Here is a 72,089-nt window from a genome sequence, read left to right on the forward strand (position 1 = left end):
TTTCTATTTAATTTTATATTATATTACTTATCTTGTATGATGAAATTTAATTATAATTTTTAATTTTTTTTTTCACTAAGCTAGTAATAATTTGATAAGATGAGTTTAGTTTTTCAATTATGTTTTAGAAGCATTGGTGATATTAAATTAAAATGGAAAGCAAAGTGAAAAATATAATAAACTTTAATTTAAATTTTACAAAATTTTAATAATTTATTATTATTTTATTTTAAAAAGTTATATCATACGATATGATAAGATAAATGATACACGATATAAAAAATTAAATTTTTGATATACGATATAATATACGATTTGATTACTATAATGTTGTTGTTAACACTTAGAGATAAATAGGGTTAAACTACAAATCAAAGGGATTCTAGCAATTAAACGAGAGTGTCAACAGGCATGCTAAGCCAAAATAGGCACGACCCACCGTGCCGTGGGCTATGTCGACCTAAAGCCTACAAAAAATGCAGGGCTAAGTGTGCTACGCTAACCCATGAAGTTTGAAGGCTTGGGGCATGCCTCGCCACATACGGGTGGTGCGTCCTTGGACTTTTTGGCGGGTGACGTAGCAAAAATTAAATTATATATATATATTTTTTTAAGTTTTGCGGGCCATGCTTGATCGACTTACAAACCTTTCGAGAGCCCTCCATGTTTATGAGTTATGCCATGGTTGAGCTCCGTCAAATAATGTGACTCATGCAAACACACTGCCATGTCTGGGGTGGACCATAGTTTACCCCGATCCAATTGTTAATCCTTGATTTTGGGGCAAAATTGGTCCAATCCAAATTAAAAAATCGTGGTACCTACGTATAGGGTTGTTCAATTTTTTATTTATTTGGTAATTAGTTGTTCAAAATTATTTAGTGATCAAACTTAATCAATATTCAAACTAAAAATCAAACTTAAAAATCAGTTATTTAAATAACTGATCCATACACTAATTCAAAAATATAAAAAAATTAGTTTTTTGATATGGGTATCAGTCTGTCTATCTATTAAAAAAATAGTTAATTGAATCAAACAGATTCTAAAAAATTGAATCAAAAAACTAATAATTTTGAAAAACATTGAAAAAAAATAAAGTAGATGTGACATTTTGAAATTCAATTTAAAAATAATTAACCAAAAATTCAATTTAATTAACTGATCATTTTAATTCAATTAACCTCTAAATAATTTTGATTTCAGCCAATAATTTTCTCTCCATAAAAAATTATTTTAATTCAATATAAAATAAAAGCGGCCCAATTTGCTAGTTTTCACTTTTCAACACCCCTACCTAAAAGTCAATAAAAATAAAACAAATTAATTTTATACATACAAATAATCATAATTTTATGAATGAACACTAAACAATAAGATATACTCTCATAATTGAATGATATAGTGATATTTAATTATTTATATTAAAAAATGTACTTATTATTTGTTTGCGTAATTTTATTAAATAAAATAATTATCTCTCTTTGCATCGCAGCATTAAGAACTACCAAATCATTCGGACTAACAATTTCTTTGTTACCTCTACCATGGAAACTTGGTTCATCGTCATCGTCTCCCTCTGCATAGCGGCTTCCCTCAAAGCCCTCTTTAACATTTTCAATCCAAACATCGGGCTGCCTCCAGGCCCCTTGTCTTTTACCATTATAGGCAACTTTCTACTGCACCGCAAATCTCCATTGGAGCTTCACTATTTCGTCCAAACCCTTCTACCCAAATACGGTCCCATGATCACACTCAACATCTACTCTAATCCCACAATCTTCATCTCTGACCGAGGTCTAGCTCACCAGGCCTTGATCCAAACCGGCGCAGTTTTTGCTGATCGACCCTCTCCCTCTAACCTTAATAGAAATAGAACTACTCTGATTGGCCCCGCCGGTTATGGCCCTACCTGGCGTCTCTTGCGCCGCAATCTCACAGCAGAAATCCTCCACCATTCGCGTCTTTATTTGTACAGTAATGCGCGCAAGCAGGTGTTGCAAATCCTCCTGGATTGTTTCAACGCTAAATGTAAGTCTGGTGAGGATTTTCGCCTTATTGACCATTTCCAATCTGCTTTGTATTCGTTAGTGGTCTTAATGTGTTTTGGGGACAAGCTTGACCAGAAGAAGAGTAAAGAAATTGAGGATGTGCAGTGTCGCTTGATGCTGAGTTCAAGACGATTTAGTAAACTCAATTTTTGGCCAAGACTCACGAAGGTCCTGTTTCGCAAACAAAATGAAGAGTTCTTGCAAATTCGTCAGCAACAAGATGAAGTATTGATGCCGATGATAGAAGAACGACAGAAGACTTTAAGAATGGCTAAACTGAATGTCAAAGAAGAAGTCAACGATGAGTGGTTCCGAGCATATGTTGATACATTGTTTGACCTGCAACTCCCTGAGGAGAAGAGAAAGCTCACTAGGAAGGAAATCATGAGTTTGAGCTCCGAGTTTCTCCTTAATGGCGCCATTACAACGTCCACCACGCTTCAATGGACGATGGCAAATTTGGTTAAGTATCCTCATATTCAAGAAAAATTATTAACAGAGATTAAAGGGGTTGTCGGAGATGCGGCAACAGAGGTTCAAGAAGATGATCTGCTGAGGATGCCATATCTGAAAGCCGTAATTTTGGAAACTTTACGACTTCACCCACCTGTACCTTTTCTGGCGCCGCATGCTGTAACTGAAGATGTGGTTCTGAATGGATTTTTGGTCCCAAAGAAAGCCTCAATCTATTTCTTGGTGGCGGATATGGGATGGGATTCAAAGGTATGGGATGATTCGATGACGTTTAAGCCTGAAAGATTCTTGAGTGGTGAAGAGTTTGACATAACAGGGAGCAGGGAAATAAAGATGATGCCATTTGGGGTGGGAAGGAGAATTTGTCCTGGGATTGGTTTGGCAATGCTTCATTTAGAATATTTTGTGGCGAATTTTATTTGGAACTTCGAATGGAAGACTGTGGATGGCGATATGGTTAGCCTGGAAGAAAAGCAAGAGATAGTAACGGTGATGAAAAATCCATTGCAGGTTCATCTAAATCCTAGACTGCCATAATTTATATCATAATGTATTTGGGACTTAGTATGTTGTCTTGCTAAACTCCAAAATAATATTAGGCAAATCTGGTATAATTTATATCATAATGTATGCTGAGAAGGGAGGTGGAAGAGTGAAGATTTCCTTGTGATTTATAATAATATAAAACACAATAATTTTACAAGGATGTCTACAATGAGAAAAGGAGTTCCTTTCTCATTTTATTTAAGAGGCCAAAGCACTTATTCCCACCCAAAGTTTGATGTATGGTCAAATATCTCACAGGACATCTAAAACAGGAGAAACATATAACTTTTTTAAACAAACATTTATGCTTCTAAAACCCATACTATATAGACTAGACTAGAAGAAACTCGATGAAACTGCTATTGTTATTGGTATAGTCCTTGTTGTTGTTGTTGTTACTAAAACCGACACAATGAAACCACTACCATCGTTGCTAGTGTTTTTGAAGTTATCGTAAGCTATTTAAAAAGCAAACGAAACACATTGAAAAGTTTTTCTACATTATCTGAGATATTGTCGTCATCTTAATCGTCATCATAAACCATTCAGTGATTGTTTCATAACTTTACAATTGAAAATTTTCAGAGCATGTTTCGCAAGATGATCGAAAGGAAAATGAAAATCCAAAAGACTTGATTTCGTTCTTTTAACTAACGTTTAAATTTTAGAATGTGTCGTTTCCTCATTCACTATCAAATAAATAAAAACTTTTTTATTTGTCTATATTAGGTGGTTTGATACAGTTTGATAGATTTTTCAAACCAAACTTTAAAAAAGAGTCTGAAATTTTTTCAAATTAAACAAAACCATTTTAGGTTTCAAACCAGTCCAAACCAAACTGAAAAAATATAGTTTGATCTAATTTGGATTACGGTTTGACTCATAATTATCAATATCTTAAAATACACTATACGTATCGTATCCTACGATACGATATATATTACTGATACAAATTAATACATTTTTTTAGATAAAATAATAATGTATTAAAGGTGTATATGAAAATTTTCAAAATATTAAGGGTCTTGGTGATATGTTTCAAAATAATGACATGTCAATTATAATATTTTATTATTTTATTAATATTTTATTATTTTAATTTTTAAAAGGTGCATTATATAATATGATGCATAATATGGTAAATTAGGTTTTTGATACATAATACGACACATAATTCGACTATCATAATTTGAATCTTTTAAAGTAATTCATTTCTAAATATATATATCATTTAATAAAATCAGCTAAATTTTAATTTTTTAAAACATAATATACACGTATAAAATAAATATAATATATATGTAAAAAAATAACAAAATAAATATTAAAAAAGAGTTGTACACCTAATTACTTATTAAAAAATTTTATCTAGTTATATATATTTATTTTAAAAAAATATAGTTTACAGTTTGGTTCATTTTAAAAATCGTCCAAACTGTAATTTGAATTGAAAAAAACGGTTTGAAAAATTCTAATCCAAACTAAATCATTTTAAAAATCAAATTGAATCAAATTATAATTTTTAAATAGTTTGATTCGATTTTATAGTTTGAATGTACACTGTAGACCACATTTTTTCAAAATTCTGCATAAACTGACCCCAAAAACCTCCAAGTGTCTCAATTTTATTGGCTAAAGCATTTAAAATGGATCCACACCGTTGATTTTTGTCCAAAAATTTCTAGAATCTGAGATGTTTTGCTCATTAATACCGCTTGACACGAACTACATATTATTAGGGCTGGATTCGAATTGAGCCGAGCTCGGGCTTGACTCGGTTCATATATAGTTGAGCTCGAGTTCGAGCTTGAACTCGTCAAGCTTTTGAAAGTCAAACTCGAATTCGATTCGGCTCATTTTTCGTTATTAAAACGACGTCGTTTTAATACATATTGGTTAAAACGACATCATTTTATATCAAAATTTTTAATTAGAAAATCTGACGAGTAGCTTGAGCTTGACCAAACTTGGCTAGGACCGACTCATTTCGGGCTTGTCCGAGTCAAGCTCTAACTCTAGCTTCAGTTAGCTCGGTGTGAATCTAACCCTACATATTATTCATTTGTTCTGCGCCACCGATATTTCAAAAACACAGTTGTTTTTTTGTTGTAAGACGTGCTCAACTAGGGTTGGACTCGAGCCGAGCCAGCTCGAGCTCGAGCTCGGCTCGGCTCGGTTCTAGCCCGAAACGAACCGAGCTCGAGTTGGCTCGGTAGATTTTTTTTTTAAATTTTTTATACAAAACGACATCGTTTTGATAATGAAATACGAGCCGAACCGAAAATGAGTTGAACTCGAGCCACCCATAAATAAACCGAACCGAGCCCGAACTGGCTGCGAGCTGAGCCGAGCCCTATGCTCAACACAAGTTTTGCCACACCAACTGTTTTCCATAAAATCTGAAAACCTGCTACCTTATTAATTTCCTTGTAGTAACTTTTTGACAAATAAACAAATATTATTATTTTTTATAAGTACAAATATTTTATTCGTTTTAAGTGTTATCTTACTTTATTATCTTTCACACTAACAATTTTTGTCAATTTGAATGTTTGACGGGTGAGATTTTGGGTTTTAAAATTAACAGGTATTAATGTGAAAAAACACCAAATCTTGAGTGAGAATAAGTCCTTCGGCCTATTTAAGATATTCATATGTTTAAAACCCGGATCAGACCAACGATTTAATTAGTTCAATAACTCCGGCTGAGCTTTAGCCATCAAATTATTTTGAACCGTGATTCAACTGAAAAAGTTACGCCGGATGAACCACCCAATCAACTAATGTGAGTATACCAAGCTCAAACATACACCATTTGACCCACAATAGAACTCATGTGGCCCAAACCAATTACATGGTCCATGATAATTCCAAGATAACAAAATGGGTCATAAACAACACAATATTATTACATGGAATAAGGAAAGTCTTACTTGAAGAAGTCAATAGCCATAAATTGGCGTCAAATTCCAAGTCAACTTTCCAGATTTCTAGCTCTATGAGAATTGGAAAGTTTTATTTTATTTTTTATATTTGTTTTATCTTTTAATATGTCTATAAGTCAAGTAAGAAGTGCTTTTCAATTTCTTATATTGTCTTATTAAATGTACTTAATCTAAATTCAAAGTCGCTCTTAATGATCTTGGAATGTGTTTCAAGAACTATAGTTAGATAATTTGAGTTGTAATGCAAACCCGATTTAATCAATAGAGAATTCAAGAATTTCAAAATTTCTTGCGATGTGTTTATTTCCTTAGCTTAGCAAAGATTGGCGGTAATGCTCTCCCAATCTAACCACTTTTAAGGGGATATAATGATGTGTACCCTAATGATGTTCTGGAACATCAACATTGAGGTGAATAGAATACCAGATTGACTTAATTCTAACAAGACTCTTAACTAAAAATGCAACCTATAGGTGTAACACCATGGAAGCCAAATTACAATGACAAATTGATGAGTAAATTGCCCTTGGTTTTGCAAGGGAAAGTATGAATCCATGTTCAGTTCAAGCTTTACTCATTCCTTAAAAAAAGTTGTTCTTTTGAATTTGTGTAGATAATAGAGTTATCAACAATATAACCCATCATATATGGGTATCCCATTCCTCAGCTTAATAATATATTAGATGAATTTCATGCTTTTATATTATATTATAAGAATGATTTAAGAAATAGATACCATCGTATTGGAATAAAATAGGGGTAAATGGAAAAAAGTCTTTAAGAACAAAAGAGGGTTGTACGATGAAAGGATTTGTATAAGCCCAATTTTTAAAATTAAACAAAAAATAAAAGGCTAAAAACAATTAAAAACGAGATCCTTTATGAAATCTCATGATCAAGGATTGATTCATACATATTTAGATGAGTGATTCGCGACTTACCAACGTCTACCAACTCCACCAATGTAGGAACTAAAAATTCAATCTTCCAGAAGTTCTTAATCAAAAGATAGCAAAACTCTTATTCATCCACACGAAGGCACCAAGAAACTCTCATGAATCCTATGAAGTTGCTAGGGACATATATAAGAAGAGAGAAAGAAAGGATGAGAGTAAAAAAAAAAAAGAGAGAAATAAGAGATTTCTTATATAATTTGGATATTTAAAATGTTATTTTAATTTTTTAATCTAGCGTTATATGATAATTTTGAAAAATTAAATAGTAGGGATAAAATAGTAGTTTTACTTTCTAATATTGTAGTTTCATTAACAAAGTTTAATTTTGGGTGGAGGTGTTATTATACTTGATTTTGGATGAAAAGTGTTTTAAGGTCAAACCATGTGTGGGAAAATGCAATTCACTCTGTTACTAATAATAATAATAATAAATGTGGGTCAAATTTAATTTCTAATTTTAAATGGTTTTGATTGGACTGATATGTTGAATAGGTCCGATTATGACTTAATAGTCAATCTAGTTTTGACTAAGGAGAAAACGAGTTTTCGCCTTTGGATGAATTTGACGCGCACTTGAATTGATTGAATTGTTGTTCAACCATAATGCTAATGTCACCATTATTTATTTAAAAAATATGAACTTGAAACCGAAGTGTTGGGAGCTGCAAAAAGGCTTGGTTGAAAACATTTATTATTTAACATTATTTAATAAATATACTAAGTCAATCATTTTAATAATTCTAATTATATTTTAACACTCATAGGTATGTCAAAGGGTAATTTTGTCTTTATTAGTATTTTGATTTGACTATTTGTGTATGTGAGACCATGTACAACTGTGCACTGTATGCGTGCATGCTCTTGCATTAGGGGAGAAGGGCAAAAAAGTTATTTTGCATGAAAAGGTAAATTTTGGTTAAGTGTGGAGGGAAGTATGCTATGCAAATTGGAAGTGCATGACTCATATTTGATAATTTAAGGGCATGTTTGATATTTAATGGATACAAACACTTATTTAAGGTATTAGAGATTAGTGATGCATGGTAAATCAAATCAAATCAAATCCCTAAAAATATATTATATCCTAACATGTACTGATAATCTTCCTAATATAATAGAATCAAATCAACAATATATGCTCTGATAACCTTCCTAATATAACAGAATCAAATGGACTAATTCAACACTCCCCCTCAAGCTGGAGCATATAAATCATATGCACCAAGCTTGTTACAAATGAAATTAATTCGAGGCCCTCGAAGAGATTTAGTAAGTATATCCGCTAGCTGATCATTTGAACTGATATGACTTGTAGAGATACATCTAGACAAAATCTTTTTTTTCACAAAATGACAATCGATTTCTATATATTTTGTTCTTTCATGAAACACAGGATTTGAGGAAATGTGAAGAGTAGTCTAATTATCACAAAATAATGACATTTGTGATATTTCTATGAACTTTAATTTTCGGATCAACTGCTTCAACCAGATAAGCTCACAAGTGACTAAGGTCATAGCACGATATTCTGCTTCTATGCTAGATCTGGCGACAACATCTTGCTTTTTACTTTTCCATGATACTAGATTTCCTCCAACTAATACACAATACCCAGAAGTAGATCATCTGTCAGATGGAGAACCTGCCCAATCAGCATCTGAGTACCCAACAATCTGAGTATGCCCTTTATTCTCATATAACAATCCTTTTCCAAGTGTCCTCTTAATGTACCTCAAGATCTGAATAACTGCATCCCAATGATTGTCACATGGAGACTGAAGGAATTGACTTACCACACTAACAACAAAAGAAATATCTGGTCGTGTGATGGTGAGATAATTAAGTTTTCCAACGAGTCTTCAATATCTCCCAGGATCTGCAAGTGGCTCCCCCTGTCCAGGTAAGAGCTTAGTATTAGGATTCATAAGAGAGTCTATAGGTTTGCAATCTAACATCTCTGTTTCTTACAGAATATCCAATGCATACTTCGTTTGAGAGATGACAATTCCAGATTTAGACTAGGCGGCTTTTATACCAAGAAAATATCTGAGTGGACCCAAATCTTTGGTTTGAAAATTACTAAACAAATGCTTCTTTAATTGTTCAATACCCTCCTGATCACTTCCTGTAATAACAATATCATCAACATAGACCACTAGATAGATACATTTGTCGTGTGGAGTATGTCTATAGAATATTGAATGATCAGATTCATTTCATAGTATGCCAAATTCTTGAATAACAGTACTAAACCGACCAAACCAAGAGCGAGGAGATTGTTTTAAACCATATAGAGAACGACGGAGTTTACAAACCAATCTAGACTCCCCCTAAGCAACAAAACCAGGAGGTTGCTCCATATAAATTTCTTCTTGCAGTTCACCATGAAGAAAGGTATTCTTGATATCTAACTGATGCAAAGGCCAATGGCGAATGGCAACCATAGAGAAAAATAGGCAAACAGAGGACATTTTAGCAACCGGAGAGAAAGTCTCATAATAATCAAGACCATATGTCTGAGTGTATCCTTTAGCAACCAACCGCGCTTTTAACCTGTCAACCTGACCATCAGGACCAACTTTAATAGTATAGATCCACCGACATCCAATCGTTGAATGACCAGGAGGCAAAGAAACTAGTTCCCAAGTATTATTAGCATGTAGAGCAAACATCTCATCCACCATTGCTTGTCCCCATCCAGGATCAGATAATGCCTCATGAACAGTAGTAGGGGTAGATACAAAGGATAAAGTGGACACAAAGGCATAGTATGGTGAAGATAAACGATGATAATTGAGAAAATTATAGATGGGATGAGGATTACGAGTGGAGCGCATACCTTTACGAATAGCGATAGGAAATTGATCATCAAGAGGTAAGACCGCAGAGACAGAAGATTCTGAAACAGGAAGCAAGTGCACCGGGTCTTGAGAGACTGTCTCACCTGAAGGAGAAGCAAGGCCATCACCTATAGAATGACTAGTGGGTGTAAGATTTGCACTAGTCGGAGATTGGTTAGTTGAAGAGTGTGAATTTATTAGGGGAACAATATAGGACACAGGAAATACTTTTGTAATATGAGACTTGTCTAGTTGAGAAGAAGACGAAAAATAAAGAGAATACTCAAAAAATGTAACATCTGCAAAAAGGTAGTAGCGACGTGTAGTAGGAGAATAACATCGATAACCTTTCTGAAGACGTGAGTATCCAAGAAAAACACATTTAATGGAACGAGCAGACAATTTATCTCGACCAGGAGATAAGTCATGAACAAAACATGTACACCCAAAGACACGAGGTTGAAGAGGAAATAATGACTGATCAGGATATAAAATAGAGTGAGGTACCTGATCCTACAAGACTAAAGTAGGCATTCTATTAATCAAGAAACAAGCAGTAAGAACAACATCAGCCCAAAAACGAAAAGGTGCATGACTATGTATGAGTAAAGTACGAGCAATTTCAATAAGATGCCTATTTTTACGTTTGGCAATTCCATTTTGTTAAGGAGTATGAGCACAAGAGGATTGATGTAGAATGCCCTTAGATGCCAGAAATTTAGTAAAGGGAGCAGAAAAATATTCACTGGCATTATCACTACGAAGTGTACGAATAGTAATAGAGAATTGTGTTTCAACTTCAGCACAAAAGGATTGAAAAATAGAAAATAATTCAGATCTACTCTTCATTAAAAATAACCAAGTGCAACGCGAATAATCATCAATAAATGTAACAAAATATTGAAAACCTAAAGTAGACACGACTCTACTAGGACCCCATACATCGAAATGGACTAATTCAAAAGGTGATATAGCCTGATTATTGACACGTCTTGGAAAGGATATACGAGTATGTTTTTCAAGTTGACAAGACTCGCAATTAAAGGATGATAAATGTAACAAACCAGGGACCATCTGCTATAGTTTTGATAAACTAGGGTGACCCAAACAATTGTGAAGAAGCGTTGGAGACTCAGTGATGACACATGCTATAAAATCAGATGGATTTAGTCGGTAGACGCCCTATGACTCACATCCTGTGCCAATCATCCGACCCGTATTGCGGTCCTGTATAAGAACAGAGTTATTAGTAAATGTAATTGTACAATTTAGGGAACGAGTAAGTTTGCTAACAGAAATAAGATTAAATGGACAGTCAGGGAGGTAAAAGACAGACTCCAAAGGCAATAGTGGAAGAGGATAAGCACAACCTACTACTTTGGCAGTAACGATAGATCTATTAGCTAATGTTACAGTAAGTAAGGAAGTAGTTTTAGTAAAGTGAGAAAGTAGACGGGGGTTACCAGAGATGTGATCAAAGGCACCAGAATCAAGGATCCATGACTCAGAAGAAGAAGAGTGAGTGAGGCATACAGTTGAATTACCCGGATGAGTAATCGAAGCAATAAAAGATGAAGATTGTTTTGCGCTCTGATATCGAAGATAATCTTCAAGATCAGTACCTGTGAGTGTCAAAAATGGTGGAGATTGCATTCTAGAGGAGTTGGTGCATATTCAACCAACCATGCAACAAGAAACCAAAAATCAAAAACGGTTTTCACTGTTCATGTGGTATGAGCAGTTTTTTTGTTCTTGCAGTTTAACCAACCAAATCAACTTCAAATCCAACCGAATTCATTTCATCATAATCACAACACCAAGAACTTTATTTCAAGCTATGGACGTACACAATTGGAGTAGAGTAAGGTAATCAAATTACAAGTAGAATGCAGTGGTAGAAATGGTAATTATGTCGTAACTCTCTGCCATAATCAAGATTAGCACACATACACACTATAATTTGGATTTCTAAGGAAACATAAAGTGTAACCAAGGCATAAAGGAAAGTTCCACCAACCTTGGGGCCTTCCACCACCAATCTTCCACCAAGAATGATTGGATAAAGGAAATAAGAAAAAGAGCCAACAAAGCTTCTTCAAGTTTTCATTCCAAAAGTAAAAAAACTGCATTTTACAAAGCATAGCCACTTTATATGGGAGTAAGTGGTGGCAAGATATATGTGTACATAGACTTTTAATAAAATAGTTCACTCTAGCCCTTAATTCACTCTAAACCACACAAAATAAGTCATGTCATACTTTAAATAAATGCAATAGGACAAAATGTTACTATTATTCCATAAAAAGTGGGCTTTTGTCTCCACCAAAGCTCTCCTTTCATCCAATTTCGTCCAACTCTCCCAATTGGGCTTTGAGCACCTCTTTGGGCTTCAAAATGGAGTGATGGATGGTTGTAACTTCACTTAGGCTTCTCAAAATGATGCTTGGACGTTTGGACCATTGATGGACTTCAAAAGTTGCACTTTTGGATCAATTGGAGCAAGCCATTCATTAGGACCTTGGGTGGATGTAATAAGACTATATCCAAAAGTGGTTTTGGGCCAAAATTGAAGGTGCAATGCTTCCTTTGGCTTGGGATTTGCTGGAACTTCATTCTTCTTGGCTTCAAAGGTTGCATGGAGACTTAAGGATGATTTGGAACCCAAAAATGACAATGGAGCCGCATATACATTAGGAGTCAATAGGAGAATCATAAGTCTGAACAGTATTCACAGTTTGAAGAGGATGACCATGGACCTTATGACACTTGTCTCTGATGTGACCCCATTTGCAACAATAATTGCACTTTGGTCGATTTTCATAGCCATTGCGCTCACCTGGTTTGGAGCTTTCAATGGATATGGTGAATCACGAATCAGAGAATAGAAGAAGCTTTTTGGAACCAAGAAAAGTGGAGATCCGGAGAAACCGAGGCCCACAAACTGATCAAAAGACTATTGAATCGTGAAACCAAGCCTTTGGAATGCGTGAACTATTCTGTAACGTCACCGACGGCGCGTGGAGCAACCAGTGGAGATGGGTCTTCAACAGAATTGACCACCGATGTCTACTGAGTCGATTGGTGGCGACGGTGTAGTTCCACGTGCACTGGAATAGTAGATTAGAGCTTATGTTTCAAGCAGAAAAATGGTCGACGTGTGCAGAAGATTTCAGCGTCAGATGACTGCAAAATCACCACAGATGGACTCGTCGACATCGTCTGAGTTCAACGAAAGAGGCAGTGTCTGTGTAATGTTATCGGAACAGGTGATCGACATCGAAAGATACCAAGCGATTGAGCGGCACGTGTAGGCGCATAAAACGTCAAACGATGATATTGCTTTAACGAATGTGTCGGTGAGAGAATCCTGATCACACTGGTATAGGCACGATCATCGAAAAAATAACGGAAGCACAGTGATCAGAGAAACAGTGGAGAAAGGACTTGGATTCACCGGAAACTAAGTTGAGAACGCCGAAAAAATTTTAAATGTTAGGCTATGATACCATATGAATTAAGAATATTGTTTTTCTTGTTATTTCAGAGTACAAAACATTACAATATATACAGTTTACAGAGAAGATATAACAGGAAATAAATCAAATCAAATCAAATCCCTAAAAATATATTATATCCTAACATGTATTATAATATATGCATCTGTGGTAGGGGTCATCCCAAGATGGTAATTTAGTTAGCAACCCCATAATTATGTGTCCATGTTAAAGGATGGATTGTGCTCTTATTTCTCATGTGCCAAGATATCACTAGCTTGAAGTCTAACTGACATTATGCAATGTGCATGTAATATTTGCAAATTTATTCAACGTTATTTTAGTTCTTTGGATTTGCTTGTGATTGATAGTGTTTAATGAATTGTGTATAGATGGATTTGGGCTTGCACGACTGTATGGGAAGGCCACATGCCTCTGTGTGTGATGACAAGGGCAAAAAATTTTTTTCTTGTTTGATGTTTGATAATTGGTTAAGTATGGATGACATGCATGCCCATGATACACGCTTGTGCAAGGTCAACAGGTTTGAATTTTTGGATAATAATGCGTTTCATAGGGATTTTGAAACGTGCCATTGATAGGTAATGACATACACGCCTGTGTGTGAACAGTAAACACTAATGTATCATGACTTTTAATGAAAATAGAAAAATCTGGACTGTTTGGTTAAGCATTCTTATCATACTTCTTCATAGAAAACAAAGAGAAAAAAAGGTTTTGTGAGTTTTGAGACTTGGGAATACGAAGGATCATCGTTGGAAGTCATCAACGCCATATGAAGACAAGAAAATCACCAGAGGGAAGGTAAGTAGCATGGATTACTTATTGTTTTTCCATTTATTGAGTTCAATATTTAAGCCATAAGATAATTAAAGTAAAGCCAAACGACTATTTCCCACCCAAGGTTTGATGTTTTCTCAAATATCCCCCTTTTAACTATGAAAACACCAAACACCCATCCATGGTCGGTTAAATTTAACAGAACCCTAACGCCTGAAAATTTTATTTCTTTTTGCCCCCCTAAACTTTAAAAACTAAAATTTTCCTCCAGCCTAAGTTTTAAAAAATAACAGTTTCACCCTAGGGTTTCGTTTTGAAATCTCCGGCTCTATTACCGACGGCCTCTCCCTCCCGAAGCATCCTCTCCTTCTGGCGATCTCTTTCCTCCCATTTAGAGGCCCGATCGATGTCGGAGACTCCTTGGGCAACGACGCATCTTCGTCTGGGAAAACGAAGAACTTCGTTTTCCCCGACTTCATCTTCATCTCCCAAGGCGTCTCCGACATTTATCAGACCTCCAAATGGGAGAAAAGAGATGACCAGAAGGAGAGGATGCTTCGAGAGGGAGAGGCCGTCAACAATGGAGCCGGAGATGTCGTCAGAGATTTCAAAACGAAACCCTAGGGTGAAACTGTCATTTTTTAAAACTTAGGCTGGGGAAAAATTTTAGTTTTCAAAGTTTAGGGGGACAAAAAGAGATTATATTTTAGTTTATTTTTTAATATTATAGAGAAAATGATGATTTTACCCTTACTACCGTTAATTTTAACTGCTCATAGGTGAGTATTTGGTGTTTTCATAGTTAAAGAGGGGATATTTGAGAAAATATCAAACCTTGGGTGGGAAACAATCGTTTGACAAGTAAATATGTATAAATATATGTGTGTATATGTTGATTATGAATTTGTTATGTTGCGATATTAATGCTAATCTATTACACTTCTATGAATGTTTATATATGAAAATTCAAAGAAGTTTGATGTTATCTTGGGTTATATCATAAGTGAGGATTTAAGGTGAAGAATATTTGTGTGTTATGCATTTTGTAAGGTGGAAATATATGATATAAGTTAGTTAATAATAACTACTTCCATAACGTGACTTTAAAGGCAATATGTAATTGGAATTGAGCAATTGTCTATTTTATTGATATAGAGGTTGTGATTTGTTATTCTTGATGCGTTATGACATGTAAAAAGGATTTAACACTCATAATGCATGATTGGTGCATGGCATTTTGTGAAAGGGAGGTCGAAAATTGATATAGAGATTGAAAACAAAATTCTGAAATCTTGTGACACATACCTGTGTGTCTAAGACACATGCTCGTGTGTTTAGGACATATGCCTATGTGCTTTAGGAAAATTTCTCTCCGTATTAATTAAAGTCATAAGAATGTAGAATTGAGAATGGACATATGCCTGTATGGTATAGGACACATGGTCATGTGCCCTGTCTTAAGGATACACCTCTGTGTGCCTAGTTGCATGCCTGGATAGATAAAGTAATACACCCTTGTGTGTTTTTAGGAAAATTTGGAAATAACGGCATGTGAAGTACATAAAGAGTTTATCAAGTTCCGATATGAGTATATGAGTTTAGAAATTACTAGTTTACCTTCATAAAGGAGAATTATGAGAAAATATGATATAAGACCTTAATGAAGGTGATATGAGAAGGAAAATGGATAAATGTTTTGGACTATGTGGAAGATGACATAGAGGGTTAATTAGGTGTTTTCGACTATGTAAACGATGACATAGACCTTGACCAAAGCAGTTTTGAGTCGAAACATATGATGTAATATATGATTCTTACCACCAAGCTATGTGTGATCTGTGTGTGTTCCACCACGCTGTGTGTGGTATGTATATTCTACCAAGCTATGTGTAATATGAATTCATTACCAAGTTATGTGCAATGTAACTTGTCATTGAGCTATGTGTAGTGTGATGTATCATTAAGCTGTGTATATTGACATGTTTGGAAATACCAAAGCAACTGTACAAATTATGCTTCACTAGATGTGGCAAAATAAATACATAGTTTATATACTAAGTTGGGTGGACATACAAAAAATATATGGTGTTTCATTATATTACATATGTAATTGAGTAACAATATAGTGACAACACTTAACTCTTCCATTAAAGGTTTTATGCCCTTGAAGAATCTCCAGGGCAACTATAAGAGGATTTTGGTTAAGATCTAAATAAATCATGCCCTGGAAAACATATGCAGTGTAATCGTTAGAACATGAAGCAAAAAGTGGGTATGATTGGTGAAAGGCAATATTTGTAATATCTTTCCTATTGCTACGATTTTGTAAAAGAAACTAAACCCTAGATTATGAGATTGAGTCGGAGATGAGAGAAAGCAAATGAAAAAGGGGGAGAATTCTAGAAGAGTAAAGAAAAAATGGTTTTATTAAAATGAAGAGCTTAACAACAATCCAAATGTTTTCACCGGTTTTTATAGTCAAAAAGCAAAATTACACTTTGCCTCTTGGCCATTTACAAAAGAGCAGCAAAGCATAGAAATATTACAAATTAGCAACAAGGGATAGACATATTACAGAAATAACACTTTCACCCTTACATAGTAACATCCTCCTTTAAACTCAACTTTCTCTTCTTTACAACAATACTCTAACATCCCCTGTAAACTTGACTTTCTTCAAACTTCAACAATTCTTTAGTGGTAGGCAGTGTAACAGATGACATCTTTCAACTTGTACAATGATAATTCCTTTCCTTTCTTTTTTTTGTTTCCTTTTTTTCTCATTTTTTTCTTTTCTTTTCTTTTCTCTTTTTTTTTTTCATTTTTTCTTCTCTTTTTTTTTTTTTTCATCTTATCCTTTTCTTTTCTTTTTTTTTTGTGTTTTTTTTTTTAAAGATTGAAGAATTAGAAAGATATACCTTAATCATGACATGAGATTGCATTTCTGATTACCTAATGCATTCTAGAAATTTAAGAAACAACACAGCAAAAGGTTAAACAAGCAAATCACATATGGAGAAGGTAAACTTCAGTAGTTCTTTGAATGGCAACATTTATGTCGTAAAGAGTCACTTGTACTTGTAAGGTTGCATTAGTAACAAAACATTTAACAACAAAAAATAAAATAAAAAATTAGTAGGTAAGATCACATATTAGTATTACGCTACAACCCAAGATTTGGTCATTGCAATAGCACTAGATGGTAGTGTTACCTCACTATGAAATCTCTTGATTTTGCACTACCTACATTAGGAGAAATTGTGTACAATAGCCAATACATGACTAGTAAAGCTCAATATCAGTTCAACCAATTGCTAGGTGAAATTGAACAATGCAATGTTATTTTTCAAAATTATCCGAGACATTAGAAAAGATAACACATGCTTCAATACCAAGATTCATAACCTAATACATGCTTTAGATGTTACACTAATGAACACTCTAAACCAAATACCATTCAAAAAAAATATTGTTCATCTACTGATCTCAACAATTAGGTGAGTCTACAAATCTTTATTAGAAACAAAACAAAAACAAAAACAATAAAGAGAAGAGAAAGCAAGCAGGATGTCTGAGAGAAAACAATTACATTCAAACTAAATCAGATACCACAATAAAATTCAGATTCAGTGAGCACCATTTTGAAACAAACACTAGATAACAATTTCATACTCAAATAGGATCATTTAGAGACAAACAACTAGATAATCATATATGCAAAGACTAATTTTAGATTCACAAGTATAGCCAATTTCATTCAGATACCACTTGTAGACTCAAAGTATAGACAAACTATTAAATGTAAGATACATATATGTAGAGGTAACTAGTTAACAGATGTAGCAATATCATAAAAAAAAACTCATTGTCAGAGACAAGCCTGCAGATAACCACATATTTAGATACAGATTATTGGGGACACAAACACACAAATAACATAGAAATTTCACAAACTGCCACAAATTTAGTCAGCCAACAAACAATTATCCAATTTTAATAGCACAACACACATTTAAGTTAGATCGAAGTCTTTCAAATTCTTAGGTAGGCAGAACCTTTGTTAAAATGTCAGCTTTTTGATACTCAGTTGGGACATATTGTATGACAATTTTTTGCATTTACTTGGTCTCGTATATAATGCGCATCAATTTCAATGTGTTTAATTCTAGCATGAAACACTAGATTAAAAGATAAAGCATTTGCACTCTGATTATCATACGAAATGATAGGTAGAGTGAGAAAGTTTAGACCAAGTTCTGTGAACAGAGTCCTAATCCAAGCCATTTTAGTGGCTATGTGTGAGTACTCTGTATTCAACCTCTGTAGAGGACAAAGCTACTACTTTCTGCTTCTTAGAGCACCATTGAACCAAATTGGTGCCAAGAAATAGACAATAACCAGTGGTAGGTCTCCTATCATGCACGCTGCTGGGCCAATCAAAGTCTAAGTAGCACTCTAATTAGAGATTTGAATGTGTGTGAAAAAATAGTTATAGTTTAGAATGCCTTTGATATATCTTAACACTCCTCTGCAGGTTTTCCATTGTGAGTGAGTAGGAGTCTTAAGAAACTAAGTTTATTGACAGAATAAGATATGTCAAGTCTAATTAAGGTTAAATATTAAAGGGCTCATATTAGGGTTTTGTAAAGTGCAAGTTGTTCAAATGGTTCAATATTTTTCAGGAAACAATTTAGTGTTTGTGGTTATGGGAGTGATACAGGGTTTATAGTCCTGCATATTAGCCTTAACTAGAATATCCCTGACATACTTAGTTTGACACAAATGTAGACCAGTAAAGGATCTAGTAACTTCAAACCCAAGGAAGAAATGGAAAGATCCTAGGCCTTTCAAGACAAATTGACAATTTAACTGAAATATAATTTTCTCAACAAGAGGAGTGTTATTTCCAATTAATAGGATATCATCAACATATACCAAAACATAAACAATAACTTGATCAGACTTGTATATAAAGAGGCTAGTGTCAACTACAGAAGGGACAAAGCCCCAGGTTAACAAAGCAGGCTTTAGTTTCTCAAACCAAACCCTGGGAGCTTGCTTAAGACCTAATAAGGCCTTGTTCAGCTTGCAAACAAGTTTAATGTTTGAGGTGTTGCTAAAAAAGCCTTCAGATTGGTTCATATAGACTGTTTCAGACAAATCCTCATTTAAAAAGGCATTATTGACATTGATCTGTCTAATATCCCAATTATAGCTCACTGCCACACTCAAAATAACTCTAATAGTTGCAAACTTAACAACTAGACTAAATGTTTTAAAGTAGTCCATTCCAAGGGTCTGTTGAAACCCCTTAGCAACAAATCTAGCCTTATACCTTTGAACAGTCCCATCTGGATTATGTTTAACTCTAAAGACCCACTTATAGCCAACTATATGCGTATTGTTTGACCAAGGAACAAGAGTCCAAGTGTTGTTCGACACAAGGGCATCATATTCAAACTGTCGACTCAATGAGTCATTATACTCTTATTTTGATACTAACAAACTAATATGTCCCTAAGCATATTAACTAATGATTTTACTTGAGTGTGAGTTTAGATTGCAAGAATTTATCTAATGCACTTGAAGAAGTTTGATGGAAATGAAAACAAGGTTCAAGTGAAGAATTCTTGAAGATTTAAAGAAAAACTCAAGTTTAGATAGATATATTTGTAATTTGGAACATTTGTTTTGATTAAAATATTTATTTGCATGTGATAGCCCACTTGAAAACTTATTCTCATATCTTTCACATTTTGGATTAAAATGTTGTTTTTCAAACTTATTGGGTTAAACCAATTTTTTCACTAAAATTTATTAATTCATTTAAAATGATGAAGTTTTGTGAACTACATTTTCAAATCTTAAAATTGGTTTTGAAAGAATTTTCAAAAATGGGTTAAATTATCACTTTTTAAAGTTTTAGGGGTCAAATTATAGTTTTTGAAAATTTAAGGAGTAAAATGTAATAAAATTTGATCGATCAAATTTTACCAATCGAATTCTTCGATGACAGCTTCTGAATTATCTAGAAGTCATGCATTTTGGCTTTCAGAAATTTGGTTGACCAAATTAAATCCAATCGATCGAATTTTGGTTTGAACTTTCTAATGGCTAGTGCCACGTAGGCACCACGAGAGTGTCACATCACATCCGGTTGATCGAATTATATCCAATCAATCGAATTTTATGTTTTCTGAAAAATTAAAACGGCTAATTTTTGTATACAACGGTAACTTTCCTCATTTTTTCCTATATAAACCTAATCAAATTCATTCGTAAAGAACTTTCGCCATTAAGAACTTTCGCATATTTGAGAGCAAATTAGTTTTAAACTATTTACTTGTAAATTCTCTTCTCTAATCAAAACCGTTGCTCATACACTTTGAAATTTCATTTGCATTGAGTTGTACTAAACTTAAACTTTCATATACACTCTTTGAGAGAGATTATATTTCAATTTCATACTAAAATTCGTACTATAAAAGAGTGAGGTTCATTCTTGGAGAGATTAGAAAATTTCTTGTGAGAGATTGAGCTTTAACATTTGTTAATGTTAATAGCACCTTGAAAGCTATTTGTTGTGAAGAAAAGCTTGGTTGAGTTTTTGGTCAACCAAGGATTAGTGGAATACTCCAAAGGAGAAAGCTTAAAGGAGTGGACGTAGACCGAATTGAGCCGAACTACTATATATCACGTGTTTGATTTTCTCTTCCCTTTAACTCATATTTTATGTTATATTATTTTTTATTGTATTGATTATTTGAAATATTTTTGTTATTATCATAAATTAGATTAAAAAATAGGCAACATTCATTGATTTGAATAAATTGTTTTAATTCTCTAATTTGGTAAAAATTGTTTTAAATTGTCTAATTCACCCTCCTCATAGGTCATTTCAATTGGTATCAAAGCAAGGTTGCTCATTCTTATAAACTTAACCGTTTAGATCAATGACCATGAACCTAGAAAAATCTCATACCGTTAGTGAAGGATTTGCCCCTAATAAAACGTCATTTTTTGATGACACTAGATACACCTATTGAAAAAATCGTATGTCGATTTTCCTTCAAAGTGATTATGAATTGTGGGATGGAGTGCAAGATGGGCTTTTTGTTTCTATGAATTTTTTCCTATGAAAGAAGTAAATAGAAAACAAATGCACAAAACTAGGGAAGAAGTGACCATTTAAGATAAGAAAAATATTGTCATTAATACTAGAGTTGTTAATGTGTTATATTGTGCATTAAATGAATATAACTTTAACAAAGTACAAGTTTGTACCTCGACTAAAGAAATTTGAGAATTATTGATAGTGTCAAATGAGAGAACTTCACAAGTCAAAGAGACTAAAATTAGCATGCTCATATACTCATACGAGTTATTTAAGATGAATGAAGATGAAACTATTAATGATATGTTTGATAGATTTATTACTATTGTGAATGAATTGAAAAATCTTGGTAAAGTTTATACTATCCAAGAAAATGTCAAGAGACTTCTTAGGTGTTTGCCTCCTTTTTGAGATCCCAAAGTGACGGCAAGGGAGACTTCTAAAGCGTCTAAGAAATAGAAAGCTAAGAAGAAATGAAAACTTTATAAAAAAAGAGGCTTCTAAAGGTGAAAGAGGAGAAAAACAAAGAAGAGAACAAGTTGTGTGCTATGAATGCAAGAAGCCAGGACACATCAAATATGATTGTCCTTTCCTCAAAATTGGTAGATCGAAAAAGAAAACAATGAAGGCTACGTAAGATGATAGCGACGAAAGTGAATTCAAAAAGAAGGATAATGAAATAGCCAACATGTGTTTCATGACAATTACAATAATGAGATAATTAACTCTAACTCATATAATACTTGTGATGATTTAGATGATATAGATGATGAGATAAATGAAAACCCCTCATATGAAAAGTTATATGATACACTTGAAGAGATGAATGAAAAACTTCCTCTTTGTATGTCTAAAAATGCAACTCTTAGAAAAAAAAATTTTTACTTGGAAAAAGGAAATAAGTCTTTAAAGAAAGAAAATGAAACTCTTAACTAAAAAATTTTTAAGTTTAAAAGAAAAGAAAATGAAGAAAACAAGTGTTTCATTTTTTAAAAAGAAAAACAAAAGTTTGAAAATGATCATTGTATAGCTAAAAAGGAAAAAAAAATTATAAAAAGTGAAATTGAAGTTTTAAAAAATGGCGCAAAAAATTTAAGTGAAATAGTTTTAAAATTTAAAAATAGAAAGGATATTCTTGATAAAATGTTGGTGTATAAAGGGGAGTTTTAAACAAAAGAGAACTTGGTTATAAACATTTTATCAAAACAAAATACTTAAAAAATTATTTTGTTAAAACCTCAACTTCAAGTGAATCAAATATAACTTGCAATTATTGTGAAAATAAATGTCATATCTTATCATCTTGCCCAATTCAAAAGAAACATCATATGGGCACTAAGAAAGTGTGGGTTCCTAAGGGAATAAAAACTAACCACTAAGGACCCAACATGATTTGGGTACCTAAGACAAATTCTTGAATCCCCCGTTGTGTTTAGGAACTGAAAAAAAAAAAGGAAGAAAAGCAAATGGTCCTCGATAGTGTTTGCTCAAGACACATGACCGGAGATATTTAACTTTTCTCAACAATAAGCCAAAAAGATAGAGGACATGTCACCGTTGGAGACAATGCGAAAGGTAAAATTATTGACATTAGAAATATTAGTAACAACTTTCATATTATCATTGAAAATGTTCTTTTGGTAGATAGTCTTAAGTATAATCTCTTTAGCATTAGTCAACTATGTGATAAAGGATTTAAAGTTATTTTTTAGCCAAATAGTTGCATTATAGAAAATATGAATGATGGAGAAACAATTTATGTAGGAAATAGAGATGAAAATGTTTACACTATAGATGTAGAAAATGCATTTTATAAAAATCTATGTTTCTCTGCATTGCATGAAAATAGTTGGTTGTGACATAGAAGATTAGGTCATGCTAGATGGACTTGATTTCAAAAATCTCAAAGAAAGAGATTGTCAAAGGTCTTCCAAAAATAGATTTTGTTAAAGATAAAAGTTGTGATGCATGTCAATTTGGCAAACAAATAAAAAATTCGTTTAAAAGTAAAACTCATATTTCCACATCTAGACCTTCACAACTTCCTCATATTGATCTTTTTAATCCTTCAAGAACTGCAAGCCTAAGTGGAAAACATTATGCTTTTGTTATTGTTGATGATTTTTCAAGATTCACTTGGGTACTTTTTCTTGCATCAAAAGATGAAGCCCTCCATGCATTTTCAAAATTTATCAAGAAAATACAAAAAAAAAAAAAAATGCATATTTCTTACATTAGAAGTGATCATAAAGAAGAATTTGAAAATCATTTATTTGAAAGCTTTTGTAATGAGCATGATATTGAACATCAATTCTCTTCTCTTAGAACTCCTCAACAAAATGGTGTTGTTGAAAGAAAGAATAGGACAATTCAAGAGATAGCTAGAACCATGTTAAATGAAAAAACTTTACCTTAATATTTTTGGGCGGAAGTCGTAAACACTGCATGTTATGTTTTAAATCGTGTTTTAATAAGCCATCTTTAGATAAAACTCCATATAAACTTTGGAAAAACAAAAAACCAAATATTAGTTATTTCATAGTTTTTGGATGCAAATGTTTTATTTTGAACATAAAAAAAAAACTTAGAAAAATTTGATTCAAAATCAGACATTGGCATTTTTCTTAGATGTTCATCATTTAGCAAATCATATAGAGTGTTTAACAAAAGGACACTAGTAGACGAGGAAACCATGCATGTCATTTTTTATGATTCTAATCCTTCAATTAGTATGCAAGTTAATATTGATGATAATCAAGTTAAGAATGGAGACCAAACGGAAATTCATAATTCACCAAATGATGTTAAGAATGAAACAAAACAAGAGCCAAAACATGAAAAAGATAAAGATAAAGATCTTCCTAAGGCTTAGAGGTATGCAAATGCTCATTCTAAAGAATTAATTATCGGTGAGAAAAATCAAAGTGTTAAAACTAGATCATCCTTTAATCTTTGTAATAATTTTGCATTTCTTTCACAATTTGAACCAAAAACATTTCATGATGCATTAAATGAGGAGTTTTGGATTTTAGTCATGCAAGAGGAACTAAATCAATTCGAAAGAAATAATGTTTGGAAATTAGTCCCACATTTGGATCAACAATCTGTTATTAACATAAAATAGGTTTTTAGAAACAAAATGGATGAGTCCGGAGTGGTTGTTAAAAATAAAGTTAGATTAGTGGCTCAAGGCTACAACCAAGAAGAGAGAATAGATTTTGAAAAAACTTTTGCACCGATAGCTAGTTTAGAATCCATTACGATGCTTTTGGCGTTTGCATGTTCTAAAAATTTTATTTTATATCAAATGGATGTCAAAAGTGTTTTTTTAAATGGATTTATCATGGAAGAAGTTTATGTTGAACAATCTCCCAGATTTGAAAATCATGATTTTCCAAACCATGTTTTTAAACTTCAAAAAGCTCTTTATGGTTTAAAACAAGCCCCTCGAGCATAGCATGAATATTTGAGTAAAGTCACAATCTGCAAAACCCATGAACGCAAGCAGCTAAGTACTTAAGAAAATAAACATACAACTGGGCTTGAGTCTAAAACTACCAAAAATATTCTACTATAAAGAGATCAATGAACAACATGGCCAAAAGATACCTTAAAATGCTTCAACCTAATTCCATCATGTTTGTCATCTTGATGCCAACTCACAATGGATGACATGTTGTCTGTGCACACAAAAACAGAGCAAAATAAGACAATATCCTTCCATAGAATTTCATATTGGAAAGGAAAGAAAGTGTACTCAGAAGGATAACTACTACACACTAACCAGAGTCGTCTGGTGCTGTAGGACTCTGAACATGTAGAAGTTCCTTGCTTTTTCTTTGGTTTTCTTCATTCCCAAATCCAGTGTATAAAATTAGTACATCTTGTCCCCTAAAAGTTATTGTAGTCGATTTACATCCATGAGTAATATGATTCAGATGGCAAATGACTAAAGAGAAAGGTTAACAGACTAAAAGAGCAGGAAATTAGCTGTACGCAGAACAGCCAATAGAGGAAACTCAGGCACAGGATTCCACATACTGCACAGTTTCACCAATCTCCCAGACTGAGACATTTACCAGACTCAATCTCCCAAATATACGCAGTCCCATTAGTAAAGCCTTTGCAAATTATAAGAAAATATAAGATCCACATTCTTCAACAACTTTAGCTTATTGATTCTAAAATAAAGTAAGTATTTCAGATGAACATGCACACCTGAAGCAATCAACTGCCCTGAAGCATCACTAGAAATTGACAAAACTGCACCCTTATGACCTTTATACTCAAGGTAGCAAGTCGAAGGATAAGGCTTCAGATCCTTTCGACTTGGCAGCTTGGGCTTTAAAGATTCAGGATCAATATTGATCTGAAACACAGATTTCAAATATATGAAACTAGAAAGGATTAATTTGAAGATCTTGCAACAAAGCTATTAAAGTTAATAATATTTAGGAACATAAAGTAACTACAACTTACCCACTTCTTCCGAACTCTTGATCACAAGTACAGGGCCATACAATGTTTAAAGGAGTCCTTAACAGCATTCTCATTCGCAGGAATGCTTCTAAATGATGTGAATCTATGCAGATCAAATTCATTTTAGCAAGCTAGAATCAAATAAAAATAAATAAACGCTTTCAGCTACATTGTATATTACCGTTTGGTACAACTTTGTGCACAAATAATGATGTATCATTATGTGACTGAGTATTGTTTTATCTTTAATTTTTTACTATCTAATCATATAATGAAATATTGTTGTTTATACACAAAATTGTGTACAAAAATTGTGCACATCACTACTCTTAAAATATATATGTTATTACAACATTGACCCCTCTAAGTTTTATGTCTGGATTCACCACTGTCTTCATCATACATCAACTGATAGGAGTTAATTTTTTCTTGTGTTGGAATGTACTCAAGAGGAGGGTTGTATCATTCTCCTGCGGGTCACCAAAATACGAGTTCTAACACACAGCAATCCCTTCAGAAGTTTTGTGTTTCTCCAGTATCAATGACAGGTGAATAAACAAACTTAGAATTGCAAAATAAACAAATGAAAGACATTATACAGTAGAAATGTACAGGATAATCAGACTCGCAGCCAGACTCAGAATCGGAACCAATTTATGATTCTTGTTGTGCTTGTTTCTTCTTTTGAGGTTCTTTTTCTTCTTCGTTTTGAACTTTCTTCGCGGCCTTCTTGTTCGACACTTCTTCTTCGTTATGGCATCCCTGTCTTCTTTGTCTTTTTTTATTCAATTTAGTTTTCCTCAGCTTCTCTTTCTTCTTTAGTGAGTCTGCTCCAACAGAGGTCTTTTCACCTTCTTTCATTGTGCTTCTGCGACTAAAATTTGAAAAGAAGGCAGCAGAAGAAGAAAGGGAAAGAAGAACAGAGGGCATAGTTAGGGTTTAAGGCTGTGAGATACCGGGACAATGGATTGTTTCACAGTTTAAGTGGACTGGGTTGGCAAGTAAGCTAACATCTCTTATTGGGCTTTTATCTGGGCCTGGCCCTCGCATGATGAAAAATTTATCTTGAGGGTTAAATATACCCATAATGATGGTCGAGTCAAGCCAAATCGAATCTGAAGGAGAATCAGGTAGAACTCAGTTTGAATCTAAAACATCCAAATTAAGATAAAGTTTGATTCGCTCAAATGGAGTTGAGTTCATTGGAGAAGTTGTTGAAACAAAAAAAAGGTAGTTATTAACTATAAAAAGGAAGAAAAATTGTTAAAGAAAATATTAAAAAAAGAGAAAATTTATCAAATAAAATGAAAAGTCATCACAAAAGATTAAAAGTTTTCAAAAAATATAAAAATATTAACAAATTTTAGTAACTCAATTGAATCGAATTGACTTGATTCAATTTTAAGCTAAAACTATATTTATTCAAACTAAATATTTTAAATTTAAATCGATTTCAAATTAAATTTTATTCAAACTTAATTTAATTTAGATCAAATCCAATTTTAATACACATCCTTCTCAATTAGGGGTTTTTTTATTTTTTTCCTGACTTGCTCTTCAATCAAATTTCTAGTTAAGTAGGCTAAAATCAAACAAGCACTCTTCCACTATTTCCTCTTAACAACAATTTGATACCTTGCCAATTGACATGCAATTAACTTTTCACAAAAGAGCCGTTGGCTTTTCCCAACTTTTGAAACTTAACTACCTCACAACAAAACCCTTGTCACTTATTCAACAATGCATAGACACCCAATCCATTTTAGACCTCAAAAAAATTCAGACCCACATCACAAAATCCGGTTTTACACTCACTTTAAGAGATAAATTGGTAGATGCTTACTTAAAATGCGGTAGCATTTCGGATGGTCGTAAATTGTTCGATGAAATGCCTGAACGACATATTGTTACTTGGAATTCCATGATAGCTAGGTATATTAGTGGAAAGAATATTAAGGAAGCTATTGGTTTGTATAGAATGATGATTTTTGAGGGATTATTTCCTAATGAGTACACATTTTCGAGCATTTTTAAGGCATTTTCAGAGCTGGGTTGTCTGCGCGAGGGACAGAGAGCTCATGGGTTGTCAGTGGTTTTGGGTGTAGAGGCGTCAAATGTGTTTGTTGGTAGTGCTTTGGTTGATATGTATTCAAAGTTTGGTCAAATGCGGGATGCTAAGTTGGTGGCAGATCAAGTTGTAGAGAAAGATGTTGTTTTGTTTACTGCTTTGATTGTTGGTTACTCTCAACAGCGTGCAGCTTGGGAGGCTTTAGCGGTTTTTGTGAGTATGATCAATGAAGGGGTTAAGGCTAATGAATATACTTTTGCAAGCATTTTGATTGCCTGTGGAAATTCAGAGGATTTAGGTAATGGTAGGCTGATTCATGGACTTATTATCAAATCTGGTTTTGAATCTGCTGTTGCTTCACAAACTTCACTCCTTACGATGTATTCAAAGTGTGGATTAATTGATGATTCTTTGAAAGTTTTCAAGCAGTTTGTAAACCCAAATCGGGTGACATGGACGTCACTAATTGCTGGTCTTGTGCAAAATGGTAGAGAAGAGGTCGCTCTGACAAAGTTCAGGCAGATGATCTGTAACGCAATAAATCCAAATTCTTTTACTTTATCTAGTGTACTTAGGGCATGCGCCAGTCTTGCAATGCTTGAAGAAGGCAAACAAATCCATGCCATAGTCACAAAATACGGATTGGACAAAGATAAATATTCTGGAGCAGCATTGATTGATCTGTATGGGAAATGTGGAAATACAGAAATGGCAAAATTGGTTTTTGATGACTTAACTGAAGTTGATGTTGTCTCTGTTAACTCCATGATATATAGTTATGCCCAGAATGGATTTGGAGCTGAGGCACTTGAACTGTTCACTAGGATGAAAGATCTGAGACTGCACCCAAATGAAATTACATTTTTAAGTGTTCTCTTAGCATGTAACAATGCAGGATTTGTTGACGAAGGTTGCCAGATATTTGCTTCTATGAAGAGCTGTCACGATATTGAACTAACAAGAGATCACTATGCTTGTATGGTCAATTTGCTTGGACGTGCAGGAAGACTTGAGGAGGCTGAAATATTAATAAATCAGGTTGAGAATCCAGATGTGGTTTTATGGAGAACGTTGCTCAGTGCATGTAGGATTCATGGAGAAGTTAAAATTGTGGAGAGAATTAAGAATAAAGTGCTTGAGCTTGCGGCAGGGGATGAAGGAACTCATGTTTTGTTGTCAAATCTTTTTGCTTCAACAGGAAAATGGAACCAGGTGATAGAGATTAAAACCGCAATGAGGGAGATGAAATTGAAAAAGGATCCAGCAATGACTTGGGTTGATGTTGATCGTGAGGTCCATACCTTCATGGCCGGGAATTGTTCCCACCCAAGATTGCAAGAGATATTTGAAACTCTAGATGATCTAATTCAGAAGGTTAAAATCCTTGGTTATGTTCCAGATACTAGATTTGTGTTACAAGACTTGGATGAGGTGAGAAAAGAGAGGTCTTTGTATTACCATAGTGAGAAATTAGCCATAGCTTTTGCAGTATGGAAGACTAGCAATCAAACTTCTAGTATCAGGATTTTTAAAAACCTCAGAGTTTGTGGGGATTGCCACAATTGGATTAAGCTTGTATCTAAAGTTGTTAAAAGAGAAATAATTTCCAGGGATGCAAAGAGATTTCATCATTTTAAAGATGGATTGTGTTCCTGTGGAGATTATTGGTGATGTACAGGACATGTCTACTCATCTGTCTTGACAAGAAAAATGCAGAGTGAGCCATTCATTTTTCATCTTTAAAGATTTACTTAGAGATGGATTCAATTTGATTCGAGCATTGGGCCAGCTTGAGCTCAGATTGAATTCAAATTGTCCAATTCAAACTCATTTCAACTAGTGAACAATATCATCGGAGGACCACCAATGTGGGATGCAGTATCATTGGTTGAAGAAACAAATTGATCATGAATTGAAATGGAGCTCCAACCTGAAATTGATTCATTCAAACCAAGTCGTAAATTTGATCCAAGCTAGATTTACCCATTTATGTCAAAAGTTAACCCTCTTGGCATACTTTTGGTTTTCATGTTGGATCGATTGATCCCTTTTACAACAAGCTCCAATACAATCCAATGATTGATTGACAATAAACATTTGCAGAATTTGAATTACTGTAACTGTAGGATCTGTAGAGCATTCTATCACTGTAACTGATCATAAAATTCGGACCAAATGTAAGAAGAAATTGTTGGATTCTGAATTTGAATTTGATCCCGAATTTATTTTGTTCATTTGGCTTGATTCTCCTGACACAAAGCAAAACAATAACCCAATTATGGTATACAATCTAGAAATGTTTTTCTATACCGTCATTCTCGTTACAGTGAAAGATCAAATAGAGTACAAAAGCTGTCTAAATATTCAAACAAACAAAGACAACAATACAAAATTGTCAAATTGTACATCCAAATTTCACAGTTTTTGTCAGGATTCTCTTAAGGATCACTCCAGCATGGACAGTAAAACGCAGATTAAAGCCCAAGTTCTGAGAGAAGCTCCCGCCATCTTGGAGTCTCTTCATCAAATATGTAGGTCAATGGCGAGATTAGAACCCCACTACCTCCAATCTACACCAAACAATGTATAAGAAATCAAATTCTTCAAGCAGATAGGGCAGGAAGAAGTAGCATTATTTAGAAACAGTCATTACAGCACAGAAAAGGCAGATCGAGGAAACAATTAAGTTGGTTGTGTACAGAAATGGTTGCCTAAAGAAATACCAGGCATGTCTATTTGCTGCCTATTGATATGCTAATTCAACTGTGTATTATAGCAATGCAAATACAAACCTTAACTATAAACCAAAAGCAATTTTTATGGTGTATTTAGGTATCTAATGATATCTTCAATACTTGATAAGACAAAATGTTATGGTTCATACAATTGTTATGCGTACATCTGTAACAGTGTACAATAGAACTATGGCTTACCGCTCTTAGTTGCTGTACAGACTTGTATAGTGATTTCTTGGGTACACAAATGACGATCGCATAATAATCAGCTGTTACCTTCCCATCGCGTTTACGAAAAACAGGACTGACAGTGGGTCCCTGCACATACAAGAGTTTTAGATTAAGAAAACCAACTGCCAATGGCACTAATTTGGTACCATTATTTTGACATTCTTTGAGCAGTGTTTCCATGGAATTCATATCATAAACAGTAGGTGAAGCCATTGGGCTAGGACAAACTCAAGAGATTAGTCAGTTTTTCCAGATGTGAAAATTGGTTCATCCTGTCATAGTCATACTTAGACTTTTATATTAAAGGTTGGAGATACCAATTTCAAGTTGAGACATGATCCTATCTGCAAATACCTCATTTTGTTGGATATGAGTTCAAGTAGCTAACATTGCATTCAGATTAAGTTTTAAAAATTAACCCCATAAAAGATCTTTTATTGAAGAAAGAATAATTGGAAGAAATAATATGATCAAGCTATATTCTTCATACAATGATTACACAATGATTTATACACATAAAATTGGAAGGTTAAACCTCTAAACTATAAAAAATCACTACGTTTGAGATTATAGCAATAATACATAGAAATTACATAATCACCATTAATCTACCCTATAATTAAGCTATAATTAAAAAGAAAATCTTAGTTTCCGTCACCTTATAATCAAGGATAAAATCACACTCCAAAATCAAGGAAAAGATCACACCCTATAATCAAGTAAAAGATCATGCTATTCCAACATTTATAAATATTAATTAAGCAATACCATACCTTTTTAGCTATATCTTAAATTTCCTTTCTTAAGAGCTAGTTTTAAATTTCATTTGAAACTTCACCTGCAACCCAGATAATGAAGTTTGGCTCAATATCCGCTCAGCTACTTCCTCTGCGCTACTTCCCCTCATGTTTGCAACAACCTACCATGAAACAAATAGATGAAAGAAGAGAAATGGAAAGCAGAATCAAATACATCATAACAGACAATAAACACATACCGTGAACTGGCCCAGTGCCCTCAAATGGGCCTCAAATCTTTCAAGAATCTCATGGGTGGTGTCCAGTACCCCTTTTCTCTGGATCAATGACTTCCTGCTTGCTACAAGAACAGCCTATACAGCATTGAAATTTGAGATAAGGCAAGAGTTTAAGTGAAGGCAGAACATAAAACTTGATGCCTGAAGACCTTTCCAATAGCACTCACAAGACTCCAAGATCATCGCATCTCATGCTTGGCAAGGTCAACAATGAACTAAGAAAGCTTACCTGGCTTTCCAACACAACTCCACCATCAATTTCTTTCAAGTTGTTCTCTCTTAGAGTTGTCCCACTACTCACAAGGTCCAAAATAGCATCAGCAATCCCCATCTAAATTAACACAAAAAAGAAGTGGTTTTTATGCATTATGTACGCCAATGGCATGATTAGTAATTATCAGACAGATATATCATTATCCAATATGCAAAGATAAGTAACAATTAAGCAAACAACATGGAGACAGAAATAATGCACCTTAAGAGGCTATTTACTACAGTTTTGTGATTATGTTTTGCCAAAATGATGATAATAAATAGAGAACATTAAATTATGTATTCACTTGACTTACCCCAACAAACAAGAGGATTACAGAAACAAGATACCAATCAAATGGATATGCTGCATCAATCTTATAAAGTCTCACATAAATCTAATGTTCCCCTCTCAGAAGGCTATATAAAAGGAAAATAAACTAACTAGCTTTAAATTCTAAAAAGCTTATATATAAGTCACTAAATAGTGTAGTAATGATTCTCACCGCTGGAGCAGCCTCTAAGGCTCCATCAGCAGTAGAAAAAACCACATGCTTTAATCCATTTTCTTTCATAAACTTGGGACCCAGCTGCAAAGATACACGATAAAAATCACATCAGAATGAATCTTTTCAATATTAGTAACACAATTATTAATGAAATGAAACATATATCATACATAAGTGAAGCCAGTAGCAACTCGTAGAGGTTTCTCAGCAGTCCATTGTGGCATTTGAGCTAGCTCTTGCAGTGAATTCACATTTTCAAAAATCCCATATTTGGGGATCTGAAAGAATAAAAAGTGTGTTAAGAGAAACAACTGAGAAAAATCAACCTGCAGGTAGCTATATTGATATAAAACAAATATTACTTACAGCAAGGGATAAACGACAATCCCCGTACTCAAGAGCATTGTGAACAATGATAAGATCTTCACTTCCCTGGCAAAAAGTAATGCAAACACAAACTTATATGACTAAAGCATATCCTCCATAATCGTTCTAGACAACAAAAGGAGGACTTTATTTTCCAAACGACATAACAATCTGCAAGGCTGCATTGCTACCTATAGGTATAAAATCATATAAGTACCAATTCTATGGATCAGGCCCAACAGCATCACACAATATGACAAATTACAATTAAAAAAACAGTAAATAATTTACTTATGTGATAGATGCACAAGTTTAAAATGTTTGTTGGTGCTCAAAACCCATCCTTATACACCAACAGTTTGGTACAGCAGCAGCGTACTGGAGCATTCAGATCATACACCCCTCCAAGATCTCAAATGTGAAATAGAACCTTACAAGGACCCCAATACTTACACGGAATCTTGTGTGCCCATACATGTGTATTTCATAAGTGCTTCTATTTAGTCACAATATTCTATGCTATGCCTGGATGCACAACAACATGCACAATGTGAATTGCTTCAACAACCTTCATTGCCAACTAGGAAGATGTGATTTCTCCAATTCTCATTCAGTGTGAAAATAGTATTATTGTCTTCACAGGAAAGGGTTAACTGCAGAAGGACAGTTTCTACTAAAGCTCAAAAACAAAATCTAGCATTCAGCAGGTTCAGCTTACACGTCATTTGTACAATGACCACCCTAGGACTTACAACTGATATAAGTAGATAAATGGAAAGATATACCTCGGAAAGGAACTAACAATAATTTCTGAAATACACAGATCTAGATTGTCCATTCTGTGAGAACCACATGCACAAGTAGTCATGACCCATGCAACCTTTGCAATGCATAACAGAAACACTATGCAAAATGGTTTGTCATTACATCAATATACTTCTACATTAAAATCCTAGGATTCATGTCAGAGTTCAAAGTTAATCACAGATTTCTTGTAATATTCACAAAGTTGAATGAGCTGGTGCAAACCTGAATAGAATCAAGATTAAAACAGAACTTCTGCATTCATTTAGAATTAATTTATAGGTTTTTTTCCCTCAATGTTTTGCACCACCCAAAACATCAAGTTTAGGCAGAATCAGTACTACTGAATACCAGAACATATTGTCTCACTCACTCTAGGATAAGTTGGCATGACAAGAAGGTTCTGACAATATAAAAGCCAAGACTAGGTCATCTTGCCATCACGGTTCTTTTTCATCACAAAATCAATCAGGTCTCGAGTCTCAACATTCCTACAACGGCTACTTCAATGATATAATAATTAACAATGCCATTAAATTTCTTAAGGTGAGGTGTGGTGGGAAACTCCTTATATATATATATTTGAAAATGCACTTCGATGGAGGAAAATGGACCAATAATATAAATTCCCCAAAAGCATGTACAAAATCTTTGTTTCCGGAAAATTGTTTCAGTTTAATGAACCCTTTTGGAAAAACACATCACTTCATATTTTTCCTTTGAATAAGCTGATAACTTTGATAAATGATCAGTCATTTCCTATACAACACACAGTTTTAGATGCATGCCCACATGCATATGACCACACATGCCATGCAAGCTGGAATTATATCAGCTGCATCAACACAACTCCAACAGAAACTGAGTTAGAGAAAGCATATCAGCACCTGATGCCATAATGCTTACCTGTCCATATTCACTGACTGTATCCAAGCCTACAATACCAAGATCTAAATCTCCTGATAACAACTTCCGTACAATGTCTTTTGGCCGTTGAAACCAAACTTCCAAATTTGAGAGCTAAAGAATAGAAATGCAAAAATTAGATTATATATAGCTAATATTTACATATATAAAATAATCAGAAGAGAATGATAAATGCATATTTGAAGAGAGAATAAGAAAGAAAAACCTGAGGGATTTGAGCAATGTATTGTCGAGGATTGACCTGTCTGACTGATAGTTGACAGTCCTTCAAAAGAAATAATTTATCAAAACCCATCAAAATAGCCAATTCAAATAGGAATTAGTAAATTCACTGAACTAACAAAGAAAACTTTTATTCTAAACCTTTCCATATCTACTAAATTACGTAATTATTTCATTTTCCTCCAACTTGTAAGCTAACAACACAGCATTAGAGAAGCAGCATTGTAGTTTTTAGACTTTTCAATTTTAAAGAATTCTAATTCTATTTTACAGTTTTAAATGAAATTAGCATTCAAAGAGATTTTTTGGAGATATATCTGCTAGGCCTTAAAAAGTGCTTTCTAGAGATTCACTTCATAAGCATTTACTCATTTTTACTCCAAAGAGAACAGCTACAGGAGCACTTGAAATATTGGTTTAATAAGTGCATTTTGAGTAAAAACCACTTGTTTCAGAAACACTTTTATACAATTTATTTTTATTTTTCATAGGGCTGTTAAAAGTAGTTTCTGGTTAAAAAAAAAAATTTACTATAAAACACTTCAAATTAATAATAATACTTCATGTACAAATAATTGGGAATTAATAGGTATATACAAACTGACATATTATTATATAATTAAGTGATTTTAAATGAGTGATAAAGTAAACAATTAGATTATCTAATCACATAAAATTATATCAGTTCACTTGTACTCGTTAACTCCCAACAGTTTATATATGAAATATTACTCTTAACACAATAAGCACTCATGCTAATTAAGTAAAGACTATGTAAAATCGACAAGTACTAATATGTGAACTAAAAAAGATATGTCACCATATAATTGAATGTTACTTCATACCTTATTCAAAAGTTTTCAATCATATAATGATACATCATTGTTACGACAGAAATTAGTGTTCCTTGTTAACATATATAATATAGTTTTATTGAAACTAATTACACTTTCTTTTGCATATTCATTATTTCTCACCTTTTCTTTTGCAATATTCAGATATGTTTAAAAGGCCAAGCAAACTACAAAAGCACAGAAATGAACTCAAAGTCGTTACATATAAACTACTCACGGTATCCATTTCATTTTCCTCCGCATTCTATTTCGTTACCCATCAATTTCTCAGTAACTAAAACACAGTCATTTCCTTAAATTCTAACTGATTATGGACAATTTAATTATCCTTCAGATTGTCAATAACTAAAAACACATGAATTCGCATTCATTTTCCTCATAATTCTAACTAAATCTTATTTAAGGAAACTATCTCCTCACAAGTTTAGCACATTTTGAACAAGAAATTCATGCTATAAGTTGAAGCAAATATGGCAAGCACCTTGAGGAGATCGAGAGTGTCGGCGGCCATGCGGCCTTTGCTTGGCAAGCCAAGTCGAATTTCGTTGCGCTCATAGACTGGACTGTCGATCTTGCCATTCACAACCGAAAGTTGAGACTGCGAAACGCAGCAGGTGATTGTCGTATCGGCAAGCCTTGGTTGTTGCGGTGGAGAGACGGAGATGTGAAAGGACGAAGAAGGACAGAGGACGGAGAGAGACGGCGAGGGGCAGTGCTGGAAACGGGATTGCAGAAGAGACGTGGCGGACATCACAGACATGATAAAAATGAGATGTTTGTGAATGTGAGAGACAGAGAGGAGGTGAAACGGCGTCGGTTTTGGAGTGCGACTGTGAAGAGGGAAAACGCCGCCGAAGAAGGTGAATGAATATGGTTAAATGGAGTTTGAGGCATATGCTTCTCTGGGTTCAGATTCTTCTCCTGGCCGAATTATTTATTTCCACCCAAGATAAGTGTATTTCGAGTTTCATCTAATAATTGAAAAAATCAATAAATTAATAAATATTTGAATTTTTTAAAATTAATAAATAAAAATAAGAAAAATATATTTTTTTAGCTCAGAATAAGTCTTTTGGCCTCTTTTTTTTTTTTTTAGTGGTAATTTGATATTATATGCAGGCCAAAGGACTATTATCCTCCTCCAAGATTAAGTACGTTCTTAAAGTTACACCCAAGAGATTTGAAAAGTCAAAAGTCTTATCCATTAGTTAACTTCAATTAAAAGATGCAAAGATAAAATCATTATTTTATTAATAATATTTAAAAAATATAAAATTCATTATATTTTTCCTTTAGTTTTTAAAAACTAACAACTTCGTTTCTGCCTAAAGTTTTTTAATTTTCAAAAGTAACATTCCTCCTTAAAACCTAAGGGTTACTTTTTAGACGTTCTCTGGTTACCATCTTCGTTAACCGACGACAACACTTCAATCTATTATCTTTTTTCAGCCAACAGATCTTTACTCTCTGACGGAAGAAGAGGTGACAAAGATGCGTCTTCGTCAATTTCAGATGAATCAACAAAGACAAGCATCTTCTTCAATTCTTCTAGAATCAACGAAGATCATTGTCTCCATTGATGATCAATAATCATCCATTAGTACGTGGTGGCTCGTGGAGGCATATGACAACACGTGAGGCTCACTTTTAATGCGTGTGACATTGTTCTAATTTGTATTGACACTATCTCAACCTGTGAAGGCATATGGGACCATGTTTTGGTGTGTGATAGCATGTGGAAACCTCTTATCAGTGTGTGACAACTTGAGGTGGAAATAGGTTAGGCTAGAGTGGGCCAAACCGTGGAAAGTATAAAGCCCATAGTCTAGCCCTATATATATAAGGTCAGGTCAGGCTCTATGGTGTCAGGTCGATTGGGAATTTAAAAAAATAATTTTTTAAAATTATGTTTTATAAACCAATTTTCAATTATTAAAATCAAGCATATTATCTCGAATACTTTATTAATAATTGCTTATTTGTAAGGAAAGAATACAGTGGTTATATCATGAAAAATGTTATAATATAGTACAAATAAATTAATTTACATATTGTATAATTACAAAATAAATATAAGGAAAAAGGACAATTTCCCACCTAAGTTTTAGTCCAATCTCAAAATCATACTCATGATAGATAAAAAAACCAAATACCCAATTATAGGTTAACTACCATCTAAATTTTCAATTAGAGATAGGGTAAAATCGTTATTTTACTTATAAATTCTAAAATCTAAAAAATTTATATCATTGTTTCCCCTTTGTTTAGAAAACTCACATTTACCCTCATGATTAAACTTTAAAAAATTCATTTTCTTCTCTTTTCAGGTTTCACCTCTAATGGCTTAAGGAACTGAACGATGATTGGGAAGAAGTGAAGGTTTTCTTCGATGAAGGATAACCTTTCATCATCTATATGGATGACGAAACATCGTCCCAGATTGAGAACATGACAAAGAACAACAAAGAGTCATGTTTCATTGTCATGTCTTGACGGTGTTGACTCAAAGTGTCATTATGCACTTATTTTGATGATAACAAACTAATATGTCCCTAAGCATATTGACTAATGATTTTACTTGAATGTGAGTTTAGATTGCAATAATTTATCTAATGCACTTGAAAGAGTTCAAGATAGAAATGAAGACAAGACTCAAGTGAAAAATTCTTGAAGATTTGAAGAAAAACTCAAGTTTAGGTAAACATGTTTTCAATTTGGAGCATTGGTTTTGATTAGAATATTTATTTGCATGTGATAACTTACTTGAAAACTTATTCTTATATCTTTCACATTTTGGGTTAAAATGTTATTTTTCAAACTTATTGGGTTAAACCAATTTTTCATCAAAGTTTATTAACTGTTTTAAAATGATGAAGTTTTGTGAACTATATTTTCATATCTCAAAGTTGGTTTTGAAAGAATTTTTAAATATGTGTTAAATTGTCACTTTTTCAAAGGTTTAGGGGGCAAATTGCAAGTTTTCAAAAATTTAGAAGGTAAAATGTAATAAAATTTGATTGACCGAATTTAACCAGCTGAATTCTTTGATGGCAGCTTTCGAATTATCTAGAACCCATGCATTTTGGCTTTTAAAAATTTAGTTGACCGACTTAAATTAGGTCGATCGAATTTTGATTTGAATTTTCTAACGGCTAGTGTCATGTAGCCACCATGGGAGTGCCACGTACATCCAGTTGATGAAATTACATTCGGTTGATCAAATTTTGCGTTTTTTGGAAAATTAAAACGGCTAATTTTTGTGCACAATGGTAACTTTCCTCATTTTCCCTTATATAAACCCAATCAAATTTATTTGTAAAGAACTTTTGCCACCAAGAACTTTCACATATTTGAGAGCAAATTAGTTTTGAGCTATTCACTTATAAATTCTCTTCTCTAATCAAAACCCTTACTCATACACTTTGTAATTTCACTTGCATTGGGTTATATTAAGTTTAAACTTTCATATACACTATTTAAGAGAGATTATATTTCGAAGTCATATAAAAAATTCATAATATAAAAGAGTGAGGTTAACTCTTGGAGAGATTAGAAAATTTTTGGTGAGAGAAATTGAGTTCTAGCATTTGTAAAAGTTAATAGCACCTTGAAAATTATTTTGTTGTGAAGAAAATGCTTGGTTGAGTTATGTCAAGCAAGAATTAGTGGAACACTCAAAGGGAGATAACTTGGAGGAGTGGACGTAAACGGGTTATGCCAAACCACTATATATTGCTTATTTGATTTTTTTTTCCCTTAAACTTATACTTTGTGTTATGCTCTTTTGATTATATTGATTATTTGAAATATTTTTGTTATTCTCATAAATTGCATTAAAAATAGGCAACATTCATTTATTTGAATGAATTGGTTTAATTCTTTAATTTGATAATGATTGTTTTTAAATTGCTTAATTCAGCACCCCCCCCCCCCCCCATTCGATCCTTTAGAGGGTTGTTCTTCGTGATTAGATCTAGAAAGATTGGTGGAAAGTGTCAGTCATTGGTCGGAATGATGGTAACCAAAGAAGGAAACGAACCTTAGGGGTGAAATCTAAACTTTTCAAACTTTAAGAATGAGTTAAGGTGTTAGTTTTTAAAACTTGAAGGGGAAAATGATATAAATTTCAAGGTTTTTGGGTTTATAGGTCAAATAACGATTTTACCCTTGCTTATAACTGAAAATTTGAACTGTAGTTGGTTCATAAGTGGGTATTTGGGTTTTTTATTTATTGTGGTTATGATTTTGAGATTAGGCTAAAATGTAGGTGGGAAATAGTTTTTTTTTTTCCAAAATATAATAATATATATACCATTTATTTACTTGTCTTCAATGTTAAATTTTTTAATTCTTCAAAAATATCTTTAGCAACCTAATTTTGTAATTTGAATTCAACTTTGACATAGTCATTCATACACATAATTGTCTCGACCATGTGTATAATAAAAGATAAATAGAAAAAAAAATAATTTTTTTAAAATAAGCATTCTACTGTGTGGCAAAATTCTGCTACACAGCGTTGGCTTCTAGCCTTAAATTTAATTTTTTTTAATATATAGCTACAGTAACGGGCTAACCCTACCTATGAGCCTACTACTTAGGCCTACGACCTAGCCAGCGATTATATCATGATAGACTTTTTCGTCAAGCTTCGAGGGTCTTAAGTTGGCCCGACCTATTTGACACCTCTAATGACAACGTTTTGATGCTTGGATCGATGCATGAATCAAATCCAGTGGGTCATACCCATATGTAAAACATGTAATACCTGATTCAAGCTCATGTAAACACGTAACAGTATTTTAAAACACATATTTCTAAATCATGCAAATGCAATAACTAAGGACTATTACATAGAGTATAAGATGAGGCCAATTAACAGTGTAATGGTGCATATTTGGGCTATATATCATAAATATTTAGACTTAAAGCTAAGTTGCATACTTTTAACCAAAAAAATTATGATATATGGCCTACTTATGTCCTTGTCTGATCATTGGACTATCGTAATACATGATCTTGTTTGAGACAAGAAAGTAAAGAATTTTTGGGATTATGTAGTAAATTACAACCTGCTAAAAAACAATGCATTATAATGAATGTGAAAAAATCCACTATTTATTGCTATTACTAAATCAACGAAGTGCGAGAAACTTAAGTTATCTTAAACAATATAAAAACTTTATCATAGATAAATGGCTCGAAGAATTGTACAGGATGATTAAATGAACCCAAAATGGTCTAATGATAGTAATGATGCATTTGTTATATCACATATTATAAATGTAAATTATGGAAATTCTAAGATTGGTAAGATTTAATAAAATTCTCATCCTGAATTAATATTGGTGCAATTGGGTTGAATTTTAAATTTCAAACATTTAAACTATAGAAGATGATTGAGAACATAGTGAACTTTTGATTTTATGTTTTATATGAGATATTTTAAATTTTAATGTGGTGACAATTGATTTGTATATAATTGCATTAGTTAATGTTATGTCTAATATGTCTTTGCAGTCTAATTAACCATAACATTGAATAATATAATAGCTGACTTGAATAAGGGCAAAAAATTGAATAGGGATAACTATAATATATGACATCTAAAGATGCATTATGTCTTAGACGAGCAAGAGACCTTGGAGGTTGTAAATCAGGTTATGGAAGAGTAGTAGCTGACTGAGGGCCAAAACCCAAATAATGTATAACATAAATGTGATATGGATGCATATCACACATACAAAAAGATAGACTCCACTATGTATGGTATCTTAATCAGCTCCATGAATGATGATTTGGTATATGAACACCAGTAACACCTAATTGCACACGTCATATGGATGGGTTTGAAAGAAACATTTTAAGGAACTTTTGTCTCTAAACTGAGGCTGTTAACATCAAATTTGACACATATAAGAAGGTCTTTTAACAAATCGATGAAACAACATCTAAAAGACATGTCAAATATGATAATAGAGCTGAAGTCAACCATGCACAACCTGACAAATGAATAATAGGTTCAAGTGATAATACGATCTTTTCCTAATAGTTGGGAATGTACGAAGGTGAATATAACCTAAAATGAGAATATAATAACTTTTGTAAATACAACTCATAAAATTGAGCTATAAGAAAAGCACTTTAAGGCAGTTGGACCAGTTGCTCATGCATACATTGTGGAGTTGAGTTTGAAGAAGTTTCATAACTTTAAATGTGAGTGGCATAAGTCTAAGAAGGGGAAGGAAATTGTACAAGGCCCTAAAAATAAAGAATAAACAATACCAATGAAAGAGAGGTAAACATGTTGGAAAGAGAGACAAAACCAAAATGACCTGTTATGATTATGGCATGAAAGGTCATTTCGCCTATAAGTGCACGAAGCCAAAAAAGGTATTATCTTACTCTACCTTGAGTTATGAAACTTTTGTTTCAAGTACTATGCAATTAACAAATTCTCATCTTATGTGGATTATAAACTTGACACCATAAACCATGTAGTTGATAATAGAGAAGTTTTTATGGAATTTCGTTGAATTTCAAAGGAAACAAGATGGATTTATGTATACAACAATATGAGTGTTAAAGTAAGAAGGATAGACACATGCAAATTAGTTTTACGAGACTTACCAAAAAAAATTAGTTTTGCAAGGTAGTCGAACCCTATACCTAAATGAAATCTTATATGCTCTAGACAATCGATGAAATTTGGTCTCAATGCTTGTTCTACTTAAACTAGGATTTAATTTGAATTTCTTTGGAACTTTATTAAAATATATAATGATAGTGATTTCTATGGATTTGGTTTATTGTTGAATGGTTTTATAATGTTGGAAACTCTTTATTATGATAATAATAATATTAGTTTTTTATTATTTGCTATTTCTAATAATATGGATATAGATGTAAATACATGACATGTTAGATTAAGACATATTGGCCAAAATAAAATCAATAGATTAGTCTATAGAGGTTTATTAGAAACCTTTTACAAAACTTAAACTGCCAACATGTGACCATTATCTAGTTGAAAAAACTTTTAGAAAACCATTTGGCAAAGCTTAAAAAGCTGAACTTCTTGCAACTCATAAACTCGGACATTTGTGGTCCTATAAATATTAAGACTAGACATAGTGTCTCATAATTCATTATTTTTATAAATGATTATACTCGATTCAGTCATAAATATTTGGTCTCTCATAAGTCATAAATAATAGACTGTTTTAAACACTATATAAATGAAGTTGAGAATCAATTAAACAAAAGAATAAAAGCTTTAAAAACTGATCAAGGTTGTGAATATTTGTTTAGAAAGTTCAAGGAACTATGTAATAAAAAATAGTAAAGTGTAACACCCCTTTTCAAGTACATGCCTTTACCCGAAATATGTACCTAAAAAGACTTGTTAATTTAAAACATTTCCCAGAATATTTGCAGTAATAAAATAAATGTATGGTATTTTAAATTAAATCTAGCCCACAATCTCAAAAGTGCATCAAATTAATCTCAATAAATAATCAATTTAAAACCATGTTTCTTTAATCCAAGATTAACAAAAGCAAGTGTGTAATGTTCCAAACTCAAAGTCAATGTATAACTAAATACAACTGAAATCTAGGCACAAATGACAAAAATGCCCTCACCCATGCATTGTTTCAAGCTGACCTGTTGGCTCTATTGCCACCTCATTGTTCAATGATCATACTTGCAAAATCACAAGGAAATATGGTGAGTGAAACACACTAAATAAATAGGTGCCTTTTACTCTTATGCACATAGTAGTAATACAATCACATAAGTCAAATTATTTCATAACCTAACTAGTTGTGGTACTTCAGATGTCACACTAGCATCCTAAATATCCTTCGTAATATTTTAACACCCTATGCTCAAAACCTGAATGTCTTTGTCATCTCAAATAACTAATACCAAACGATGTATATTGGTGTTCTAAACACCTAATAAAAGCACTTGACATCCTATATGTCATCGATACAGTGTACCTTATACATATGTCAACTAGGCTTCAGGCTAAAGTCACACAAATGGCCATATAGATTAGCCTCAATGATTTTACAACCATACTACAGATAACTCATGTCATAATCACATTACATGTAACTTGGTGATAAATTACACTACGCATAGCTTAGTGATGAGTTATACTGCACATAACTCAATAAGTTATACTACACATAGCTTGGTGATGAGTCATACTGTGTATTGCTTGATGATCAATCATCTGTACATTGCTTGATGATGAGTCACATTGCATATAGCTTGATGAAAAGTCCATGCTGCATATAGCTTGGTAGTGAAGATAAAACAATACATCATTTTGATTTTCAACTCAAAATCGCTCCAGTCTGGGTCTGTGTCATCGTCCACATAATCGAGCACACCCATAATGTTCCTATAGCATACTCATTTCATTAGGGCCTTCTCTTTAATTCATCTTGTATTCATCCTTCGTAGAGGTATAATAGTTACCATTGTCTTGTATAAACATTGCTAACATCTTAAATCCTCTTTTCTATTTTCCCCAATTATGCACAAGGGTACGTGTTTCATACATGTAGGTGTATGAATCCTATATATATGACCACACAACTAGTGAACATAACCATGCAATCTAGGGTCGCATACACAGTCATGTGTTTTAAAACATAAGGATATGTATCCATTCCAAAATTAACACACCTGTGGTTGAACTTAACATGAGGACTATTTTCCTAATTATATACGGTTATGTGTTGAGTAACACAAAGGCGTGTAGTGTGTCTTCTACAGGTTATGAATTCATGTTTTATGTATTTTCTAGTATTCGTAATCACCATAAACTAACCCATAATACTACTAAAACACTCCTAAATATCCACCATATGCTTCTATTCACATTAATCACATATCAATCTTAAGGTATTAGTAATATAGCACCATAAGAGCAATTTATTTGACAATACGCCACCATATGGAATTTAATCCTAAGTGCCAAAGATAACTGATTATCAACTCATAACATTCGAATTTGTCACACCACTATCAAAGGACTTAATTGGGCATCAACCAACACAACATCGATAATCATCCTGAATATGCTTTTAAAACATTATAACACAATCTAACCATGTAAAATTATCATTCAAGAATTACACACACACATATATAGAATCAATTTACTTCACTAATTTGTTATCATTAATCCTTCATACTTCAACATAATCATAGAATCTTTAATACATATGGATTTCATCAATTCATGATAAAACAATAAATCACGGAGCAATTAACAAGAATAAGTGCCTACTTATCTTTCATCAGATATCCCTAGCAAATTTTTTCATGGCAAGATTGATCACCAAAAGTCTTTTTGTGACTCCTTGGCTCATAAAACCCTCAATTCTTTCTAAACTCATTGTTTTAGCTATGAAAATTATGCAAAATCATGTCAGCTAATGAGTCTAAAGTCTTTTTATTTTAACTACAACGCATGATACACGGTCGTGTGCCTTGCCATACACAGGTGTTTATGCCATTACCCATTAATGACAATTTCCAAAATCACCATGAAATGAATCCTTATCCAATATTAAAATGCATTGACCATATACACACGTGTACACCAATTTATACGAGTGTGTATGTCATCAACTTTAGCCAATTTTCATGTGTTACTTGGGAAAAGACTATTTTTACCTTGCTAACACACACATAGGTGTGTGACCTTTCCATACAACCGTGCAACACAAATTTCATATACATATAATTAATTAAGCATAAGTAATCACAAATGAAAGTCAAAAGATGAAAATAATCTTGAACATGCCTGTGTATACTACATAAGGTAAAGAACAATTTCGAGAACTTCGCAACAAAATGTTGTAATGGAAAAGAGAAATAGAACTTGTTAGAAATGGTTAGGTCAATGACGATGTTGAAAATATAATTTAAATCAACTGTGATCTTCTAGCTTAGTTGTATTTATCCATAACTTTTTCCATAAGTTTGGAAAACTAAGACCAAAAGGAAAGGAATTTATCTTTAAAAGATACCCTAAACACTCAAAATGGTACATGTTCACTGGGGAGGATTCTGATGAAAGAATAATTGAAATTGAAATTGAAATTAGAGATGTTACATTCATCGAAGATGTTTTTCCTAATAGAGGTGATATTAATAACAGTTTTTATCTATATGAGATGGAAGAAGAATGAGGGAATAGGTACATCTTAACAACCATTAATTATGTCTCAAGAGATAGTACTTTTGCCTGTTCTAGATAATAGGAGAAATGAGAAACTGCCTAATCAATCTCAACTAAGTAGGAGCAATGAGATTGAGTTATAACCTATTTCAGATAGTAGAAGTGATAATTTTCAATTGCATAAGAATAGTTGTCCAAAGGTACCTAAGGGACATTTTAAAATTGAAAATGAGGTTTTCAGTACAATTATTCAAGATGATAAATAACCTAAAACAATAAAAGAAGTTCTCTCATCCTTTGATAAGGAAAAATGGCAAGAAACATTGGAAGAATAAATGAAATCCATAGTTTGGAGTTTGGTTGACTTACTATCTTGTCGAAAATCCATTAGAAATAAGTGGATGCTTAAAATCAAATGCAATGTGGATGGCTAAATAGATAGATACAAAACTCATCTTGTGGCTAAAAGCTATACCTAACAAGTGTAAGGTTTTCAAGGCACTAATAACTAGTAGCACAATGAAATATATAATTTAAAAATCAAATAATCCTAAAAACCCTAGTTAGGATACCTGTCTTAAATATAAAATTCATGAAACCTGTAAAAACACACATAAGGTGTTTTAGATTTATACTTGCATTGATGACTCTTCCAAACTTCACATGGTTTAAGACAATACGCTATCCAACCACACGAGGTGGCACTTTGGTATCCACTTAGAGCACGAATATGAAAAGAAAATCTAGATGAAAAGGCTACTAGGGCTCTTGATTAGACTCATAGTATTCATGGGAAGTAAAGAAATAAAAAGAATGACAACTAGGTTTTCACTCTATGTGTGTGTTATGTATTTTACATAAGAAAGCATGTCTTATATATATATGTACAAGTGTTTGAGCATGGTTGGAATTCCAAGCATACATGACACCCTCAACACATACATGGGCTATTGACATACAAACATGCATAACCAACATTCATCACATCATTTTTACAACTAATATTACATGTCTGTGCAGACCGACATGGCCTAAAAACTTGTGTAGTTGACACCATATATTTATGCCAGCTAATATGTGTTTTTATTCATGGTGTCGATTAGCATCATGCATTTGCATGGTTAACACCTCTCCGACCAAGTGCACGACTGGCATATTAAGTGCATGGTGCATTTGGTCAAGGCTTAGTCAAACCAAGTCCTCTTAACCCCATTGGGCAAATCCAGTTTATTCACGATCTTTCTTTCAACCTTAAACACTAGAATTATCAGCAAAGAATCCATACCTTTGAGTTCAATTCAACTTCTTTATCTGTATGACCCATAAACTCTCAATCGAGTCGATAGTGTCTAGATTCAGGTTGAATCCAAACATAGAATGACCTGTAGCAAAGCATCATGACTATCCGAATGACAAAGTGTCAACAAATATCTCTTAAGCTTTTTCAACATCACAGTTTATGTACAACTCACTTTTTTTCATCAACTAATATCTCTTAAGGTTAAGACATAAAAATGTGTCTATCTTAGTGGTTAATGGAGTATGAACGGATACACATCAATGACTAACACGGATTAGGCTATAATCTTATCCCACTATAACTACAGATTCAAGTAGTCATGGATATCATTTAGTATTCTTATATAAGATATCTTCTGTTATGCTTAAGAGTGACGAATCCTTTATCAATCCACCTTAACCCCTATGTATTTCACAATATGGCTGATTACTACCTTTATAGTTACCTCAATCACAATGACACGTTGAATAACATCAAACCATATCGATCTTTACATGAGACAGTCTAATAGCCTCAAGTCAAAGGATCATATGTATCTACAGTGTTCAAATGATTTATTCCATAAACACTAGAAAGATAATCCATATAGATATCCTTTGGTTAGGTTAATTTGGTGAACACGTCTACAATATGTATCTATGTATTACACCAAGTTGTGTACAACAACTTTAACACGTGAGAACTGTTGCCACCTTTGGTAGGGTCACTCAAAACTATGATAATCCCATATCATTGCACATGCCTTATTCATTGTACTGTCGAGATTATGAATGTTTCTATAATTACCACTTAATATGTACATAGGTTCTTACAATCAATCATCTGCTCCCCTTATCACAATTCTACCATTCTAAGAGTATGTTCTTCGTACGATCATATAAACAAACACATATGAATTGAATAATAGTAAATCATTTTATTAATGATTAATATAAAATCACATCCATAACTGTAAAATGTAGTTGGCTTTAGGATACTTACCCTAACAATCTTCCACTTGCACAATAGCCAATTATTCATATTTCTAATATCAAATTCAACTATATGTTTATCATGCTTTTGCTATGAAAAAGGCTTTGTCCGTGAGTCAGCCGAATAATCTTTTGTATCAATCCTTATTATCTGTATGTCACCTTGTTGAATAATCTCATGGATTAGGTGATATTGTCTAAGTATATGTTTAGACCTTTGATAAGAACACAACTCATTTGTCTGAGCAATCACTTTATTGTTTTTGCAATAGAGCTTAATTGGCTCAGTGATACTTGAAACCACTCTAAGTTTAGTTACAAACTTTTTAATCCATACAACCTCTTTTGCCACTTTTGAGAGGGTAATGTACTTGGACTTTATTGTAAAATTAATCATTGTACTTTGCTTAAAGCTTTTTCGATAAACTACACCACTATTCAAGCTAAACACTTGATTAGTTTGGAAAATAACATCATTGTAGTCTCTAATAGTGAGTTCAAATTCCTCTTTATAAACCAAAAACGCATCTTTAGTCCTTCTCAAGTACTTTAGGATGTTCTTAACAGTTATCCAGTGTTTTTCACCTGGAATATATTGATATTTGCTACAAACACTTAATGTGTATGGGACATCAATCCTTGTACATAGCATGACACATATGTTGATCCTATGACTGAGTCATATAGGATCCTACTCATCTTATCTCTCTTAGATTATATACTCAGACACATATTTTTGAAAGATATATACCATGGGATATGGTTAAAAATCCTTTCTTAAATTATTCCATATAGAATCTAATTAATACCTTGTGTATATACGTGTTGTGACTTAGGTCCAATAGTTTACGCTCTCTATCTCGATAAATTTTATTCCCAAGAATATAAGTTATCTCTCCTAAGTCTTTCATAGAGAAACACTTAGATAACCAAACTATTATTGATAGCAAGTTCAATATGTCATTTCTAATAATAAAGATTTTTAACATAAAATACCAAACTATTATTGGTATTTTTGGTATTAACATAAAATACCAAAAATGTGATCACACTCCTACTAACCTTTTTATACACATATAGTTCATCTTTGTCTTTAATGAGTCCAAACTCTCAAATGACTTCATTAAAATGAATATTATAGCTCCTCAAAGCCTACTTAAGTCCATAAATAGACTTTTATAACTTGCATACTTAACTGCCTGTCTAGCAAGAACGAAACCATTGGGTTGCACCATATAGATGTCTTTTACAAGATTACTATATAAGAAAACAATCTTGACATCTATTTAAAAGATTTTATAGTTATAGTACGTAGCTATAACAAACATAATCCTAATAAATGGAAAAAATGTTTCATTTTAGTTAATACGATATTTCTGAGTGAAACTTTTGGCAACCAATCATGCTTTATATGTATGCATGTTACCTTCTATGTCAGTTTTCTTTTTGAAATCCCATTTGCACTCTATGGGTTTTACCTCTTTAGGTGCATCCACTAGAGTCTATATTTGGTTCTGGTATATGTAGTCTATTTTGAATTTCATAGCATCTAACCATTTGTTAGAATTTGGACTCGAAATAACCTTGTCATAGGTCTTAGGTTCATTATCATTGATGACTAGTATATCATCATGTTGAGTTAAGAGAAAACCAAATCCCTGTTGCTCATGACGTACTCGTGTAGACATATGTAGCTCTTATATGTATTGAGGTTGTTCCACTTGAGGTGGAGGAACTTCTTCACCATGATCAACCATCTGTGATAACACATCATCTTGTCTAACATCCATGGTATTTCGTAGGTTAAAAACTTCATTGAGTTCCACCTTCCTCCTATGGGTTCTTTTAAGAATAAATTCCTTCTCAAGTAACACACTGATAAAAGTAATAAAGACTTTTTACTCCTCTTAGTGGTAGAAGTAGTATCCCTTAGTAACTTTCGAGTATCTTATAAAGATACATTTTTCAGATATAATGCTCAGTTTGTTTAAAGTCAATTTCTTAACATACACTTCACAGTCCTAAATCTTTAAATAATCTAGATTGGGCTTTCGCCTAGTCCATAACTCGTATGGAGTTTTATCCATAGATTTAGATAGGACACGATTCAATGTATAGGTAGTAGTTTCTAGGGTATGACTCTAGAAAGTTATGGGTAGATCAATAAAACTAATCATAGACTTGACCATTTCTGTTCATATTTATTTCTCTGCTCAAATATATCATTATGCTGTGGTGTACCAGGAGGAATAAGTTAAAATACTATCCTATTTTCTTTCAAGTATTATTTAAATTTAATACTTAGGTATTCACTTCCTCAATCATTTCAAAGGACTTTAATTTCTTTCCCAAGCTACTTTTCTACTTCATTCTTGAATACTTTTAATTTATCAAAGTATTCAAACTTGTGTTTCATAAAAAACATATAGCTATATCTACTGAAGTCATCAGTAAATGTGACAAAGTAGACTTCCCCATATTTGTTATGCACTATCATGGGGCTACACACATTGTTGTGAATAATCCCTAACAGTTTAGTTGCCCTTTCACTGTGTCTAGTGAAGGGTGCTTTGGCCATCTTTCCCAATAAGCATAATTCGTATTCATCATATGACTAGAAGTCAAATGATTACAAGATCCTTTGTTCAAGAAGTCTAGATATACATTTCGGTCCTATATGGTCTAGCCTTTAATTCACTGATATGTGGTATTCAAATCATTTGATTTTAATTGTTTATTATTTTGTACATTAAGAATTTCGTTATCTAGTTTTTAAAATATATAAACTATTATGTAATTTAGTTATTCTATAGAGAATATTATTTAAGTTGATGGTTATAATACCACTAATAATAAAAAATAAATATCCCTTTTTATCTAAAATAGACATAGAAAATAAGTTCCTAAAAACAAAAGGAATATAATAACAATTTCTTAATTCTAAAACTAGCCTAGTAGATAACCTAAGATAATAAATTCCTACGGCTAATGCAACAATGTGCGTTCCATTTCCAACACTTAGGTAAACCTCTCATTTGGCAAGCAATTCACCTTGTAGTAATCTACTTTGTCATAGTCCTTGCATATCAAAATAAATATGATAACCACATTCTATGTCTATAACCCTGGATGAACAAGGAGTTTAGTTTATCTCAATGACAAGGCTTCAATTACCTTCTTTTTCTTGTTCTCTAGAAAGACCTTGCAAACTCTCCTCCAGTGACCTGCCTTGCCACAATAAAAGTAAACAACTTTTCTCTTCCCCATACCACCTGTAGGTTGAATTACAATATCAGGTTGCTTTTTTATTTTGGGCTTGACTTTAGCCTTGTTTTTGTCATTGGTCTTGACTTTTGATGCTTGGGCCTTAACCACAAGCATGTTAGTTAAAGTTACCCTTCATATCTCTTGTTCAGCAATCCTAAACATATATAACAACTTCTTAAGGGTTTTCTCCTTTTTGTTTAGGTTAATATTCATAATGAAATTAGTCCACGATTTAATGAGGGATTTCAGCACTAGGTCGGTGGCAAGCTTGATGAAGCCCAAACTTATCAACTACTTAATACAACCAATCATTTTGACCATATGAGGCCAACTTGTTCTCTCTCAAAAAGTTTGCAATCAAACAACATACTTCACACTTTATATTGTTCAGCCTTTTCACGAGTGCCATATAACTCTCAAAGGGGTACAAGTATGGATTTCTTATCTATTTCCTCATATTGCTTTTTAAGCTTAGGTGGTATGGAAGTTAGTATGAGACACTGAACTTCTATGGAGTCATCAAAATACTTATTAAAAACATCCTTTTTCTCTTGGGTGGCATTGGGACTAAGCTTAAGGGGTAAACCCATCAAGAGTATACAACCTCTTCTTCTGATGCAAAATAATCTGAAGATTTCTATACTAATCAGTGAAGTTGCTTCTAGTAAGCCTATTTTCTTTTTTGAGAATTGATCGATAAGTTGGGTTTGAATGGTGATTTTGTAATCTTCAATTTACAGATAAAAGAATTATTAATTTTATTTAATTATTAATATTTATTTTAATTACAAATTTAATTAATTAAAATACTTCTACTATTTTCCTTAAGTCAATAGCCTTCACTATTATACTCATGAAGTTTTGGTGAACTTCTTAGTAAATTGAAATTCTAATGCATTATTTCTCCTCTTTGCTTTAGCGAACAAATTCAAATTAATCAAATAGGTGAATTTTCAATTAATCACCAAAAGCTCATGATTTCAAGCCAAGTGTTAACCCATCAAATCATACAACCTTAAATATGACTCTCGATATTAGTAAGGTGAATACTATATATCTCTTTACATCGACAAATGCATTCTCTGGTCATGCCTCTAATATACTTTACTTTCGCTTTAGTGAACAAGGAAAGTACATTAGTTAAGTCAGATCCAATATGATCAGCTACTAATTTTTCGCTTGGTTGAAAAGTGTCATTCACTTTGGTGAACGAATAAAATTCCAATGAACAGGGGCTTAATTAGGGCGTTATATTGGAGGACACCAATTAAATCTTAAACTTAATATTTAAATTAAGGATTTTGCTAATTGGTTTCATTAGATTTTAAGTCACATGTTAGGTGATATTTGCAAAATAAAACATACACATACATTCTACAATATAAAAATAAAATGTACTAGTACACAACTATAACTAATGTCAAGCCCTTCAAGCCAATAAGAGTTTAACTGGTCAATCTAGATGAATCTTTATCTTTCAGTCTTCATGTTTGTCCTCTCATCAATTATTATATGGTTACATAATAATTTAATATATAGTTACATAATTCTAAGAAAATGAAACAATTTAATCTAAAAGAGGAAAGAGGATAAAAGCAGGGCACGTAGACCCTATTTAAGAATTACAACACAAAAATAAAATAAATCATAAAAAGATATTCATAAAGGCTATTGGTTGTGTACTAGGCACTATGCATACATATATCCATACATATACATACCAATTAAAATTAAATTTTAATTATTATTATCACAAATGTCAAATTACATTTTGATCTATCAAATTTTAAAAAATTATAATTTAACCTCAAAATTCAAGCAAATCTTAATTTAGTCTAAATTTAACAAAACAAAACTATGTTGATATTTTCAACTTTACTAGACATGCAAGTAAGTTGTTTAGACATCCATTTGGAATTCAACAAAATTCCATAAGCATGTATGACCAAAGAACATGGTATAGGCATGGTTGGAAGCCAACCAAGTGCACGGTTAGCACCATGTTAGGGTACGGTTGGACAAGGAAGTGTCTAGCCATGCACCAAGGCATGATGCCAAGGGGGATATGTAGTCAATATCTACCATGCATGGCTTGGTGTTAGTCATGCATGGTGGTTTTTTCATAACCTAATTTTTGAGGTTTTCTAGGGGTAGAAGAAACCTTGAAAATTCCCAATTTTTGGCAAGCTAATCACAGGGGTGAAGGAATATGGTACATAAACTGCACTCATATTGGTGGAAACCCTTGAATCATGTAATCAACACAATTTGAAGGTGATTTTGTGTAACAACACGAAACCTATGATATTCAACCAAAACAAGCTTGTATATATTAACAAAACTCAATTAAAAATTCACGAATCATCACTCAATAATTTAACATAGTTTAGATTGTACATAATACTTAACAAACCATGCAATAACACAATTGCAAAACATCTTTACCAATTTTATTTAGTTTTGATTAATTCCAATTACATGTAATCAACATATAAAATTAATCAAAACTAATTGCAAGTATAATTTTCATAAAAAATATGCGAAACAGTGGCTCTAATACCATTGTAAAGTTTTTAGAGTGCTAGTAACTAGTAACGTAACAAAATATATAATTCAAAAGTTAAACAATCTTGAAAACCTCAGCCAGGAGACACGTTTTAAATATAAAATTCATGAAAAATGCAAAAACAGATATAGGGTGTTTTAAATTTATACCTCGTTGATGGCTTATTCAAACTTCATGTGGCTTAAGATAATATGTTATCCAACCCTCATGAGCCAACGTCTTGGTTTCTAAGCAAAACATGAACACAAAAGAGGAAATCGAGATGAAGAGGCTACTAAAGCTTTTGATTGGACTCATAGTGTTCACGAGAAGGAGAGAAATAGAGAGAGTGGTGGCTAGGTTTTCTCCTATGTGTATGTTTTGTATTTTACACAAAAAAAAAAAATGCCTTATATATATGTATAGGTGTTCTAACATGACTAGAATTCCAAGCATGCATGACACCCTCAACACACATATGCACAACTAGCATGAAAAATTGCAAAGCCAACATACATCAAATCATTTGCATGGTTAGCATCACATATGTGTGCAAGTTAACATGGCGAAAAAGCTTACACCACTAGCACCATATATGTGTGCCGATCAATATGTCCTTTTATTCATAGTGACACTAGTATCATGCATTTGCATGGCTAACACCTCTCCTACCAAGTGCACGACTAGCACATTAAGTGTATAATTATGCACTTGCTCAAGGCATGGTCAAATTGAGTCCTTGCAACCCCATCGGACAAACCTAATCCATTTGTGATGTCTTTCTTGCCCATAAACACCTTTGAGTTTGATTCAACTATTTTATATGTGTGACTCATAAACTCTCTGTCGAGCCAATAGTGTTTAGATTTAAGTCGAATTTAAACACAAACCAAGATTGACTTCTAGTAAAACATCATGACCACCTAAACCAAAAGTATCAAGGGACATCTATTAAGCTTTTACAACATTATAATTACGTGCAATTCAATTATTTCGTTAACTAATATATCTTGAGACTGATACATAAATGTGTGTCTATCTTAGTAGTTCCTTGGTATGAACTAATACACAACAATAACTAAAACATATTAGGTTACAACTTCATCCTATTGTGGCCAAAGATTTAAGTAGTCAAGGATGTTATTCAGTATTTTCATATTAGATATTTTCTTCTTTGTTCATGAGTGACGAATCTTTTACCAATCCACCATAACCTCCATGTATCTCATGACATGGCTAATTGCTTCCTTTATAGTTACCTCAATTGTAGTGACACATTGGATAACGTCAAACCATACTAATCCTTACACAAGAAAGTTTGGCAACCTCAAGTCAAAAGATCATATGCATCTGTGATATTCAAAAGATTTATTCTATAGACATTAGAACAACCATCCATATGGATATCCTCTAGTTAGATTAGTCTGATAAACACGTCTATAACGTGCACCCATATATTGCACTAAACTGTCTATAACAATTTCGATATGTGAGAACTGTTGTCAAATATTAAGATAATCTCATTATCATTGCATGTGCCTTTATTCATTGTAATATTAGGATTACAAACATTTCTAGAATGACCATTTGATACGTACATAGGATTCCCATGATCAATTATTTGATCCCTTTATCGTAGTTCTACTATTTTAAAGGCATATTATTCGTATGATTATATAATCAAACACATATAAATTGAATAATAGTAAATCCTTTTATTAATGATTAATATAAATTTACATTATCAAATGTTAAATAAGATTGGTCACCTACCTTAACAACAAGAAGGTAGATTATGAAGAAACATTTTTGCTAGTTGTAAGATTAACTTCAGTCCATTTGATTCTAGCTATAGTGAAACATTTGAATTTAGAGTTGTTTCAGATGGATGTATAGATAGGTTTCCTTAGTGGAGAGCTTGATAAAGAAATCTACATGGAATAATATGCAAGTTTTGTTGTTAAAAGTCAAAACACAAAGTGTGCAAGCTTAAAAAATTACTATATAGCCTGAAATAGTAATTCAAACAATGATACTTGAAATTTCATAAGGCTATAGTGTCTTATAACAAATCTATACATAGATGTTATGTTATCTATAAATTTTGATATGAAAAATACAAGTGAGGTAGATTACATATTAGAAATTAAAATCAAGAGGGATCATTCAAAGAAAATTTTAGTTCTATCATAAGAGCATTACATTCAAAAGATTCTAAAATGATTCATTTGAAAAATTGGCAAAGCCATTGACACTCATGTGTCAAAAGGCAAATTATTTTGTCAAAAGATATGTCCCAAAACTCAAGATGAAATAAGAGAATTATTAAAAGTACTTTATTCACATGCTATTGGAAGCCTCATGTACCCTATGATATGTACATGTCAAACATTGTTTTGTTGTTAGGTTATTTAGTCGATATTAGTCAAACCCTGAAAAAAAGCACTAAAAGATTATCAATAAGATATTGAGATATCTAAAAGTAATATGGATTATTGTTTGTTTTATCAAGGATCATATTTATGTATGGTTGGTTATTTGGATATTGACCTAGGAGGTGACTTAAACCAATGCAAATGCACTTTTGGTTTACATTCTTACTCTAAAAGGGCATTATATTTTGAGGTAGTAAGAAACAGATATGCATAGTCTTATCCATAATGGAAGTCCAGTTTATAACATGTTCAGTAATTGTGTAATAATTTGTTTGGTTAATAAGGTTCTTTATGAATTTGGGTATACAAGACTATATTATTGGAGTAATAGTTATCTATTGTTATAATCAAGCTGAAATAGTTTTTATAAAAAAATCTTAGATTTCATAGTAGACCCAAACATATTGACACTAAATACAATTTGTAAGAGAGATCATTTCCAAAAAGGAAGTGAACGCACAATATATTTCTTCACATCATATAGTTGTTGATCCTCTAACAAAACTTGCTCTAAGAATATATATCTTGCATATGTTAAATTTCTTGGTTTACATAGATTGTGATTGATAAGTTGTTCAGTTTATAAATTGTACTTGTGACATAACATCGATAAATTCACATTTATTTTGTTTTGAACTTGTATCTCAAAATTTTTAGTGTTTCATTGCATACACATTTTATTTGGAAGTTTAATAATATTATAATATCACACAAGTTAGAGATCGACTCACTCACACGAGCAATCACTTTTGGTGCTAAGAGAACGAGTAAAAATGAGACATATTTCTTGTGAAAAAAACTATTAAAGTTGAAATATTGCCTTGATGATTAGTAAAGATGAGGTCATGAATAGATACATTAGGCAATGACTGTTTTAGATTCCCATATCCAAATAACTTGTGAATGTCATATGTGAGTTCTTAATAAGTACCTACAATTTTGAAGATATTTAAAAACTTGAGTTAATGTAACACTCCTCTTCAAATACGTACCCCTACCTGGAATATATATTTGAAGATACGTGTCGGCTAAAACTTTTTCCTAAACACACATAACAATAAATAATTGCTTGATAATATAAAGAACTCTGACAATCCAAAAAGTGAAATAAATCATATTAAACACAATACCATTTTCATTGTTTGAAATCCAAATCATAAAATAGAATGTATAACTAACATGAGTAAACTCAATTACATAAATACAACCTATCATGTAAAATGACCATGATGCCCTTACTTCATGCGTTGCCTCAAGTTAACCTACTGCTTCATGATCCTACCTACAAAATCACAAAGGAAAACGGTGAGTGAAACACACTCAATAAATAGGTGACCCTATAATATTCAATAATGTATACGTTTCACAATTAATCCTAATCTCATTGTGTCCTTTAATCAATTTTCTTATGGTATCATGAATGTTTCTCCAATATCCTGCATATTCATTGGAATAATCTCAATGCCTAAAGCCCAATCCTTAATGACAGTGTCATCTTGGATAACTAGTGCCAAATGATGTATATTAGTGTCCAAAATGCTTGGTGAAAGCATGAGACATGCTAGTAGGGTTTTGGGTTATTAGAAGAAACAAGACCTTAGGTCTCTCCCAATTTCACACCTATATCCCATTTGTTAAGACGCCTAACGTTGGTGTGTGCACAAGTATCCTAGATGCTAAGGTACCTTGCACCAGTGCATAATCATCCAAAGGTATCAAAGTTACATAGACTAGCCTTATTGCTTTCATGACCACACTACACATAACTTGGTGGCATGATCACATTACACATAGCTCGGTGATACGTCACACTTCATATAAACAGTGATAAGTCACAAGATCATAGTACATTGTTTCTAGTTTTTAACTCAGAATCGCTCTGATAAGGGTCCATGTCATCATCCACGTAGTTAGACATACCCAAATTCCTTTTGTGTCATCTTCTACATAGTGTGACACATTTATCTAAAATTAATCTCATATTGTTTTTGTTAGGGCCTTACAGCTCATTCACTTATATTTCTCCTTTACACTAGTCATTTCAAAACCCATATATTTATATCTAAACTTCATATACTTTTTATTATCTCCTTATTCTATATTTTTCCCAAAAGTACATGGGTCTGTGTTTTTCACATATGGGGGTTTGTTATTTAGTCTATATAGGGATAAGTCTAAAACATACAGGGGTGTATCTTTGGTACAAGGCACACAACTATATGTTCTATACCACACGGGCATGTGTTCATCCTTAAATCCACACTCTAATGTCTTCAACCTAACATGGGGAGAATTTTCCCTCAAAAGCATATAGGGCTTGTATCTATAGACATATGGGCATGTATCACAAAATTTCTAGAATTCTAAACTTTGTTTTTTGTGTTTTCTAAAATCTCAAACATCCTAACTATCATCTAAAAATTGTACTACTTAATCTACCATTTACCCTAACCACAATACATACCACTCTAATGAAACACACATTAAACAACTTACAATCATTACATCAAAATCATGCACCAAATGTCTATTTCATTCAAACATGATTACAATTGCAAACCCACACAAATTTCCATCCATATTCATCATTAATTCCCCACACATATATTAATCAAAGGAATCACTAATTATGCTATTAGCCAATCATTAAAATATATGCTCACAATCTCATAACATGAGAACATATAATTAACACTATGATTTACATAATCTCAAACTTATCTTTCAATATATATATATATAAAAGTATATGTATACATAGTTCATCAAAAAATTCCATTCGACCTCAAACATAGATTCATATCTATCAATCCATATTCATGAACTTTTCCCATATTCTAAAACTAATTAACCGCTTTCATAGTATTAATAGGAGTAAGAGTCTACTTACCTTTCCTTTGGCAATAAAAAATCTTTAAATGGCTTAGATTGATTGCCAAAATTCTTTCCAAGCATCCAAGACTCCAAAAATCTCTTTCACGCTCTCTATTGTCTTTGAATAATCTAAAAATAGAGTAGGAATATTAAGCAAAACATGTCTAGGTTCTTTTTATTTTCATTAAAAAATAATGATACATAGGCTTGTACTATTCGTACATAAGTGTGTATGCCAATTACCATTAATGGCATGTTTTGAAATTCTCATAAAACGTATTTTTATCCAAAATTTAAATGCATTGACCATGAACGGGTGTGTATGTCATTAACACTTCATCAATTATCAAACATCGAATGGAAAAAGACTATTTTACCCTTGCCATCAAACGCACAAGTGTATGGGCTTCCTATCTGGTTGTGCAAGCTTGATTTCATAGATAATATAATCTAACATAATTAGTTGTACTCAAAGACAAAAGATAAGAATAACCTTGGATGAATTTGCCAGTATTACAATTCTCCCCCTTTAAAAGAATTTCATATCCAAAATTCACATAAACTATTGTGGAAGCCTCTACCTTATATCTGCATCTACCTCTCAAGTGGCCTTCTTGGCCCAATGGTTCCTCCAAAGAACCCACATAAGTAATTCCTACTTGATTATGAGCTACTTAACTTATCCATCCAAAATCAAAACCAGACACTCCTTATAAATCAAATCATCCTTAATTCTTATCACATGAGTCGAGCCACTACTATACTGCAATGACACATGGAATACACTATAAATATGGTCTATGTTTATTAATACTATAAATCAGTAGGCAACCTTACCCACATACTTTAGAATCTCGAAAATGTCATATAATGTGGAAGCTAATTTACCTTTCCATCTAAATTTTAACACAAGACAAAGGGGAAATTCACTTAAAAACAATATCACTCATTTTAAACTCCAAGTTTCTCCTCTTCTGATCAGTGTAACTCTTTTGAAGATCTTGGACTCGTTTTATTCTCACTTTAATTAGGCTTACATCCTCGATCATTTTTTTGTCGTTTTTTGTTCTAATGTCTGAGTCTGGGCATTTCTCTTACCCATCTCATCCCAATAAAATAGTGATATACACTTTCTCCTATAAAGTGACTCATATGAAGCCATACAAATGGTCACTTGCTAACTATTATTATAAGCAAACCCCAACAATGGCAACACATTGATCTAACTCGCTTCTTAATCTAAACAACATGTCTTTGATCATCTAATTAAGCCTCTCTATCATCTATTAGTCTAAGGATGATAGACGGTACCAACTACCAACCTTGTACCCATGGACCACAATAAACTCTACTATAATGTCAAAATGATTTTTTTTGTCTTTATTTGACATAATTAACTTAGGTACATCATGGAGTCTCAAAAACTTCTTAACATTTACTTGATTTCACATTCATATTACCCTTGGAAAATTATCTAGAAGTATATCTTAAAATTCATATACAATAGGAGCATTCTGTAAACTTGAAACTGTTTCGTTAATCTGATTCACCATATGTGTTAGATAACTTGTATATCTTTTACTCAACATTTGCTCGCTTTCACACTAATGATCATTATCCTCGGAGTTTGATCTTTTTTTAAGGTGAACTCATCACCATTATCCAAATAAAATGAAACTTTTTTTCTTATGATAATTAATTTCAGCCGTACATTGCTCAAGAAGTCTATGTGAAAAATCATATCCTGATTGGGCATATCAAACATAATCAGACTGACCTGACTAGAGGATATCCATATGAATAGTTTCTCTAATGTCTATAGAATAAATCCTTTGAACATTATGGGTGTATATGATACATTAACTTAAGTTTGTCAGATTGTCTTATGTAAGGATCAATTTGGTTTGACACTATCTAAGTGCTACTGTAATTAAGGAAACTATAAATATAGTAATCAATCATATTGTGAGACACATGGAGGTTATGGTTAATAAATAAAAGATTCATCACTCCTAAGCACAAAAGAAGATATCTGACATGAAAATGCTAAATGACATCTATAATTGCTTGAATCTGTGGCCATAGTAGAATGAGGTTATAGTTTAATTCATGTTAATCATTGATGTGTATCAGTTTGTACTGAGAAATGATTGAGATTGACACATTTCTATGTCTAAGCCTTAAGATATATTGGTTGATAAAAGAATTAAATTGCACATAACTGAGATGTTGTAAAGCTTAGAGATGTCCATTGACACTTTATCATTTAGGTAGCCATGATGCTTTAATAAAGGCTAATCATTGTCTGTGTCTGGATTCACTCTGAATTTGGACATTATTGATTCGATAAAGAGGTTATAAGTCATACACATAAAGAAGTTAAATCGAACTCAAAGAAGTGGATTTTTCATTAACAATCTTGGTGTTTAAGGCCAAGAGAGAGAGACCACAAATGGACCGAGTTTGCCTCATAGGTTAAGAGGACTCGGTTTGGCCATGCCTTGACCAAGTACCAACTGTGCGCTTGGTGTGATGGTGTCGATCATGCAAATGCATGATACCAACTAACACCTTGTAATAAAAACATACTAGTCGACACGCATTTGTGTGCTAGTCATACAAGTTCATGGCTATATCAGTTGGCACACATAAGTACGCCATCAGTGCAAGGCTTGGGCACGTCGGTATAATTCTAAAACACCGTATGAGTGTTTTGCATATTTTATGATTATTATGTTTAAAACAGGTATCTTGATTAGGGTTTTTAGGATTATTTTAGTTTTTAAATTTTAAATTTTGTTACACTACTAGTTGTCAGTGCCTTGAAAACCCCACAGTGGTATCAAAATTAATGTTTAGCATAATTTTGTTTAATTTTATGTGTTAGTTGCATATAATTGGATTAATCAAAACTAGGCATAAAATTGGTAAAAATGATTTGCAGTCATGTTGTTGCATGATTTGTTGAGTATCATGTATAACATAAATTGTGTTAATTTTTTTAATGGTGTTTCCTTATTTTCGTTCAAGTTTTGTTGACATATATAAGTTAATCTTGGTCGAATGCCATAAGTTTCATGTTATTGCATGAAATCACCTTCGAGACGTGTTGTTTGCATGATTCGAAGGTTACTACCAATGTGAGTACGGTTTATGTGTCGTATTTGCTCACCATAATAATTGGCTTGTCGAATACTAGGAGGTTTTCTAGATTTTTCATTGCTAGAAAAAATCCAGATATTAGGTTCTAGAAAAACCCATTGTGAATGGCTAGAACAAACTGTGCATGATGATGTTGTGTGCACACCACTTGGAACCACATGGTATCAAGTAATACTGGGTGGACATTCCTTGGCACCATGTGTTGGTGCATGGCTAGACTATTTTTATCCAGCTATGACCATTACAAGTTACCAACTGTGAACCTTAGTGGAATCCTAACCGTGCCTAGTGTTTTTCTTATGCCATCTAGTCGTGCATCATTCTAGATTTTTGTTAAATTTCAAAAGCATGACTAGACCCTCACTTACATGCCTGGTAAAATTAAAAATTTCATTTTAGTCTTGTTTTGTTGAATTTGGACTAAATCAACATTTTTTTGAGCTTTGGGGTTGAATTACAATTTTGTAAAATTTTAGAGACCAAAATGTAATTTGAAATTTAGGATAAAAATAATTATAATTTAATTTTGCTTGGTATGAATATGTATAGATGTATATATTTATAGTGCCTAGTACACAACTAATGAACCTTGTGGATTATTTTTATTTTTATTTCAGTTTTTGGTTGTAATTCTTAAATAGAGTTTGCACGTCTTACCTATATCCCTTTTCTTTTTTAGATTAGGTTTTTTTTTTTTTCCTTTGGAAATTTATAACTAAGAAACAAAGTCATGTAATAATTGAACACTAGAGATGAAAGGACAAGTGAGAAGACCCGAAGATAAAGATTCACCTAGGTTGACTAGTCAAACTCTTGTTAACTCGAGAGACTTGACATTAGTTGTGGTTGTGTATTGGTATGTTTTATTTTTACATTGAAGAATGTATGTATAGGTTTTATTTTGCAGATATCACCTAACATGCTGCTAAAATCTAATTAGACTAAATAATAAAACTCTCAATTTAAATATTAAGTCTAAGATTTAATTGGTATCTTCTAAGATGACACCCTAATTAAGTCTCTATTCGTCGAAATCTTGTTTGCCAAAATGAAGGGTACACTTCTACTGGGTGAAAAATTAGGTGATAATCATGTTGGGTTTGACTTAACTAATGTACTTTGTTTGTTTGCTAACGTGAATGTGAAGTATGTTAGAGGCATGAGTAAGGAATGCACTTGTCGATGCAAAAAATATGTAGTATCCATCCTACTGATACCGAGAGTCATATTTGAGGTCGCATGATTTGTTGGGTTAACCCTTGGCTTGAGATAATGGGTTTTTGGTGATTAACTTGAAATTTACCTATTTGATTAATTCGAACTTGTTTGCCAAAACGAAGGAGAAAATTAATGTGATGAGGTCTTGATCAACTAGGAAGTTCATTGGAATTTTCTGATTTCATTAATGAGGGCTATTACCTTAAGGAAAATAGTGAAAAAAATTTAATTATTAAATCTGTAATTAAAATGAATATTAATAATTAAATAAAATTACTAATTCTTTTATTTATAAATTGTAGATCATAAAATTATCATGTCAAATCTAACGTATTGATCAATTCTCGAAAAAGAAAATAAACTCACTAAATACGACTTCATTAATTGATATATAACTCTCCGAATAATTCTATGTTAGGAGAAGAGGTTGTATATCCTTGAGGGGTCATTGCCTCTTAAGCCTAGTCTCAATGCCACCTATGTAGAAGGATATTTTTAATAAGTATCTTGATATCTTCATGAAAGTTCAGTGCCTCATGTTGACTTCCATGACACTTAAGCTCCAAAAACAACATGAGGAAATGGATGCATAATCCATACTTGCACAACATTGAGAGTTATATGGCACTCGTGTAAGGACTAAATGATATGAGGTGTCCAGTGCACTATTTGATTGCACATTCTCTGAAGGAGGACAAATTGACCCTTATATGGTCAAGATGATTGGTTATATTAACCAGTTGGCAAGCTTAGGTTTTATCACAGACAATAAGCTTACCATTGACCTGGTGTTGAAATCTTTCCCTAAATCGTGAGCTAATTTCATTATGATTTTTAACTTGAATGAAAAGGAGAAAACCTTTGAGGAGTTGTTGTATATGTTTAGGCAAGCTAAAGAAGAAGTATAAAAGGTAGCTTTGAATAATCTACTTATGGTTAACGCTCAAGCATCAAAAGTCAAGGCAAAAGGCAAAGGTAAGGGTAAGGCTAAGCCCAAACCTAAAGTGAAGAAGCAACCTGATACTACTACTCAGCCTATAAGTGTTGTAGGGAAAGGAAAAGTTGTATGCTTTTATTATGGCAAGGTAGGTCACTAGAAGAGACATTGCAAGATCTTTCTAGAGAACAAGAAGAAGAAGGCAGCTGAAGCCTCTACTTCAGGAATGTTTGTCATTAAGTTAAACTATTCTCCTCATTCAACTGAGGTTGTAGATATAAGATGTGATTCTCATATTTGTTTTGATATGCAAGGACTACGATAGAGTAGATTGCTCAACAAATGAGAGGTTGACTGTATTGGAAATGAAGCACATGTTGCTGCATTATTCGTAGGGATTTATTATCTTAGGTTGCCTATCGGGCTAGTTTTAGAATTAAGAAGTTGTTATTATGTTCCTTCTATTTCTAGAAACTTAAATAAGCTTAAATAATATTTTCTATGGAACAATTAAATTGCATAATGGTTTATATATTCTAAAACTGGATAATGAAATTCTCAATATGCAAAATAATAAACGATTAAAATCAAATGATCTAAATACCACATATTTGTGGCATTGTAAGCTACGCCATACAAGATCGAAACATATATCAAGATTTCTTGAATAAAGAATCTTACAATCATTTGATTTTTAACCATATAATGAATACGAATTGTGTCTATTAGGAAAGATGACTAAAACACCTTTAATTGGATACAATAAAAGGACGACTGAACTATAAGAGATCATACATAACGATATGTGTGAGCTTATAACAATGCATAGTAGATATGGGGAAACCTACTTCATCATATTTATTGACGACTTCAATATATGGCTATATGTAATTAACAAAATACAAGTTTGAATGTTTTGATAAGTTCAAAAAATTTAAGAACGAAGTAGAAAGACAACTTAAGAAACAAATTAAAGTCTTTTAAAATGATTCAGAAGTTGAATACTTGAATACTGAATTCAGATAGTACCTAAAGGAAAATGTGATAGTATCTCAACTCATTCCTCTTGGTACTTCACAGCATAATTATGTATCTAAATGGAGGAATAGAACCATTGATCGAAATGGTCAAGTCTATGATAAGTGTTACTGATCTACCTATATCTTTCTGAGGTCATGCCTTAGAAATTACTACTTATACATTAAACTGTGTCTCATCTAAATCTACAGATAAAACTTCATATGAGTTATGGACAAAACAAAAGTCCAATCTAAATTACTTGAGGATTTGAGATTATAAAGTTTATGTCAAGAAATTGACCTTAAACAAGCTAAGCATTAAGTCTAAAAAATGTTTCTTTATGGGTTACCTAAATGTTACTAAGGGATACTGCTTTTACCACCTAGAGGAGTAAAAAGTCTTTTTTGCTCACATTGACATGTTTCTAGAGAAGGAATTTATTCTTATAAGAGCTAATAAGAAGACGATAGAACTCGATACCACAAATGTTTGATAAGACGATATGTTATCATAAATGATTGATCATTATAGGAAAGTTCCTCTATTTGAGGTGGAATAACCTTAACATACACGAGCTAAATTAGTCTACATGAGTACGTCACTAGTTAGAGAGATTTGGTTTTTTCCTGATTCAACACAGTGATGTACTAGTAATTAATGATGACAAACGTAAGACCCATGACAAGACTATTTTAAGTCTAGATTTCAATGAATTGTTAAATACCATGAAATCTAAAATAGACTCCATATACCAAAAGCAAGTATGGACTCTAATAAATGCACTTGAAGGGTTAATGGGTTTTCAAAAGGAAAACTGACATGGAAGGTAATATGCATACCTATAAAGCATAACTGGTTACCAAAGGTTTCACTCAGAAATATAACATTGACTATTACAAAACCTTTTTAATAGTCACTTTGTTTAAGTCTATCAAGATTATGCTTGTTATAGTTGCATACTATGACTATGAAATCTTTCAATTAGATGTCAAGACTATTTTCCTGAATGGTAATCTTGTAAAAAACATTTATATTGTGCAACCCGATGGTTTTGTCCTTGTTGGACAAACAGATTGTATGCAAGCTAGAAAAGTCCATTTATTGGCTTAAATAAGCTTCAAAAAGTTGAAATATTCATTTTGATGAAACTATTTATGAGTTCAGATTCATCAAAAACGAATATGAACCATATGTGTATAAGAAGGTTAGTGAAAGTATGATTGCATTTCTAATATTGTATGTTTGATGACATCTTGATTATTGGAAATGACATACTAAATTTGCAATTAGCAAAGGCTTGGTTATCCAAGTGTTTCTCTATTAAAGACTTAGGAGAAGCAACTTACATTCTTGGAATCAAAATTTACCAAGATAGAAAGTGTAAACTACTGGGCTTAAATTAAAGCACATACATAGACAAGGTCTTGACCAAATTCTATATGGAAGAATGCAAGAAAAGATTTCTACCCATGTCTCATGATATATATCTTTCAAAAGATATGTCCTAGTACACAATCTAAGATAGATAAGATGAGTAAAATTCTATATGCCTTGGTTATAGGATTAATCATGTATGTCATGTTATGTACGAGGATTACTATTTCATATGCCTTGAGCTTTTATAACAAAAATCAGTCTAATCTAGGTGAATAACACTGAATGGTTGTCAAGAACATTCTGAAGTACTTAAGAATGACTAAAGATGTGTTTTCAGTTTATAGAGGGGAATCTGAACTTATTGTAAGAGGCTATAGAGACATTAGTTTCCAAACTGAACAAGATAATTACAAATCCCAATTAGCATTTGTTTTTTGTTTGAATGGTGGTGCAATTACAAATCTCAATATTGTTCTTATCAATATTGGCCACACCGGGCATAACGGGTAACGACATTTGATTTGGTGGAGCATTCTTTGACAGTCTTTTACTCTTGTCTCATATTTATAAACTTCTAGCTCAAACATATAGCACATTCATAGACAAATACTCTTTCTCAAAAGCCTTTTTAAGATTCATCCATGACATCTCATTTGCTTGGCAGGTATCACACATGTTTGCCACCATATCTTAACATCATTTCTTAGTAAGTAGTTAGCACATTAGGTCCTCTTATGGTATATCATCTCACACTAACTCATGACATCATTTACAACTTTAAGTCACTCATCAACTAAAACTAACATGTCCTTGTACCACCTTTAAAGTCTAGAGGTTAGTTTCTACTAACCAATTCTAAATAAAGTGTAGTTATCCCTTGCTGCCACATATAACAATTGTCCTCTATATCTCCTTACCCACTCTCTCTTATGAGGGTGGCTAGTCTATAGACAGTGGTTGCTCTTTAACAAAAAAGACCTTAATTGAGAGTTTCACACTCTCAAGTATCTCATGATTCTTTTGGAATACCTTCTTAATTATTTGCATTATCACTAACTCACAATCTATGCACTGAAATCAATATTCAAGCTAAAGTAAATAAACCTGTAGGATTTTAGGGCGCTAATAATTGGTAGCACAGTAGAATTAAAATTTATAAAAAAAAAATCCCAAAACCCTACCCAGGATAATTATTCTAAAGCATATTTAACGTGAACATACAAAAAAAAAATCATAGGGTGTTTTTACGGTTTATGCTGCATTAATAGTTCCTCCAAGTCTTCTTGTGGCAAAGAAATGAATGTTATCCAACCCTTATAAGATGGCACTCTGGTATCCATATAGAGGACAAACATAATAGGCTATCTAGGAAAAAGACTGCCAGGGCTTTTGTATATGCACAAGAATCCATGTCTTATTGGAATTTAGTCCAATTATGCTTCCTTTCTACACACGTGCATGAGTGAACATAAAATTGTGCCACTTGCAATTTAACATGCATTGCACAATTGGACAAGGCTTGTCCAACCATGACATGTATTAGTTTTACATGGCTGGACCAAAAAGGTGGTCTAGTCATACGATGCACCTTAATTTTGCATAATGTCAAATGGCACTATACACACCAAGTCAAACTTGGTCAAAACATGGTTAACAATTCTTACCTTTGGGTTTGTATCAACCCCTATATACGTTTGACCCATAAACTTTCTATCAAACTAGTAGTATCTAAATTTAATTCAAATTTAGACACAGACTAAGATTGACCTCTAGCAAAGCGTCATGGCTAATCAAATAATAAAGTGTTAGTGGACATCTCTTAAGCTTTTACAACATTATAGTTACACATAATTTAATCCTTTCATCAATTAATATCTCTCGAGGGTGAGACATAAAAATGTGTCTATCTCAGTAGTTCTTTGGTATGAACTGATACACATTAATGACTTACACAAATTAACTACAACTTTATCCCACTATGGTGACATATTTAAATAGTTATGAATGTCATTCAGTATTCTCATATAAGATATCTTCTCCTGTGCTTAATAGTGATGAATCCTTTATTGATTAACTATAACCTAACGAATCTCAAAATATGGTTATTCACAACCTTTATGATACCTTGTTACGACGGTATGTTGGATAGAGTCAAACCATACTAATCCTTACATAAGGCAATTTGGATACCTCAAGTTATAAGATCACATGCCCTCATGGTGTTCAAAGGATTTATTTCATAGAAACTGAAGCAACTATCCATATGGATATCTTTTGGTAGAGTTGTCTAATGAACATGTGTACAACATGCACTCATGTGTTAAACCAAGTTGTTTATGAACAACTTTGACATGTTCGAACTATCGCCACCTTCGAGTGAGGTCACTCAACACTATGATAATCCTATCACCATTAGACATGCACTTGGTCATTGTAATATTAGGATTATGGATATTTTTAGAATCGCTACTTAACGTGTGCATAAGGTTCTCATAATCAGTTATCTGATCCTCTTGTCACAGTTTTACCATTTTAAGGGCACGTTATTCACAAAATCATATAAAGGACATAGATGAATTGAATAAAAATTAGATCTTTTATTAATTAATGAAATGTAAACTTACAATTATTACAAATGCTAAATCAATTGGTTCTAGGACACCTACCCTAACAAAACCTTGATTTTAAATGTAGAGGAAAATAATACTTATAACCAGCAATGCAAAATGGGCTACATAAACACTTATGCATATTCATACACTTAACACTTTTGGGTTCCCAAATTCATGCTTTGGTACTGTTACATGTAACATCTCTCTTCAGATACATACTCTTACCTAGAATAAGTATCTGAAAAGACGTGTCAGCTAAAACTTTGTCTCAAACACATATAGCAATAAATAATGGCATGATAATATAAAGAACTCCCACAATCCAAAAAGTGAAATAAATCATATTAAACATAATACCAATCCCAATGTTTGAAATCCAAATCATAAAATAGAATGCATGACCACCATGAGTAAACTCAATCACATAAATACAAATCATCATGTAAAATGATCATAATACCCTTGCCTCATAGGTTAGCTTAAACTAACCCATTGGCTCCATGCTATTGCCCCAGTGCTTTATAATCTTACCTGCAAAACTATAAAGGAAGACGGTAAGTGACATATACTCAGTAAATAAGTGACCCTACAATATTCAGTTAATCCCAATCTTATATGTCCTTTGATCAATTTCCTTGTGGTATCACGAATATTTCTTAATTATCCCAAATGCCTATCCAAATCATCTTGATGCCCAATACCCAATCCTCAATGGCAATGTCATCTTGGATGGCTAGTGCACAATGATATACCTCAGTGTCCCAAACACTTGATGAAAGCATAAGACATGGCTATGTGTCTTTAATACATATGACTATCTATTTTTGATGAAACATAATTTGAATGCTTTGATAAATTCAAAGAATTCAACAGTAAAGTAGAAAAACAACTTGGGAAACAAGTTAAAATCCTTCGAAGTAATTAAAAGGGTGAATACCTGAGTGTTAAATTTATATAATACCTGAAGGAATATATGATAATATCTTAACTAACTCCTTCTAGTACTTCATAACATAATAATGTATCTAAATAGAGAAATAAGACCTTGATGGAAATAGTCAGGTCCATAATGAGTTTTACCGATCTACCCATGTCTTTTTGGGGTAATGCCCTAAAAACTGTTATCTTTACACTAAACTATAACCTATCTAAATTTATGGATAAAATGTAAAGATTTGGGGATGTGAAGCTTATGTCAAGAAATTGACTTCAAACAAGATAAGTGTTAAGTCTAAAAGGTGTGTCTTTATGGGGTACCAATGTGAGGAAAAGGTTTATGTTACTCGTACCGATGTGTTTCTTGAGAAAGAATTAGTTCTCAAGAGAACCAATGAAAGGAGGGTGGAGCTCGATAAAGTTCATGTATCACAAGACACTACAAATGTTAGAAAGGGTGATGTGTTATCATAAATGTTTGATCATGATAAGGAAGTTCTCTTATTTTAAGTAGAATAATCTCAACACACACAAAAGCTATATAGGTCTACATGAGTGCATCACGAGCTAGAGAGATTTGGTTTTCTCTTGAGTCAACATAGTGACATTCTGATCATCAATAATGATAAGCTTAAGACCTACGATAAGGTTATTTCAAGTATAGATTCTAATAAAATAGTTAAATACCATAGAATCCGAAATAAACTCCATATATCAAAACCAAGTATGGACTCTAGTGGATGCACCTAAAGGGATAAAACTGTTAGGGTGCAAATGGATTTTCAAAAAGAAAAATGACATGGAAGGTAACATATATACCTATAAAGCACGATTGGTTGACAAAGGTTTCACTAAAGATATAGCATGGACTATGATGAAACTTTTTAGCTAGTTGTTATGCTTAAATCAATTAAGATTATGCTTACTATAACTGTTTACTATGACTATAAAATTTTACAAATAAATGTCAAGACTATTGTCCTGAACGGTAACCTTGTAGAGGACATCTATATGGCACAACCTGATAGTTTCATTTTTGCTAGACAAGCAAATAAAGTATGTAAGTTAGAAAGGTCCATTTATGGATTTAAGCAAGCTTCAAGAAGCTGAAACATTTGTTTTGATAAGGCTATTCATAAGTTTGAATTCATCAAAAATGAAAATTAACCGTGTGTTTACAAAAAGGTCAATGGAAGTATGATTGCATTTTTAGTATTGTACGTCGATAACATCTTAATTATTAGAAATAACTTACTGAATTGGTAATCAGTAAAGGCTTGGTTATCTAATTTTTTTCTCCATGAAAGACTTAGGAGAAACAACTTACATTCTTAGGGTTAAAATTTATTAAGATAGAAAGCGTAGACTGTTGGGCCTAAGTCAAAACAAGTACATAGATAAGATATTGACTAGATTCAATATGGAAGAATCCAAGAAAAGATTTCTACCCATGTCCCATGATGTATATCTTTCAAAAGATATATGTCCTTGCACACAATCTACGAGAGATAAGATTAGTAGGATCTC

The 72,089-nt window shown here is 32.7% G+C and overlaps 3 protein-coding genes and 1 long non-coding RNA gene across 6 annotated transcripts; 2 read left to right on the plus strand and 2 right to left on the minus strand.

The window, feature by feature from the left end:
• The first annotated feature begins 1,524 nt into the window (after positions 1 to 1,524).
• On the plus strand, positions 1,525 to 3,178 carry LOC123193646 (cytochrome P450 89A2-like). The gene has a single exon (XM_044606706.1). It carries the CDS (start codon positions 1,548 to 1,550, stop codon positions 3,060 to 3,062), a length of 1,515 nt encoding a protein of 504 aa, XP_044462641.1. The 5' UTR covers positions 1,525 to 1,547; the 3' UTR covers positions 3,063 to 3,178.
• Positions 3,179 to 24,208: 21,030 nt separating this feature from the next.
• LOC123192641 lies at positions 24,209 to 26,685 on the minus strand. Of its 2 annotated transcripts, XR_006496910.1 has the most exons (5): positions 25,701 to 26,685; positions 25,440 to 25,590; positions 25,006 to 25,342; positions 24,831 to 24,901; positions 24,209 to 24,704 (listed from the first exon to the last, which is right to left on the minus strand). It is a non-coding gene; the product is annotated as an uncharacterized LOC123192641 (long non-coding RNA). The 2 variants fall into 2 exon arrangements; XR_006496909.1 differs by having other exon boundaries at positions 24,209 to 24,901.
• A 583-nt stretch (positions 26,686 to 27,268) lies between these two features.
• LOC123193143 (pentatricopeptide repeat-containing protein At5g65570) lies at positions 27,269 to 30,141 on the plus strand. The gene has a single exon (XM_044605939.1). The coding sequence runs from the start codon at positions 27,349 to 27,351 to the stop codon at positions 29,437 to 29,439; it is 2,091 nt and encodes a 696-aa protein (XP_044461874.1). The 5' UTR covers positions 27,269 to 27,348; the 3' UTR covers positions 29,440 to 30,141.
• On the minus strand, positions 30,031 to 36,652 carry LOC123193145 (ATP phosphoribosyltransferase 2, chloroplastic-like). Of its 2 annotated transcripts, XM_044605940.1 has the most exons (11): positions 36,186 to 36,652; positions 34,834 to 34,893; positions 34,608 to 34,721; positions 32,898 to 32,963; positions 32,702 to 32,809; positions 32,529 to 32,612; positions 32,000 to 32,101; positions 31,732 to 31,845; positions 31,573 to 31,653; positions 30,702 to 30,821; positions 30,031 to 30,338 (listed from the first exon to the last, which is right to left on the minus strand). In XM_044605940.1, the coding sequence occupies exons 1-11, from the start codon at positions 36,462 to 36,464 to the stop codon at positions 30,243 to 30,245; spliced, it is 1,224 nt and encodes a 407-aa protein (XP_044461875.1). In that variant the 5' UTR covers positions 36,465 to 36,652; the 3' UTR covers positions 30,031 to 30,242. The 2 variants fall into 2 exon arrangements, with proteins under 2 accessions (XP_044461875.1, XP_044461876.1); XM_044605941.1 differs by lacking the exon at positions 32,529 to 32,612.
• Positions 36,653 to 72,089: the final 35,437 nt, after the last annotated feature.

This window comes from Mangifera indica, chromosome 12, assembly GCF_011075055.1.
Source record: "Mangifera indica cultivar Alphonso chromosome 12, CATAS_Mindica_2.1, whole genome shotgun sequence".
Lineage (NCBI taxonomy): Eukaryota > Viridiplantae > Streptophyta > Magnoliopsida > Sapindales > Anacardiaceae > Mangifera > Mangifera indica.

Coding starts and splice junctions, on each gene's coding strand:
- LOC123193145 (XM_044605940.1), bottom strand. CDS start 36,464: ATGTCTGTGATGTCCGCCACGTCTCTTCTGCAATCCCGTTTCCAGCAC. Junction 32,810..32,897: donor ATTGTCGTTTATCCCTTGCT/GTAAGTAATATT, acceptor TTATTCTTTCAG/ATCCCCAAATATGGGATTTT. Junction 30,339..30,701: donor CTGTACAGCAACTAAGAGCG/GTAAGCCATAGT, acceptor TGTTTGGTGTAG/ATTGGAGGTAGTGGGGTTCT.
- LOC123193646 (XM_044606706.1), top strand. CDS start 1,548: ATGGAAACTTGGTTCATCGTCATCGTCTCCCTCTGCATAGCGGCTTCC.
- LOC123193143 (XM_044605939.1), top strand. CDS start 27,349: ATGCAATTAACTTTTCACAAAAGAGCCGTTGGCTTTTCCCAACTTTTG.